The sequence below is a fragment of the Oncorhynchus gorbuscha genome, linkage group LG16 (genome assembly GCF_021184085.1).
Source record: "Oncorhynchus gorbuscha isolate QuinsamMale2020 ecotype Even-year linkage group LG16, OgorEven_v1.0, whole genome shotgun sequence".
NCBI classification, from domain to species: Eukaryota; Metazoa; Chordata; class Actinopteri; order Salmoniformes; family Salmonidae; genus Oncorhynchus; species Oncorhynchus gorbuscha.
In genome coordinates, this window is record NC_060188.1 from 66,133,343 (window position 1) to 66,205,431 (window position 72,089).

General features: G+C 43.0%; 1 protein-coding gene and 1 pseudogene across 2 annotated transcripts; one reads left to right on the plus strand and one right to left on the minus strand.

The window, feature by feature from the left end:
* Positions 1 to 12,485, plus strand: part of LOC123999788 — a 112,418-nt pseudogene extending 99,933 nt beyond the window's left edge.
* A 9,309-nt stretch (positions 12,486 to 21,794) lies between these two features.
* Positions 21,795 to 50,923, minus strand: LOC123999980 (calmodulin regulator protein PCP4-like). 2 transcript variants are annotated; one of them, XM_046306042.1, is made up of 4 exons: positions 50,800 to 50,923; positions 26,401 to 26,449; positions 24,123 to 24,161; positions 21,795 to 22,943 (listed from the first exon to the last, which is right to left on the minus strand). In XM_046306042.1, the coding sequence occupies exons 1-4, from the start codon at positions 50,806 to 50,808 to the stop codon at positions 22,807 to 22,809; spliced, it is 234 nt and encodes a 77-aa protein (XP_046161998.1). In that variant the 5' UTR covers positions 50,809 to 50,923; the 3' UTR covers positions 21,795 to 22,806. The 2 variants fall into 2 exon arrangements, with proteins under 2 accessions (XP_046161998.1, XP_046161999.1); XM_046306043.1 differs by lacking the exon at positions 24,123 to 24,161.
* Between the last annotated feature and the right edge of the window lie 21,166 nt (positions 50,924 to 72,089).

Genomic DNA, 72,089 nt, shown 5'->3' on the forward strand with positions numbered 1-72,089 from the left:
GTCTGACTCCTCTCTCCTCTCTGCCCAACAGAACCCCAGTACTCTAAAGAACAGGAGCTCTTCACCAGTATCAATGCCACGCGTGTCAAGCTCAACCTGATTGGCTGGAACAACGGCGGCTGTCCAATCACATCCTTCACGTTGGAGTACCGTTCGGTGGTGTCTCCCACATGGACCACCGCCCAGCGCACCTCTCTGATCAAGAGCTACATCCTGTATGACCTGGCCGAGGCCACCTGGTACGAACTTCAGATGAAGGTGTTCAACAGCGCCGGCTCAGCAGAGAAGAGGGTCAAGTTCGCCACACTCAGCTACGACGGCAGTGAGTGTACTTGTCTCTTCACTGATGCTATACATAATGCAGCAAGTTATAAGTTGAAAGATATACACGCTTAGATTGACTTATTCAGGATAACTGAATGAAAATTGAAGAACTGTATTTTAAAAGGCATTTACCTTCCCATCCCTTGAAAATTGTCACAACTGATCGAGTCTCCATCCAAGATGTTAATTTACGGCGTAGGTACTATACCTGCCTTAGAGCAGAAGTAAATGAATTCATATTTTGCTATTTACCGGTGCTGCCATTAAAGAAGCTGTCTCATGCAAGTCTCATGCAACTGATGAATGGGGCAGTAAAGTACCTCCAATAGATTTTCTGCTGACTCCAGTGGCCGTGGTGGTTGTTGTGTCTGCTGCTGCTGTTTATGACACCTCCATCACTGCCCTATCGAGCGCTCTGCGCTGCATGAATTAAATAATTATGTGATCTACCGACTGCAGAGGGGCTAGAGGGGGGCAATAGATGAGCAATCACCTGCCAGTGCCAACACCCCCCAGTCCCATAGCGATTCAATGGCCCTACCCAACCCTAAACCTTACTCTCTCTCTCTCACTCACTCACTCACTCACTCACACACACACACACACACACACACACACACACACACACACACACACACACACACACACACACACACACACACACACACACACACACACACACACACACACACACACACACACACACACACACACAGCCCCCATCCATCCCCCAGCCATCCACGAAGGGAAAAAAAGCTGACTATTCAGCGAATAAGGAAGAGTTCACCTCTTTTAAGTAGTGCTTCAGTTAACTGGGCATTATTGGAAATTCGGCAGAAGGTCAGGTGCTGATTGCAGGCAACACAGTGCTACAACAGCTTGTTGGAGCAGATTGAGTGGGATTGCTGGGAAAGACATTTCGTTTGGGATGTAAGCCGCAGACGCACTGTTACCTTTTGCCAGGCGCTTGCTGCATGTTTTAAACATTAACACAAAGGTCATTTAGTATTCATCGACAGACCTTGTATAGACGTTAATTGACAGTGAGTGTACGAAATGATAGGAACACCTTCCTAATATTGAGTTGTCGTGCGGTAGCAGAGAGAACAGTTTATGACTTGGCTGACTGGAGTCTTTGACTACCAGTCAATCTATGTCATGGAAATGTTTTCTTCACTGTGTGTATATTTATATTTGGCTGGTGTTTTGCAGTCATTGTCTTCTCTACCAGGTCTGGTTTGCACACTTGACAATCCTGCAGTTAAGTACAAGAAATGTACGTGGTCTTGTCATAACAAATATCACAACAGTTTGTCAGCTAATTACATTTCTATGACCTGTCCCCAGGTACCATCGCTCCCCTGGTGAAGGCCCCGACGGTGAGTGCGGGCAGTACGTCCAGTAACGAGGGTCTGAAAATGGTGACCATCATCTCATGTGTTCTGGTGGGCATCGTGCTGGTCTTCGTCCTGCTACTTGTCCTCAGGAGGCGGAGGCGGGAACAGAGACTGAAGAGGCTTAGAGGTGAGAGGTCACAGCAGCAACATGATTGGTTAGATTTCAGTAAAAGATTTCTGTAACAATTGTCAAACTTTTTTCAAGTATACTAAGAGAATCATCTGTATGTAATGTGATTTTTGTTCTTGTTTGCTCTGTAGATGCTAAAAGTTTAGCCGAGATGCTGATGAGGTAAGCAACAGCAGTTTGACACATCACTTAATAGATAGTTAATATTGTTTAAAGCATTCTTGGAAGAAGAACACATGAAATACTGTTTCTATGGAATCATATCAGAATCACTATTATATGAATATTTTATGCAGTGTGTAATGAGATCTGCATTGACCTGTGTATGGCTTCCTGTGTTCCCCATGCAGTAAAAACACACGACCAGCAGACACCATCAACAAGCAGCAGCAAACCATGAGAATGCACATCGACATCCCCCGAGCCCAGCTGCTCATAGAGGAGAGAGACACCATGGAGACAGTCGGTGAGTGGACACTGATACATTATGCTGCTTTCATGTGTTCTCTGAATTATCGGCAACTTGTGACTTAAACTTACAGAACGCTCCCAGACACACCATAACTCATAATGAGCTTCCAATTAGGAAATACGAGTGGGATATTTGTGTAACATTGGATAACAATGTGTGAATATTACATATGTGTGGCCTTCTAAGTGTTAATAGTGCCTACTGTGGTCATTGTCATCGTACTGTAGGGACCATGTTTGTGAAAGCTCTCTTTCTCTTTCAGATGACAGGTCCACAGTGCTACTGACTGACAATGACTTTGGGGAGACCCAGAAACAGAAGTCGTCTACGGTTACCCACACTGTCCACTACCAGTCCCTGTCACAGGCCACCGGACCTCTAGTGGATGTATCTGACGCTAGGCCAGGAACCAGTAAGTCCAGTACAAACATCCTCTTTACATTACTGGAGGTAAAACTAGAATGAATAAGTGGTATCAGGATTGCATTCATACGGCTGAAACTGATACAGCTAGAGTGTATTCTAGACAACCAGACTGACTCCAGTCCTCAGTGAGTCATCAGTAGCATTATGATCAGTGTCACTACCATCTCTGATGTTATTCTGATGTTATTCACACAGATTAACAATTTATTTCAGCACAATGTACAGTGCCTTCAGAAAGTATTCATACCCCTTGAATTATTCCATATTTTGTTGTGAATTCAAAATGGATTAAATATATATATTTTACTCACAGTACCTCATAATGACAAAGTTTAAACATGTTTCTAGAAACTGCAGCAAATGTATTGAAAATGAAATACAGAAATATCTAATTTATATAAGCGATTTCAGCTTTGAGTCTTTCTGGGTAAGTCTCTAGGAGCTTTCCACACCTGGATTGTACAACATTTGCCCATTATTCTTTTCAAAATATTCAAAGTATTACGTTTGTTCCTTGTTGCAAACAGGATGCATGTTTTGGAATATTTTTATTCTATACAGGCTTCCTTATTTTCACTCTGTCAATTTGGTTAGTAATTGTGTAGTAACTACAATGTTGTTGATCCATCCTCAGTTTTCTCCTATCACAGCCATTAAACTCTATAACTGTTTTAAAATCACTATTGGCATCATGGTGAAATCCCTGAGTGGTTTCCTTCCTTTTCGGCAACTGAGTTAGGAAGGATGCATGCATCTTTGTAGTGATTTTGTAGTACCCTCCAAGCTCGTCATCAAGCTCGAGACCCTGGGTCTCGACCCCGCCCTGTGCAACTGGGTACTGGACTTCCTGACGGGCCGCCCCCAGGTGGTGAGGGTAGGCAACAACATCTCCTCCCCGCTGATCCTCAACACTGGGGCCCCACAAGGGTGCGTTCTGAGCCCTCTCCTGTACTCCCTGTTCACCCACGACTGCGTGGCCACGCACGCCTCCAACTCAATCATCAAGTTTGTGGACGACACAACAGTGGTAGGCTTGATTACCAACAGCGACGAGACGGCCTACAGGGAGGAGGTGAGGGCCCTCGGAGTGTAGTGTCAGGAAAATAACCTCACACTCAACGTCAACAAAACTAAGGAGATGATTGTGGACTTCAGGAAACACCCCCCTATCCACATCGATGGAACAGTAGTGGAGAGGGTAGCAAGTTTTAAGTTCCTCGGCATAAACATCACAGACAAACTGAATTGGTCCACTCACACAGACAGCATCGTGAAGAAGGCGCAGCAGCGCCTCTTCAACCTCAGGAGGCTGAAGAAATTTGGCTTGTCACCAAAAGCACTCACAAACTTCTACAGATGCACAATCGAGAGCATCCTGGCGGGCTGTATCACCGCCTGGTACGGCAACTGCTCCGCCCTCAACCGTAAGGCTCTCCAGAGGGTAGTGAGTTCTGCACAACGCATCACTGGGGGCAAACTACCTGCCCTCCAGGACACCTACACCACCCGATGTTACAGGAAGGCCATAAAGATCATCAAGGACATCAACCACCCGAGCCACTGTCTGTTCACCCCGCTATCATCCAGAAGGCGAGGTCAGTACAGGTGCATCAAAGCTGGGACCGAGAGACTGAAAAACAGCTTCTATCTCAAGGCCATCAGACGGTTAAACAGCCACCACTAACATTGAGTGGCTGCTGCCAACACACTGACACTGACATTGACTCAACTCCAGCCACTTTAATAATGGGAATTGTTGGGAAATTATGTAAATATATCACTATAGCCACTTTAAACAATGCTACCTTATATAAGGTTACTTACCCTACATTATTAATCTCATATGCATACGTATATACTGTACTCTATATCATCGACTGCATCCTTATGTAATACATGTATCACTAGCCACTTTAACTATGCCACCTTGTTTACATACTCATCTCATATGTATATACTGTACTCGATACAATCTACTGTATCTTGCCTATGCTGCTCTGTACCATCACTCATTCATGTATCCTTATGTACATATTCTTTATCCCCTTACACTGTGTAAGACAGTAGTTTTGGAATTGTTAGTTAGATTACTTGTTGGTTATTACTGCATTGTCGGAACTAGAAGCACAAGCATTTCGCTACACTCGCATTAACATCTGCTAACCATGTGTATGTGACAAATACAATTTGATTTGATTTGACTGGGTTTATTGATACACCATCCAAAGTGTAATTAATAACTTCACCATGCTCAATGGGATATATATTTTTTTACACATCTACCAATAGGTGCCCTTCTTTGCCAAGCGTTGGAAAACCTCTGTGGTCTTTGTGGTTGAATCTGTGTTTGGAATTCACTGCTCGACTGAGGGACCTTACAGATAATTGTATGTGTGGGGTACAGAGATGAGGTTGTAATTAAAAAATCATGTTAAACGCTATTATTGCAAACAAGAGTGAGTCAGTGCAACTTATTATTATAATATTTTTTGTTATTTAACCTTTATTTGACTAGGCAAGTCAGTTAAGAACAAATTCTTATATTCAATGATGGCCTACCCCAGCCTAACCCAGACGAACCTGGGCCAATTTTGCACCGCCCTATGGGACTCTCAATCACAGCCAGATGTGATACATCCTGGATTTGAACCAGGGACTCTAGTGACCCCTCTTGCACTGAGATGCAGTGCCTTAGTCCGCTGCTCCACTCGGGAGAAAATTATGTGACTTGTTAAGCACATTTTTACTCCTGAACTTATTTAGGCTTGTCATAACATAGGGGTTGAATACTTATTGACTCAAGACTTTCAGCTTTTCATTTTTTAACCAATTTGTAAACATTTCTAAAAACATAATTCCACTTTGACATTATGGGGTATTGTGTGTGGCCCAGTGACAAAAAACATCTCATTTGAATCCATTTTGAATTCAGGCTGTAACACAACAAAAGGAGGAAAAAGTTGAGGTGTGTGAATACTTTCTGAAGGAACTGTATGTGTATGGTATCCAACCAAAAAATGAGCCTATTTGCAAAGGACTGCAGTCAACCCAATCAAACATTCTCTTTGACCATGATGGTTTTCTCACTGCTATTGTAAGCTCTATGTATTTTTGTGAAAACAAGAAGTCCCGAGATGAACTCCATGTGCAGAGATATTGTGATGGTGGGTGTTTTCTCTTTGTTGGTTTATGACAGGATAGAGTGTCCAGCCTCATTGCTATAGCCAGCTACAAACTTTAAAACTCCTTTAAAAACAGAGCATTGCGTTACTCGAGATGAGCCCTTGCTAAGTGACATAACACCCTGGTGTGTGACTGTGATGTAACATCCTGTGTCCTTCCTCCTCAGACCCCACAGCCCGCCGCACAGCCAAAGCAGGCCCTGCCGCACGCAACCGCTACGCTAGCCAGTGGACCCTGAACCGACCACACCCGCCAGTCTCGGCCCACACCTTGAGCACTGACTGGAGGCTGCCCACGCCACGGGTGGCCGGATCTGTGGATAAGGAGAGTGACAGCTACAGTGTCAGCCCATCTCAGGACACAGGTAACAACGCACCTGAAGATGAGACAAGCCTGTAACAACAGCTGTAACAGTCCCCATATAAGAATGTCTGCAACATAACCCTTAACCATGTCTATAACAAACCTTTCACCTCTGTATTAACAACAGATAGGCCTACTATACAACTTGTAACAATGCCAACACTTATTAACACAATGCTTGCATTAGCCCCTAACTGCTTTACTAGCACGACCTCTAACCCTAACCCCTGGTGTAGACCGAGCGCGGAGCAGCATGGTGTCCACAGAGAGCGCGTCATCCACCTATGAGGAGCTGGCGCGGGCCTACGAGCACGCCAAAATGGAGGAGCAGCTGCGCCACGCCAAGTTCACCATCACAGAATGCTTCATCTCGGACACGTCTTCGGAGCAGATGACGGCAGGCACCAATGACTACACAGACAGCCTGACCTCCAGCACGCCCTCCGAGTCAGGCATCTGCAGGTTCACCGCCTCCCCGCCCAAGCCTCAGGACGTCAGCCGAGTCATGAACATGGCCGTGCCCAAGGCTCACAGACCGGGTGAGGCCGCGTAGACACATAGCTAGCTCTGCTCTAGCACTTGAGTCCTGAGCTCTGTTGCTAACCTGTTGCTAACCTTCGCTAACCTTCATCAGGCCTGTAATGCTATGGGTTTGTAAATATTTACTGCTGATGTATTCACTCAACTGTTGAATATGCTGAAGATAATGATGTAGTAATGCCACTTGATGATGTAGTAATGCCACTACTAGATGCAACAAATGTGGAGTTTTGCAGACAGTTCTTTGCATAAATTACAGGCACATGTATTAATGAATTAAGCTTATTCTATTGACGATAGTGCAACAACATTACATTGCAGGAAGACCAATCTTTAACATTGAACCACTTAAGGATGTGATCTGCTATGAGGTCACTTTATCTTATAAATTCAGTCTATTTTTTTATTAAAGTCATCATCTCTATTCATTTTATTTTTGGATCATTGTAGAGTATATTTTATTAAACTCAGACTTTGTAGACTTTACTCAGATAACTAATAAACTGCACTAGTGTCTTAAATCTATAACATTACTTATTTAGGTTATAGAAAAGCCACAGTCTCCTTCATCCATTACCCCAATGTGTATAATGAGATATGGGGGGGGGGCTTTAAACCACATTGTAAATGTTGTCATTCATTTAATGTTGATCAAGGCCATGAGGACAGATTGCAGCATGGCGGTATGAGAATAATTCATCACTGAAGTATTCTTTGGCATATAACCTCAATAACCAGGCAAAGTTTGTATACATAAATCTTCTTAAGGCTAGGTGTCCCGCTAGACAACTTCCGGTGAAACTGGAGGGCGCGCAATTCAAATAAATAATCATAAACTTTATGGATATTAAACATATTAAACATTGATGTACATACAGGTGTACATTATATTATATCAGTTAAATGCTTACATTCTTGTTAATCTAACTGCACTGTCTGATTTACAGTAAAATTTACAGCGAAAGCATGCCATGCAATTGTTTGAGGACGGCGCCCCACATCAAAATATTTTTCCACCGGCACAGGTTTTATAAATTCACAAATCGCGATTAAATATTCACTTACTTTTGAAAATCTTCCAATGATTTGTCATCCAAAGGGTCCCAGCTACAACATGTAGTGTCATTTTGTTAGATAAAATCCTTCTTTATATCCCAAAAAGTCTGTTTAGTTGGCTCCATCGATTTGAGTAATCCACTCATTCAACATGCAGAGAAAGGAATCCAAAGAGCTACGTCTAAACTTTGTTAAAACAAGTTAAAATACATTTCTATTTCATCCCCAGATTAAAATGTAAAATGTAATTAAACTATAATATTTAATACGGAAAGAAGTATGTTCAATAGGAAAACAGTATTAGCAGGTGCGTGTCCTCTTCGTCGCGCGCACATACACAAATTTTCAAGTCTGTGTCCGTGTACTAAAACTCATTATTCTTCCTCATTTTTGAAGACACAAGCCTGAAACCTTGAACAAAGACTACTGACACCCAGTGGAAGCCATAGGAATTGCATACTGGGAGCTAGATTTAATTATTTACCTTATTTTCCATTGGAAGAGCATTGGATTTTCTCCTACCATATCTATTGTGTTATAGTCTTTTACATTATTTTAACATTTCTACAAACTTCAGAGTGTTTTTTTTCCAATGGTACCAATTATATGCATATCCTGGCTTCAGGGCCTGAGCAACAAGCAGTTTATTTTTGGCACGTCAGTCAGGCGGAAATGGAGAAAAGTAGACCCTAGCCTGAAGAAGATTTATGTAAATTACTTTCACATACTGTATAAGCTAGTTTTGTTGGTTGGAGTGGCAGATGTGATGAGCTTGTATCTGAGGGGGTAAAGAAATTTCTATTTCCACCCAACCCTTCCCCCCAGGGGCAGTAATTTCTCTAATGAAGTATTTTGAACTGAGATTTTTCCATAGTTTGGCCATGTTATGTTTAATTCAATGGTGTTGTTTTCCAAAAGCTAACTCCAATCTCTCTCTCTACTTTGTCCTGTAGGGGGCGAGCTTGTGCACCTGCCTCCTTACCTGCGCATGGACTTCCTGCTGAACCGGGGCATGTCGTGCACGGGTACTGGAGGGAGGGGTGGTGTCGGGGGGGAGGGGGCCATGGGTCAGGCCTGTCTGGAACCCCAGAAGAGTCGCTCCCTGAAGCGGCCGTCGCGTATGGCGCCCCCTACACCCACAGAGGCCCCCCCAGGCCACCAGCAGGGCCAGCAGCAGGGACCCAGTGCCCCAATGGCAGCCCGGCTCAGCCGCCACCCTGCCCCACAGAGAGGGCTCAGAGCTGGCCCAGGCCGCCAAGCTCAGCACCTCCCAGGAGTCCCTGCTGGACTCACGAGGACACCTCAAACAGACCAACAACCCCTACGCAAAGTCCTATACGCTAGTATAACACCAGAGGCATGGGGCTGGACTAAAACTCACACTAACACTGGACTTATTACACTTACAAGTGCAGTAAACTGACTCTCACCACACAGTCCTGTATATAACGTCCCCTTTCTTCTTAAACGAGGGATAACTTTTACTAATCTCCTTTTATTTATTTTGGAGCTTTCTTTGTTTTTTAAACTTGTGAGAAATTTCACTCATCTGAAATGACACGCAGAGCTTGACAAAATATTTACGTTATGCGGGAACATCATTTATTATTGATTATTATTTTTAATCAATAATTATTAATCATGGATTATTTGTTGTTAGTTGTCAACGTTTAATGATTATTAATTATTGATTACAAATGATCAACTATTACCATCACTACACTGTTTTAATAAGAACCTGGACAACTTTTTTCCGGAGTGTGAGATGATAATTTGGAGCCCATCATTTTTTTTCTATGGAAAATTCCTTTTAAACACTGAATGAAACTTGGGAAAATCTGAAATCTGAGAATGAAAGCAATTGACAGCAGTCCAAACTTGTCAGCTGCTCTCAAATGGTTACTTTTTGAAGAAAAAATAAATCTATTTCCTATGGATGCATGGGGACTGACCAATTAAAGACTATTATAAGGATTATGATCACTACTGGACAGCCCAGTTGAGCATTTTGTCACACTATGAAATGATCCAATGTGAAGATTTATTATTCTTATTACTATAAATATATATATAAAAAGAGATCACTTTTATTTGTGGATATTACAGGGAAGAATTGATTTGGTTAATGAAGTCCTTAGTCATGTTTGCACATATCTCGTTTTGATTAGGAAATGGAGTCACTATTGATATTTCTCTGTATTCCATTCTCTGATGGTGCAATATGAAAAAAGATTATGAAAATTATATGGATACTATTTGCTCTATACTGTACTATAATGAAAATAATGACTATGTTGTGAGTATACTTACAGGGCGGGACAAACTCCAGCTATGTATCAGGTGTAGTTTACCACTGCTAATTTACCAGGGTGGTAGATGAAGTTAGCTAGAACAGGGAGGGTTAGAGATTTAACGGTTTGCACTTCATGACACCCAAAAAGTGTGTCCAGTCAGAGCCCCTATTCTCAGTGCACTAGGTAGAGTCTTCAAGACTCTCACTCTCCTCTTCAGTAGATTTACTGTTGCTGCATTGCAGTGATGCTCCTCTACAGGGAAAAAACAATGAGACAATCCAACAGAATCCCCCTTTCAAACCAAACCTAGTCTATGGGAAATATCTATCTAAAGTGTGGATATAACAAAACTGTCTTGTTGTTGTCTACCCTGGCCCATTTCTTTCTTTCTTTAAGTCCTGGAGGGAGAGTTTGATAAGAATGCTGTGAGGTTATTATTGCCAGTTTTTATTATTAGTTTTAATTCATTGTCTTCATATTCCTTTTAACAAGATGTTGCTTTTTATTTTTAACATGGTGTTCACCATGGTGGCACTGAAATAAAGAGAAATTAACACACCGTTCAAATTTGATTAATAAAAAGGCTGTTCCCAAAATGATCCTGCAAATTTGGACATGAATGACTGGCGATGGGTCTTTTTAGAGGCACTGATAGAGGAGGATGCCTCCGAAGGTTTCCCTGTGTGGGTCACTGGGTGAGTGAGTGAGTGAGTGAGTGAGTGAGTGAGTGAGTGAGTGAGTGAGTGAGTGAGTGAGTGAGTGAGTGAGTGAGTGAGTGAGTGAGTGAGTGAGTGAGTGAGTGAGTGAGTGAGTGAGTGAGTGAGGTGGTAGTGGTGGATTTTTGGATAACTCATCTTAAAGGGCAACTGAACGTAAAAAGCAACTTCTCTGGTTGAAAACAGCCTATGTCAGAAACATTTATTCCAGTGCCAAAATTAACAAAAAAGTTTAAGTAGAATAACTTTGCTTATAAAGTCAGTATATTCCAAAATAGAGTTTTGTGAGATTTGTGTAACTGAGGTCGTCATGACTTACATGAGGGTTGGGTTTGGATTACAATCATGCCCATGAAATGGGATTGTATCGCCAAGGGAGAATTGTTATGCACTGAGAAATTAATGTGGTGATTGCGCTCTATCCAATCATAGCAGCGAACCTCCAGACAGCGAGACAGACCTGCCTATTAAGCAACTCCCCAGACTCTGACTCATTTACATAAAACAACTTGTCGCCAATGTTATGTTGAAAGAACATTTGGCCCCTAAGCCCTTTATGGAGTGAACAACTTGCTAATGTGTTTGATAGTGATCACTCAAGTCTGCCACTGTTTTGGTCAAAATGAGAATTGAGACAACTGCCTCTTGTCAATATTCCAAAATTCCAAACCCTTTCTAGGGTGTCTCGTGTCCCGCTGCAACCTGTTTTGTAAGATGATTTGCTATGAAACGCTGTCAGACAGACACACTCTCTGGTAATAAAGTAGTTTTTCATGCACATGTTATACCTTGAGAAATACTGCACCAAACACCTTAGCTAAATGTCAAATTGTGCGACTAAGACCTCGGCAAAAATGTGAAAATGACAGATTTCTTGATTTATCTCTATGTTGTTGCTATTGTGCCTTAAGAGGGACAAATAACAGTAACTGCCAGGGTACGATAAATCAAACATAACACCCACATCTAACCACACCCCCAATACTCAAATCTCATTTATCTTTTTTTAAATATATAATTATTTTCTTTTTTCTCCACACCCGATACAAACATACACATACAAACAACACATTACAGACGCACACAAACAACGACTATCTCATCTGCCCAGGTCCGCATGCTCACCCCCCCCCCATCCATAGTACCTGCATTATTGTTTGCCACATGCCCTTAAATTGTACCAATTTGTTTTTCTCAGTTACCCATGCTATTTCAATAATTAATCATTAGATTTTTCCATGGTGTTGATGATGGCAGATTAATTGATTTCCAAGTTTTTAAGTATATGTTTTTTAAAGATGAGTGATGGAAGAGAATCATCCAGCCCATTGGGTATCTCTCACTGCACCCCCATATGACACGTCTTGAAATATGCAGACAGATGGATTAAAAGTTAGTTTACATTCTAATACTTCTGACAGCCAACTTTCTTGCTCCGCCCATAACCTTTGGACTTTATAGCGTTCCCAGAAAGCATGAATGATTGAGTCATTGTTCGTTTTACACTTAAGACATGACTCTGCCATTGTGCCGTGGAATTTGTGAATTTTGTCTCTTGTATAATAAATTGTAAACATTAGTTTATACTGGATTAAGCGTACATTTTTGGGTAAGTGTAATTCCATTAGTTATGCTCCAACATTCCCTCCATCTTGTGACAACATCATTTATTTTTAAGTCTTGGTTCCAATAGTTTATCTAATTTATCTTAATGAGCAGCAGAAAAATGCATGCGATTCGGTGAGTTCAGCCACTCTTTAAATGAATGATGATCATCACATTCATTACAGCACTCATGAGTCTCACAATACTAAAATTCTCCAAATGAAAATATTGTTTGTACCAATGACCTTGAATGTTTTTTCAGTGCTAAAGATATTAACCAGCGCTCATTAATAACTTGTGCACAACTCTTTGCCTGCAGGTGGCAGTGTTGCAAAGTTAAGCTGTCTATTTTCATTGAATAACACACTTCATCAATGTATCATCTCTAGGTAGCCTCAAAACATATCAGATAAATTTCACACTTACCGTCTCATATTTCTAGTAAATTTGGTAATGGGTGCCATCCTGCATGCTTCAATATGCAGTGAAGAATGTGAGACGGTATATTCATATTGACTGATCCAATGTGTGGTGTTCTTCAAGACTATTAGGAGAAGGTTTAGTTATGGGGGGAAAATGTGAACTGGCAGGATCAATAGCCAGGATGGATCAAACCAATCAATCCTTATGTTCTTGCTGCAAAGAAGTGTGTGTACAAAAACAGTGAGAATTAGCCTACATTCAACTCTCATGGCACTGCTTCGGATGTGTTCTGTGTATAGACAAACCTAAACAAAAACACACTCAGTTGCTGCTGGAATGCAAAGGCCACATTTCAGGGCCTAAAAATTAAGTCCCTTCAAACACAAACTCTCTAATATGCCACTAGCTAGCACAACTTGGCATTTTAACCCATTAGGTGCTGAAAACAGCTCCATTTCAATCCCCCAGTGAGTGGGTGTGGTGTTAGGCTAGTAGCTGTGACTTTGAGTAAGAGGCGCTTACTAAATTGGTCTATTGATTGGGAGCCTTCCAGACTGTCACTCTGGAGATTCAGCCTGAGCTCCCCAAACGACGCCTCGGCCTGAAAATTGCTTCCACTGTCCTATATCACAGACTGGGGGGCTAATGGGAAGGAGTATTACTCAGCATGACAACTTTATTCGCCATCCTCTTCTGAAGTACACAACAAATTAAATGCAGTGACAGAGATTTACTCAGCCCGCCACACTTGGCCGTTATTAACTGCTGTCATAAATAAAAGGTGCGGGCCGGACTGAATTCCTCTGATATGAAGGAGAAATATGGAGCTGTCTGTCACTGGGCCGGGCTGGTATGTTGATTGCATCTATAGATGGACGTGGAGCGCTGCTTGATTTGCTTTAATTAAGACATGTTAAATGCAATCACATGGTCGGCCAAGGATATATGTTGTGTTTGGAGAGGGGGGGTATGGAGTTGGTGTGGTATCTGGTGTGACATATGGAACATAATGGTTTTTTATGAGATATTGGGATATGGGTACATGATGACAGGGAAGTAGGAAGATTAATCGTTTCACAGTCCTCATTTCAGAAGTTAATTAAAACTACGACCATATGACTCAATGGAGATGATATAAGAATTATTGAACTGGGTGTGTGTTACAGCTCAGTTGCTGTACCGTACATCCTTTTGGGGTTCAAGAATCCATGGCATGGGTGTGATTGCTCAGAGTTTTGGACCTCCAATTTACTCTGAAGTCAGTATATTTATCCAATGTACCACCATCCTACTCAGTATACTGGTCTATCTCAACTCCTACTCCCAACCCTGGTTCGTATGCTGGCTTCCTGCCAGCGTTGACATCAAACAATGCTGCAGCATCTTTCAGGAAGAGAAACCACTTCACATATCTACATAATGTTTCCTTATGCCTCAGTCCAAAGAATACCTCAAATAGCCAGGCAGCACATCCCACTGACACCAACGTCGCAAATATGAAGTTCCATCTGCATGGACTCTGGGGTGCACTAACCCCTTGGCAAATCGCTACTGTAGGTTAAACCACTTAACAGCGGTGTTAGTTAGCTTACCAACAAGGTCATCCCAGTATATTTTCATTAAGTAACTTAAAATGTACAAATGCCCATTGTAAAAACTGCATACAGTACATAACGGCAAGATTTTGAGACAGTGTAAACGCGAAGACAGAGATGGAGTGTCATTGATCTTGGGCAATGTATTGATAGTAGAGCGTTGAGTGTCTGTCACCTCTGACAGAGACCCTCCATTGACCACCAGCACTGAGTCATAAGGCTGGATCTCTTGGTGCCTGAAAACACAACTGCTTCAGCAGCTGTCAGTAGAAAGCATGAATAGGACATTCTTGGGTTAGGGTCAGCCCTAAAAACATTCCAAATAGACTGAAGAGGATGGTATAGTTCCACCATAGTAAACCGTATGGTGTGGCAAATCAATAGTCTATCCATACAACACATGTAGATGTCAAACCCAATACATGTTAATGTCATCGTCACCAATCAACTGCATTACAGTTAAAAATGACTTTGACTTTTACAATACACAAATCATGACGGATTAGACAAATATCCACTGTTAGTTCATATTTGTTAAATGTGCACCAATCCGTCGTCCTTCTTCAGTCCCCCACGGCCTGCGTTCCATTGACCTCTTTACCGCATCTATAGCCAGGTTATAGATTCCTGTATGTAGGATTAGAACAACACTTAAGGCTTGCACAGCCTCAGTGATAGTATTTTTACCGCAAGTTTGTGTCCCGGGATCCCGCTTAATAGCTTAGTGGTTAGCTGCTAGCCGTCAAGCTAATAGAGCAGGCTAGTAGTGTTAGCCACCTGGTGCTTTTATCCATAGCTGGGCACAAATGTGATAGGTGCAAGATGATTTCCACACAAGAGGAGGGAGGGAAAGTGGAATTGATCAATGGACAAGAGTCTGTCTGCCCTACATGCATCACCATCAAGCAGCTTCGGGAAGAGATTGTCCAGTTGCTAGTGCAGATGCAGCAAAAGCAGGACCTGCTTTCCAAGTTAACCGACCTGGCGACAACCCAGGAAAATCCTCAGTCTGGATTGCCTCCTACTGCAACCAAGGTGAGTCGGGCGGTGTCTTTATATTGAATATAAGAATGCAATAAACTGATATACAATGATTTCATTATTTCCAATGACATTTTCATGCTTACTGAAACCTGGCTTAAACCTGAGGATTGTAGGACTCTAAATGACACTACCTCTCCAGCCTTTTCTTATGTAAAGAAATCCAGTCCTTGTGGCTGTGGTGTTGGGGTGGCTGTCATTCACAGAGACAAGTATACAGTGCATTCAGAAAGTACTCAGACCCTTACCCTATTTCCACACTTTGTTACATTACAGCCTTATTCTAAAACTATGTCCACACAATACCCCATAAAGACAAAGCAATATTTTTAGCAAAAAAAGTCAGATCATCTGAAGCAGCATTCCATCACTTTCCTTCTAGGTCAAATAGTCCTTACACAGCCTGGAGTCATTGTTCTGTTGAAAAACAAATGATAGTCCCATTAAGCGCAATGGGATGGTGTATCGTTGCAGAATGCTGTCGTAGCCATGCTGGTTAAGAGTGCCTGACAGTGTCACCAGCAAAGCACCCCCACACCATCACACCTCCTCCTCCACGCTTCACGGTTGGAACCACACATGCGGAGATCATCCATTCACCTACTCTGCGTCTCACAAAGACAAAGTGGTTGGAACCAAAAATCTCAAATTTGGACTCATCAGACTAAAGGACAGATTTCAATTGACTTCAATTGTACGTACTTTAACTTCTTCGAAATAGGGGGCGCTCTTTTAATTTTTGGTTAAAAAACGTTCCCGTTTTAAACAAGATATTTTGTCACGAAAAGATGCTCGACTATGCATGTAATTGACAGCTTTGGAAAGGAAAAACTCTGACGTTTCCAAAACTGCAAAGATATTATCTGTGAGTGCCCCAGAACTAATGCTACAGGCGAAACCAAGATGAAATTTCATACAGGAAATGGTCCAGATTTTGAATGCGCTGTGTTCCAATGTCTCCTTATATGGCTGTGAATGCGCCAGGAATGAGCCTGCAATTTCTGTCGTTTCCCCAAGGTGTCTGCAGCATTGTGACATATTTGTAGGCATGTCATTGGAAGATTGACCATAAGAGACTACATTTACCAGGTGTCCACCCGGTGTCCTCCGTCGAAATTATTGCATAATCTCCAGCTCCATGCGCGTTTCCATTTTCTTCAGAGGAGAAAGTCAACTGCCACGAATGATTTATCATTGATAGATATGTGAAAAACACCTTGAGGATTGATTCTAAACAACGTTTGCCATGTTTTTGTCGATATTATGGAGGTAATTTGGAAAAAAGTTTGCGTTGTAATGACTTGATTTTGGGGGGTTTTTCTTACCCAAACGTGATGAACAAAACGGAGCGATTTGTCCTCCACAAATAATATTTTTGGAAAAACTGAACATTTGCTATCTAACTGAGAGTCTCCTCATTGAAAACATCTGAAGTTCTTCAAAGGTAAATGATTTTATTTGAATGCTTTTCTTGTTTTTGTGAAAATGTTACATGCTGAATGCTAGGCTTACTGCTATGCTAGCTATCAATACTCTTACACAAATGCTTGTTTAGCTATGGTTCAAAAGCATATTTTGAAAATCTGAGATGACAGAGTTGTTAACAAAAGGCTAAGCTTGAGAGCTAATATATTTATTTCATTTCATTTGCGATTTTCATGAATAGTTAACGTTGCGTTATGCTAATGAGCTTGCGGCTATAATTACACTCCTGGATACAGGTTTTTTTCGTAGCCAAACGTGATGAACAAAACGGAGCGATTTCTCCTACACAAATAATATTTTAATGAGCTAATGAGCTTGAGGCTATAAATAGGATCCCGGATACGGGATTGCTCATCGCAACAGGTTAACGTTTAGAAAAGTCAATAATCATCGCTTTCAAATGGTTTTCCGAAAGACGCTGATATTCCCCTTATCTTTCCAACAAGTTCAGTCTCAGTGCAGTTAGACGTTCATCCACGTTCTCCAAAAGTCAAATTTTGAAGTTGCTCATTCTAGGCACTCATTCTGAATGGTTAAGAATGGGGTTAAGGTTTGGGATAGGGTTAATGTAAGAGCTCAAACAAGAATAAAAAACCAATGTCAATAACTGGGATAAAAACAGAACCTTCTGATCCAGAGTCATGAGTTTATGCCCATGACTTCATTTCCTGACTTCCTCAGGACATGGATAGACGTCCAATTTTGAAGTCAATCTTGAAAGACCTGGCTGTATCTTTCATATCAGAGAGAAAGAATCTTTCAAAAAGATACACTTACTGTAGCAGTTTTGTACAGATCAACACCTGTGTCTGCCTCCAGTTGACAAACTTCACTTCCTACTCAGTTACGCTTACACATAGGTGTTTGGAGCATGCTAGATAGCCAATGATGTCTTCCCTTTGTCTTCCGTAAACAAGCACTGCAACATGGAGAAATGGCCGTGTTGCAGTTCTAACCCCATAAATGTGTGTAGTAATTTAACCTTATTTATTTGTTATTATTATTTGTCACTGATATGAAAGATACGTTCCTTATGTTTCCAAAAACTACCGCAAGTGATGCAATATTTGGTTGTGCACGTTTTTGTGAAACTTTTCAATGTTTGTATTTCAATTTTTTGTGTGCCTGAAATGCTCAATTGATGCAGATTTGAAATTAATAACATTGATTTAAAAGAAATCCCGCTATGCCCTCAGACGAACCATCAAACAAGCAAAGCGTCAATACAGGATTAAGATTGGAGGATACAGGATACAGGATTAAATACAGGCTTAAAAACTGGGGAGTCCTACTACACAGGCTCTGACACTCGTCGGATGTGGCAGGGCTTGAAAACTATTATGGACTACAAAGGGAAACCCAGACACGAGCTGCCCAGCGACGCGAGCCTACCAGACGAGCTAAAAGGCTTTTTATGCTCACTTCGAGGCAAATAAAACTGAAGCAAGAGCTGTTCTGGATGATTCGGTGATAACACTCTCGGTAGCCGATGTGAGCAAGATCTTTAAACAGGTCAACATTCACAAAGTCGCGGGGCCAGGTGGATTACCAGGACATGTATTCAAAGCATGCGTGGACCAACCTCAAGTGTCTTCACTGACATTTTCAACCTCTCCCTGACTGAGTCAGTAATACCTACATGTTTCAAGCAAACCACCATAGTCCCTGTGCCCAATGAAGCGAAGGTAACCTGCCTAAATGATTACCACCCATAGCACTCATGTTGGTAGCCATGAAGTGCTTTGAAATGCTGGTCATGGCTCAGACCAACAGCATCATCGCAAATACCCTAGACCCACTCCAATTCGCATATTGCCCCAACAGAGCCACAGAAGACGTCATCTCAATAGCACTCCACCCTGCCCTTTCCCACCTGGACAAAAGGAACATCTATGTGAGAATGCTGTTCATTGACTACAGCTCAGCGTTCAACACCATAGTGTCCACGAAGCTCATCACTAAGCTAAGGACCCTGGAACTAAACACCTCCCTCTGCAACTGGATCCTGGACTTCCTGATGCCCCCCCCCAGGTGGTAAGATTAACATCACATCTGGCACGCTGATCCTCAACACTGGGACCCCTCAGGGGTGTGTACTTAGTCCCCTCCTGTACTCCCTGTTCACTCACGACTGCGTGGCCAAACACAACTCCAACACCATCATTAAGTTTGCTGACGACACAGCAGTGGTAGGCCTGATCACCGACAACAAAGAGACAGCCTATAGGGAGGAGGTCAGAACCCTGGCAGTGTGGTGCCAGGACAACAACCTCTCCCTCAATGTGAGCAAGACAAAGGAGCTGATCGTGGACTACAGGAAAAGGCGGGCCGAACAGGCCCCCAGTAACATAGATAGGCCTGTAGTGGAGCGGGTCAAGTGTTTCAAGTTCCTTGGTGTCCACATCACCAACGAACTATCATGTTGGCTCCCTTGTCAGACTCATGATACTTACATTTAGGTCAGTGCTTGCAAGATCCACTGACCACTGTCCGTAATGGTACAGCATTTGTCTTCAGGATTAGCATCCTGGAAAGACCCATCGAATGTTCTCCCCAGTTGCACGCACACGTGTGACATAATAGTAATTTTCGGTGCAGCCTATCCACCCAAAATGAAAAGCAGCAACCACTGTTGAATGTCTTCATTCTTCTGCAAATAGTGCAAAGTATAATTTATGCTATGGCATCCATTCACAACACAGTGTGTTTTTGTGGGCTTGCTGGTTAGTAGCTTGCTAGCTAACAGTCCCACCACAGATGAAAGGTTACCAGTGTCTTTGGTTGTACGTTCTGCTTGAGCTAGCTAAAGGTTTGTAAATGAAGCCAAAGCAAGGCGTAGGTGAACATGTGATGAGGATTTTAAATGAATTAAAATTATAAGATGCTACTGGGACTGTTGATATTGCAAACACACAACTCAAAGCAATAGGCAAGACATTTACATTTACATTTAAGTCATTTAGCAGACGCTCTTATCCAGAGCGACTTACAAATTGGTGCATTCACCTTATGACATCCAGTGGAACAGTCACTTTACAATAGTGCATCTAAATCTTAAAGGGGGGGGGTGAGAAGGATTACTGCATTTTGAACATGTTTATCTAACCAGCTTATTTAGCTTTTCTGTGTTGCTATCTAATATTAGAGCATGGATAAGCTTTTTAATTTAAAAAAATATCATGCCTGTTTATATTGAAAACCCTATTTGGACGTCCTACAGTTAGAATACAATTCTTCACTTTTCCCTGAATGTTGACACTTATTTCAGGTCTCAATCCAGTTTAGGTAAACTCATGACAAAAAACAAAAGAAAGATATCCAAACAGCCAGCTACAAAGCACAGTGTCCCCACATAGCTTTTCATCAGGTCCCCTGATGATCCAATGATCTCAGGTCATTTGTCCTACTCCTCAATAGGAATGTACTACTACTCATGCATGAACTACAATGTTGCCTTTTATGGTTTATTCATGACATTACTCCTAAGACAATCCATAGTGCTGATTATAATCTTTCAACACCGCATTTTAAAGGATTGCCATCTAAAAAAAGATAACTTCACGGGGTACACGGAAAAACAGTAAAGATAGTTTCAAGTGCTTAAGACACATTCTGGAGTTTATTATATTGTAGCTCCAAGATATCAGCAGTATTAGCTTTCAGAGCCTGTTCAACCTCCCTAGTGATGAAATGGATAAATATGAATTATGACATTTTACAAATAAAATGGATTTAGTATTGTCAAAGTAAGGCCTAGATTCAATCGGATTAAGCGTTAACCAGTGGGTCTGAGTTGGCGGTGTCAGAGGTGTTACTGTGTTGGAGCTTTCAAATCGGTGAACAGCTACTTCTGTGATCGTTGTCATGAAGCCACACCCACCTCACTCACGATAGAATTTCAGAAAGAGAGAGTGTATGCTATATAGAAATAATCAACCTCAAATTGAAAATCATTCAACAAAATAATGATAATTTCTATCAGCCTAACTGAGGTATAGATAACATCTCACATTCAAGTGTTCAAGCTTGTAAACAAGGCCGTAAGGGATTTCTCTTAATGCGTCTCCGTGCAGCCAATGGCAATGTCCGCTTTAGGTAGAATGCCGAGAGCCGCTTGTGGATTTGAGAGCTCTAATGCGGTTGTTGGCTAGAGCAGATCTGACAGAATCTAGCCCTAAGAAAATAATTTTGGGCCCTTGTGTTGATTTGGTGTTTGGTTTGGAGAGGAATAGTTTAATGGGGCTGTGTACAGGGTGGGGGCTGGATTCAATCTGTGTCATGGAACATTGTCTTTGAATTTCAAGCTGTAACGTGGAATTCCCCCGATGCTTCTGCGATACGGATTGAATCCAGCTCCTGGGTGTGTTGTGTGGCAGTAATATTGTGAAGGAATAGTCATGGAGGAAATGTGATTTTTTTCAGGTGGAAGCGGGCAGGGCCATTTGCAGGGCCATTTGCAGGGCAAACACGGACATTGACGGCATGTGCGGCACAATCTGCTCAGACCTGGATGTGTATTGTGTCGGTGGGGATCGCTGCTGCTTCATGACTAGTTTGAATCATGCTGGCATGTTGTTTTCAGGCTTGCCATGTTCGGCACTGGTGTTTGATTTATTGATTTTATGTTCGTCACTGTCAAAATGATTTATTAAATAAATAAGAAAATAGACATTGATGACAGGCACATGGGCTAGTGGGGACCATAAACAAACACAATGTTAACAAAATAACTTCTGACTCAATGTTTACCTCTTGGATATTTATTAAGTATTCTTTGAACGTGTCTCTACTGAAGATTGATGGTATTGTACAGTATATTCCACTCATTTGGGTTTGAACAACAAAAGGAAACAATGGGGATTCAATAGAAACACCCATTAAAAAACAATTAATGTCGAAACAAAGTCATACAAACAAAATAAAAACACTTTCCATTGACGTTGAAGTTGAAGAGAAGGAAGGAAATCCACAACTCTCATGTAAATATCGGAACAAGCCCCAGATTTAGTTGGCAAGTTGAGACACCGGAGACATTGGAAAGCAAATTGTAGCCATTGATTAAATTCTAAATGCATCAGCCACTGGGCGCTGCGATAACTGGGAGGGATCAAACAAGACAAGCTGGAATGTCTGGAAACACTCCCCACAACGAGAGGGAAACACCCTTAATAACAGACATACTAGGGGAAAGAATCTTTAGATTTATGATGCCACAGTTGAAAAGAATGCAGAATCTGACGATCAATCTTCACAATACATTTGGCTACATGTTCCGCCTGAGGGTGATAGAACCCTGGTTCCAGTTTCTTAATTGCTTTACGAGGAAACCTACTTATCAAGCAGCGTTTTATTGTTCAAATGGGTATATTGCAGCGTACACGACATGAGAGACATGAGAGGACTACTAAGGGTTTGGACTGCTACAGCAACTGGAAAATATAGAGCCTAGTAGTATTACAGTATCATTAAAAAACGAAAATAGCAAAATCATAGGAAAGATCAAGATTTATCCAGAACTTAACCATCATTTATGGACACATCAATCAATTAATAAGTTACATATAATCATTTCAAAGAGATCAGTGACCCCTTGATCCTTGAACCCTGACCCCTCCCTCTAGCCTTCCCTCTTCCCCTTAACTCCCCCTCAGTTGAGTCCATAACGGTGTGGTTTGATTGACATGCAAGACCAAACCCCCAACTGGTGCAGTCCCGGCCTATGGGAGACAGAGCTGCCCGGCTCTGTCCTGCCCACTCTAGGACTTTACTTCCTGCTTCTTCTTGCTCTGGAACTTCCGGAACTGTGATTGGATGGCCACAGCAGCCTTCTCCGTCTCCGGAGCCTTCATGTCGATGTCCGCAAAGTCCTCCTCAGGAGCAGCCTTAGAGTCATCTGTAGTGAGGCAATAAAGACAGTGAGAGACTGGTAGAGAGAGTGAGACAGCATAGAAAAACTGGGGAATCTTACTGTATGTGACTCTACCACAGTTGGGGTCACTCTATTTCATCCCTCCATCATGAATGGAAAAGGTCACCTAAAAAATTGACCGTTTTCAATTCATGAATTGACTGAAAAACCTTTGTTAATAGGTATAGAATGTTCCAAAGTTCATAGAAATGTGTTTAATTTGAATTCAATTCAATAGATTATGTTTCAAGAAGCAGCCGTTTTGAGCGTATACAGAGGGTAGGCGGCTTTACAACTTCAAAGACTTTAAATCAGGGGATAAAATGTGAAATATGAAGCAAGGCAAGCCTTTCTAATCTCCCATACATATACATGCTGTCATGTCCTCTCTTCATCCAGGAGGATTTCATTTTCTAACTCCCCTTTCATTACTCATACATTCCCCCCTTTAATCTAGAAGACAAAAGACATGTACATTAATACATCAGAATATATTTATGTTATATTTACTTACAAATGTAAGGTTAAACGTTTCCTAATACATAAATAATCACAGCCAAAATGCCAGCAAAGACTAAATGAGTTCAGATCAGTGCCCATGCTAGATACCAAAGAGGGAACATTCTGTGAATATTAAGCCTTGGTTGATTAAATATGAGGAGTGAACATACAGAATTGGATGCGTGAAGTGACTGTGAATGACCAAAAAAGCAATACTGGGTGCAATTTCTGTGATGCAGGTTCAATTACTAGGTCTCATCCCAACAGCATTGGGATGCGATAGTATACGTCAGTCTCCATCCACATGCATCTAATATGTGGATTGAATACTGAAAGATCCATTCCTTTACAAGATGTCACAAATGCCATATGCATTTTACATTGTACATAGTTGTGAATGCACACTCTTAGAAAGAAAAGGTGCTATCTAGAACCTAAAAGGGTTCTTTGGCTGTCCCCATTGGAGAACCCTTTGAAGTACCATTTTTGGTTCCAGGTAGAACCTTTTGGGGTTCCATGTGGAACCCTTTCCACAGAGGATTTTACCTGGAACCAAAAAGGGTACCCCTATGGGGACAACCGAAGAACCCTTTCGGAACCCTTTCTTCTAAGAGTGTAATAACATATAAAATGTGCACACATACAGCAAAATGAACAACATACGTTTAGGTTTAGATGGATTTTCTTCACGACTGTGGCATCCTTTGAAGACAAAATGTTTTCAATGGAGAGGAATGTACATTTCATGATTGCAGAGCCCATACAATTACTCTCCATGCTATATTTCCTTGTGTAATGGAACAGTGTGGGGACATCCCATTTCCCTGTGGGCCTAACCCATCTAAATTGATTGAAGTCAGTGGCTATTGCCAGTGTGGGTGCGTTGTTTTTTAAATATAGTTTCTGGAGGAAAGGGATGTTTCTCATGTACATATCTTGTGTTCTTCGTTAACAGACTGAGTGCCCCCCCCCCTCCTCTGATACATATTGCACACTTCACAACAAGGTCACAGTCCTCCTAAACCATGAATTGAGACTTGAGGAGGTGCATGTGTGAATATCTAAATTCTCCCAAATTGATGATGTCTTCATTTCTGGGGGAGATGGTAAAAGGTCATGTTGGAGCTGATGTATGCTGCTCAGGGACACTGGGACAATGATTGATGAAGGTATAGTCTCAGAACATCTAGGTGAGAGCACTCAGTAGCATATGGAGGTGTATTACAATAGCTGGAATCCAAACTACATGTAATCCCCACTACCAAGTATATAGTTCACCAAATTTGTCTAGAATAAAACATAGTCAACATAATACTGAATAGAGTCAGTCTTAAAAACTATAGGACTGAATGTGAGATTGTGGTAATAGATCATTCACTCATGTTACTAGAGCAGGCATGGGATGCCATTGTCAGTCTTTACATTATTATAGGTTCCTATGGTACATGTATTCTATCAACTTAAACTTAGGCAATAAAACCAATCAAATTCAATTGACAGGAGTATGGTATTTGTGTGGCTTTTACCTTTGTATTAAACTGTATAACAATGCAACTCATCGTCCAACCAGTTGAGACTAAAATCCATATGAACACCAGGTCTTACTCTTTATACCGTCATCAGTGGCTCCAGAAGGGTGGAGAGGAGGCTCACGGCCACCCTGTTATGTTGAAGGAAGGATCAATTTCATGTGCAGAATGGCCAAATGAACCCTTTTAAAAGTGATTGGCTGTCATTAACCTGCCGGCTTCATTGTGTCTTAGGATGAGATTCCAGGGATGGGGGGAAGGACATAGTATATGTTACATCAGTTGATTATATTGTGTATTGTTTAAAAACTTATTGGCTCAATTATTGGCTCTGTCGAATTATATAGACTACAGGAAGTAGGAGGTTTTACCTTCTAGTGTACAATATGACTATCAAATACCAAAGTCAGGGAATAATCTTGGGGAATAATCAATTATTTGATCAAGAATCTATTTGAAGTAGGACTTTTAATTAAATTTATCCTGTAGTCACATTCACTTTACCTGAATGACTGAATTCTACACTTAATGTTATTCATAGATATCAAAGGATCCTCCAAAGTATTGCAAGCCTAAGTTTGACGTCTCTAACTCTGAGGATTTGAATGTCATTATCATGACAACAATACCATGCCCCAGCTTGGAAAGTAGGTCTTTCTGTGAATTTCAGGCATGAATGTACCCAAGGTAGATTTCCTTTATTTCTATAATGGCATATTTTATTTCATAAAAAAACACAGAGACTGTGGACTCTCACTCAATGTGTTCTATGACTCTCACTCAATGTTTTCTATGACTCTCACTCAATGTGTTCTATGACTCTCACTCAATGTGTTCTATGACTCTCACTCAATGTGTTCTATGACTCTCACTCAATGTGTTCTATGACTCTCACTCAATGTGTTCTTTGACTCTCACTCAATGTGTTCTATGACTCTCACTCAATGTGTTCTATGACTCTCACTCAATGTGTTCTATGACTCTCACTCAATGTGTTCTTTGACTCTCACTCAATGTGTTCTATGACTCTCACTCAATGTGTTCTATGACTCTCACTCAATGTGTTCTTTGACTCTCACTCAATGTGTTCTATGACTCTCACTCAATGTGTTCTTTGACTCTCACTCAATGTGTTCTATGACTCTCACTCAATGTGTTCTATGACTCTCACTCAATGTGTTCTATGACTCTCACTCAATGTGTTCTATGACTCTCACTCAATGTGTTCTATGACTCTCACTCAATGTGTTCTTTGACTCTCAAGCAATGTGGTCACATGAACCAACATGGATGGCGTTTTCGGAATTTGACAAGATGATTTTTAAAAGCAGGATATTAGTTAGTTACAGCAGGCCTATGTGATGCATGTTGTGTATTTTGTCATATTTCTCCTGTATAAATCCTGTACACACCTTGTCCAGCAGGTTTGCTGTTTCCACTCATGGCTCCAGATCCTTGTCTCTGCAAAGGAAGAGATAGCGAGGGATCAATATTCCAATATTCAATACTTTACATATGGGGAATAACTTAGAGGTAATTGTGGGCAATTGTGTACATCCATGCGTACATGTGTGAGCTTCTGCTGAGACTTCTGCTCCGTGGAGGAAGCACACACTCCCCATCCTGCACATCACATCCCTACCTGAGTTATCAATACAGTGCTTTCAATGAATTGAAACACAGCAGATGAGCTTTGATGCCAGGTAGGCGGCTGAGGAGGGAAATCACAACAACAAAAAATGGTAGTGTCCTCAGTATCATCAGTTCTCCTATAGAAGGGGAAGGAAGGGGAACTAATTTCAAAGCTTTGCCATCTGTCTCACTGTTAGTGTGGAAAAACTCCCAAGGATTCACTGAGGTGATGGGATGGCATCCTTGTTAGGTCACATCTGTCTGTGTTATACTCTGTCACATGGGGTGAGGTTGATACTGGGGTTCACCAGAGGTTACTAACACCCTCCCTTACTCTCTCCATCTCATTTTCTCTCCCCCTCACTCCATCTCTACCTTTCTTTTCCTCTCCCCCACCTTCTTCTTCTCTCTTCCTCTCTCCCTGCACCTCTCAACAAACAATGCCTGAGCAGACAGGGGCCATGGCTCCGGACCCAGAGAGAAAGAGAAAGAAAGAGAGAGAGAGAAAGAGAAAGAAAGAAAGAAAGAGAGAGAGAGAGAGAGAGAGAGAGAGAGAGAGAGAGAGAGAGAGAGAGAGAGAGAGAGAGAGAGAGAGAGAGAGAGAGAGGAGGGATGGGAAGCTAATCCAAGTTCAAAGGAATATAACACTCCTCCATATCAGGCCACATTAGAACCATGAAATGAACTTCTACAGCCCAGACCAGCACTCCAGCGCAGTGCCACACAAGACACTACACATGGCAGTCTATCCTCTATGTAGGGAAACACTGTCAAAGAGTACCATAGGCAACACTTGGTAGGAACATAGGGATCCACTGAACAGGTATACAAACAACACAACAGACAAGACATCCTATAGGACAACACCTCCAAAGACTGCCATGCAAGATACTGTAATACAGGCAACTACAGTGAAACAACACACACACACACACACACACACACACACACACACACACACACACACACACACACACACACACACACACACACACACACACACACACACACACACACACACACACACACACACACACACACACACACACACACACACACACACACACACACACAAGCTCAAAAGTTGACATTATGAGTTGGTATTTCCCAACTGGAAAGGAGAGGATACCTTTATTGCTTTTCCACTGGTGCTGCTGTGATACAGTAGAGAAGCTCAGCACATAGAGTGGTTACAGAGGTCAATGAAGAAACAGTAATCGCTATCTAATCTGCTCTAATCTTTGTGTTGTTGATCGTTGTCATTAGGGACCCTGTAATTGTTTAATGTCTGTTTTCTCTTTAATGACACGCAGCAACGGCCAACAGATGTGAAAGGGAACAGCTGTGATGAAAACCATAAACATGAAGGATGGTTTCTCCTAGTCTTCATCAGTTTGAGGAAAATCCCTGATTTAGGGTCGCATCAGCTCTGTGAACGCACCCCCAGTCTCTACACACTCCTCCCTCTCTCACTTCTCTTCCTCCTCCTCCCTCTCCCCCACCCTGTGATCCTCCTCTCTGCCTGGCTATGGTTAGAGCTTACATAACCAGGCTGGTCATAACGTTCAGGAAGATTACTCTGAACACACTGGCACATTTTCCACATTACTCCTCTTTGCTCTTTTTTTCTCTCCAATGAGTCTTTTATCTCGCCCTCTTTGAGCTATATCTTTGTTTTACAGCGCCTAATAAAATGTGCCCCAAAAAAATTATACATTTGCATGAGGCTTTAGAAACCATGAGTGAATTCCAAATGAGACGCTTGTCACGGCTGCCTGATTCTCACGTTCCCTCTCTACTCTCACTTCTGCTTGGCTCCTTGATGCTTATCGTTCCCGCACTCGCTCATGCAAGTTTAGCAGCCATTGCCAAAGTCCTGCCAGCAACATCATCAACAAGCCATTCAAAACATTATGTATTCTATATTATACATAATTATGGGTCACATGCTCAGTGTGGTGTGGCGGCTTTCCACACTGAACATTTCATTAGGCGCAACAAAGTGTGGGCCGTTGTCTGTGCTGAGTGTCAGATGAAGTGATGAAGCTGTAACAGTCTGTTATTTAATAGGGTTACACATGGAGCACAGTCCCTATCTGAGCCACTTTACTAGAATACTGTAGAGGTTTGAGCGGGCACAACAATTAACATCCTCACACGCCCTCTGCCTATCTCTCTCTCTCTCAAGCATGCAGAGGAGTAACATTTGAGGATCTAGATTAGCATGACATACGTGGTCCGTTAGGCTCTTTTGCTGTTGTAACTCTGTGGGTTGGCATCATTAGTCCACCAATAGAGAAGCATGTGGATACAAACTGAACTTGCCGTGGAAGCAGAAAGCATCTTCCATAAAAGAGGAGATAAAGCAGTGGATCATGAATATTTGGTGAATGATGTCGATGCTTCAGGGTTTGGGGAGATGTGAACTGCCTTACTTGTCTTTTTGGGTGAAACTAATGCAAAAAAACATTTTTTGCATTTTATAGCCAAGATTAAAAAAATACCCACAAATACCCATAATTTGTGACTGGCAAGAGTCCCACCACAATACATGGAGACATTGACACGATCTGCACAAACAGAGTTATTAGCATTTTGTCTCATGAAAGAAGGCTTGAATTAATATGTGTCTGAATGAATGAATGAGGACACAATGTGCACTGCCAGTTTGGCATGGAGGAGAGACCAGTAGATTTGTCACGCACCTGCAACCCTGTCTCTGGAAGACCTCAGCATCCACACACACACGCACATACACACTCACACAAATGCTCTCTAACTCTCTTCCACTTCCTGAAAATCCCCATGTTTTTGAAAGAAAAACGTTTTTTTTTGTCTATTAAAATAACATCAAATTGCTCAGAAATAGTGTAATGTTGGAAATTACTTTTGTAGCTGGAAACAGCAGATTTTTTATTGAATATCTACAGTACATAGACGTACAGAGGACAATTATCAGCAACCATCACTCCTGTGTTCCAATGGCACATTGTGTTAGCTAATCCAAGATTATCATTTAAACGGCTAATCGATCATTAGAAAACCCTTTATGCAATTATGTTAGCACAGCTGAAAACTGTTGTATTTCAATTTATGCTCAGCCGTGCCTCGCAAGTGATACACCAACTGATCTATTTTGTTATCAAAGCTCGAATTTTGTAATATAATATGGTCTGAGAAGAACAATATTGGCAGGCCAGGCATGTGCTGTGATAATGTAATAGGCATACTGCACAAACCTCATTCCTACAGAACTGTTTTTATTAGGTTAAAAACATTTAAGCCATGTTTAAAAATAAATCTGAGTGGTAGATGCCGGCTTGCTTTTGACCGCGAAAGTGATCTCGACTCAGAAAAGGTTGGCGACCACTGGTATAGATAAAGGTATGGAGACAGGTTTAAGAAGGATTTTTAAGCCTTGATACAATTGAGAAATGGATTGTGTATGTGTGCCATTCAGAGGGTGAATGGGCAAGACAAAGGCTTTAAGTGCCTTTAGATGGGTTATGGTAGTATGTGCCAGGTGCACTGGTTTGTGTAAAGAACTGCAACACTACTGTGTTTTTCACACTCAAAAGTTTACCGTGTGTATCAAGAACGGCCCACCACCCAAAGGACATCCAGCCATCTTGACACAAAATGTGGGAATCATTGGAGTCAACATGGGCCAGCATCCCTGTGGAACGCTTTCGACACCCTATAGAGTCCATGCCCGGACAAATTGAGGCTGTTTTGAGGGCAAAAAGGGGGGGTGTTCGTAATGTTTGCTATACTCAGTGTAGAACGCAGTGTATGTTACTGATAGGAAAGAGTCTGCATATGAGAGGTAGATTGTAACCACAGATTTAGAGCTAAGTGTGTTTATATGAGTGTACCCTCCACTTCATTTCTGTTTGTGTAACTAATATCACAAACTAGAGATGTGGGTAATGTGTACTGTCTCCTGGCAGGCTTCAGTCCAGGAGGTCTGCACTACAATGTGTCCTGCTTCAGCTCAGCACAGTTCAGCCTGGTTGGGCCCATGGACAGCGCAGCTTACACAGCAGCCATGGAAAACACTACATTAGGTTGGCCACTGAGAGATGCCAAAACAGATGGCTCCCAATGTTGGAATACTTGTTTGGTGTGGCCCGCGAGTGAGAAAGAGTGTGTGTGTGTGTGTGTGTGTGTGTGTGTGTGTGTGTGTGTGTGTGTGTGTGTGTGTGTGTGTGTGTGTGTGTGTGTGTGTGTGTGTGTGTGTGTGTGTGTGTGTGTGTGTGTGTGTGTGTGTGTGTGTGTGTGTGTGTGTGTGTGTGTGTGTGTGTGTGTGTGTGTGTGTGTGTGTGTGTGTGGGTGAGTTTGTGTGTCCAACTCATGCCAGACCTAAATAAAACCTGAAACTCAGATGTGTGAGGGTATGTACAAATCTTTATATTTAGTTGCGTGTGAACGTGTGCGTGGGTATGTGTGTGCGCCAGTGTGTGTCTGTTACACGCTGGCATGCCTCGGTTCCATCACACCTCGTCCCAATACATCTGAGCCTCTACTCCTCTCCTTTCCTCCCCTATCTGCTCTCCTCTCCTCTGCTCTCCTCCTCTCCTCTACTGGGCTTAATTTCATTAACCCACAGTCCTATCATGAAGAATGACCTTGTCTCCACCTCATTTCATCTTTACTGATAGATGTGTTCCTGACACAAGAGAGCCTAGGACACACAAAGAGTAATGACCGGATGATCTTCCATCAGAGTAATGAATGAATGGTGCTGTGGTGAAAAACATAGGAACACAGCAATGAGAGACAGATTAACAAAGCTTTTACACAACCTAACCTTTGCACACTCAAATTTCAGAAATGTTGGTAAATGAGCTTTAATTGTTTAAAGAAATTATGAAAAAGATCGGTGCTTTTTCTAATCATGGCCTGGGGTTGTTCAACGACAGACATGTATTTATTTAAAAACTTGGTTTCATTTCAGAGAGACATTTAATCATGTTTTCTTTGCACACACAGAAAAATGTCACGCCTTGGTCATTGTATTTTGTGTTTTGTTATATGTTTGGGTAGGCCAGGGTGTGACATGGGTTTATATGTTGTTTTTCGTATAGGGGTTTGTAGTATTTGGGATCGCGGCTGATTAGGGGTGTTGTATAGGCTTGGCTGCCTGAGGCGATTCTCAATCAGAGTCAGGTGATCCTCGTTGTCTCTGATTGGGAACCGTATTTAGGGAGCCATAGTTTCGCTTTGTATTTCGTGGGTGATTGTTCCTGTCTCTGTGTTGTGGTCACCAGATAGGCTGTAATTAGTTTCACGTTCCGTACTGTTGTTCTTGTATTTAGTATCAGTCATTTCATGTACCGCGTTTTCTTTCATTAAAGATCATGAGTAACAAACACGCTGCATTTCGGTCCGACTCTCTTCCTTCAACAGACGAACGCCGTTACAAAAAAAAGGTTTTATTGTCACATACACTGGATATTCAGTGAAATATGTTATTTTACAGGGTCTAGTAGTACAGCACCTCTGGATGAAATTAGGGTTAAGTGACTTGCTCAAAAGCACATCAACATATTTTCTTCCACCTTGGGTATTCAAACCAGCAACCTTTTGGTTACTGTACCAACACTCTAACCGTGAGTCTACCTGCCACCCCCTGCTATAGCGCTTAGCAAAAAAGAACACACATTTTCATACACATCTAAAAGCTACGAATTCAAAATATGACAACAGTAATATTTTACACACACACGAAGGAACCCACATTTATTTGAAGAGTTTATTTCCAAAAAGCTATAATCACCAATTTTTCACACACACACTCAAAATGTTCCTTTTTCAGGACACTGTCTTTCAAAGATAACCCAAATAACTTCCCAGATCTTCATTGTAAAGAGTTTAAACACTGTTTCCCATGCTGAACCATAAACAAGTAGTGAACATGCACCTGTGGAACAGTCGTTAAGACACTAACAGCTTACAGACGGTAGGCAATTAAGGTCACAGTTATGAAACCTTAGGACACTAAAGAGGCTTTCTACTGACTCTGAAAAACACCAAAAGAAAGATGCCCAGGTTCCCTGCTCATCTGCGTGAATGTGCCTTAGGCATGCTGCAAGGAGGCATGAGGACTGCAGATGTGGCCAGGGCAATACAGTTCAATGTCCGTACTGTGAGACATCTAAAACAGCGCTACAGGGAGACAGGACGGACAGCTGATCGTCCTGGCAGTGGCAGACCACGTGTAACAACACCTGCACAGGATCGGTACATCCGAACAGTACACCTGAGGGACAGGTACATGATGGCAACAACAGCTGCCCGAGTTACACCAAGAATGCGCAATCCCTCCATCACTGCTCAGACTGTCTGCAACAGGCTGAGAGAGGCTGGACTGAGGGCTTGTAGGCCTGTTGTAAGGCAGGTCTTCACCAGACATCACCGGCAACGATGTCGCCTATGGGCACAAACCCACCGCTGCTGGACCAGACAGGACTGGCAAAAAGTGCCCTTCTCTGACGAGTCGCAGTTTTGTCTCAATAGGGGTGATGGTCGCATTTGATTTATCACCGAAGCCTATACTCTGGAGCGGGATCGATTTGGAGGTGGAGGGTCCGTCATGGTTTGGGGCGGTGTGTCACAGCATCATCGGACTGAGCTTGTTGTCATTGCAGGCAATCTCAACGCTGTGCGTTACAGGGAAGACATCCTCCTCCCTCATGTGGCACCCTTCCTGCAGGCTCATCCTGACTTGACCCTCCAGCATGACAATGCCACCAGCCATACTGCTCGGTCTGTGCGTGATTTCCTGCAGGACAGGAATGTCAGTGTTCTGCCATGGCCAGCGAAGAGCCCGGATCTCAATCCCATTAAGCACATTTGGGACCTTTTGGATCGGACAGTGAAGGCTAGGGCCATTCCCCCCAGAAATGTCCGGGAACTTGCAGGTGCCTTGGTGGAAGAGTGGGGTAACATCTCACAGCAAGAACTGGAAAATCTGCAGCTGGTGGCCACACCAGATACTGACTGTTACTTTTGATTTTGACCACCCTTTGTTTTTGGACACGTTATTCTATTTCTGTAAGTCAAATGTCTGTGGAACTTGTTCAGTTTATGTCTCAGTTGTTGAATCTTGTTATGTTCATACAACTATTTACACATGTTAAGTTTGCTGAAAATAAACACAGTTGACAGTGAGAGGACGTTTCTTTTATATATACACTTTTAGAACCACATATACCAAGCTCATGCTTATGCAACAGGCACCACTTTTTAGAGGCTAAAAGTTCACAAAAACTTCACATGTAGATACAGTAAAACATGTAAAACTGTACCTATTTATCTTTCTTTTAGCATTTATTTTAAGAGCTTATATCCAAAACGCTATATCTACCGATTTATCACACATATATCTGGGTCTGGGTGAGAGATTAAGAGATTGCGTTGGCCCCTGACCTCAGTGGCTGGGTCTGTCTGTGGTGAACGCCAGTGGTTGCTGGTCACTCTCCCCGACCATGTCGTGCCGACAGTCATTCAGGAGCATCATGGTGATACATTGAGACATCTGTCACAACATTATGTCAGACTCTCACTGAACACGCCAACTTGCCGTTCATCATTAAACACTGCACTCAGGCAAAGGCATAAAATACACAAACATTAACACAGGCACAAACTAAAACAGATTCTCATGTTGGTCCACCAAGCAGCACAGCACAGCCATTTCCAGAGATGCCACTGATTAGGAGTAGGATATTGGGGAAAGAGGAACAACAACAGCAGTCATGGTCCACTCAGTCTATTACATAGTGTTTCACTAAGACTCAGGCAGTAATATGTCCAGTTAAACTGTGAGTGGGCACAGTTACTGTAGGAACTGCAAAGATAACTGGATAAGAGCGTCTGCTAAATGACTTAAATGTAAATGTAAATGATAACGATTCCATGGTGTTCATTTAGTTCAGTTCAGTCAGTTCCCGGTTGAGACAGGCATCATGGGCACAGCTTGGACTGAGGCACTGAGGAGCTGCTTGTCACGCAATGCTCCCAGTCCCATATGTCAAAGCCGGAGAGGAAGCTTAACTAATGGGATGAGGGTGATGATGGTGATGATATTGATAATGATGATTATGTTACCAGCACATAAGGCTGGTTTTTCCTAGCATGGTTGGTTTTGTCATAAGTTATAGTGAGCACACAGCTCTGAGCTTAGGGAGGTGTTGGTAGATAACTCAGAGCTGTGATTCCTTCTTACACACACACACACACAAAAGACGTAAGCAAGCATAAGACCCTGCCATCCTCTGTCCCTTCCACAGGAGGTAAATTGCTGACGGGTGAGTCGGTGCATCCCCAGGGCATGCCCAGCCCAACCTGGTCCTATACTCGCATGCAGAGCTTGGCACGCACCACAGCGCAGTGCGTTTAACCAGGTGCCACCCAGAGGTCTGCACTCAGCACTCCACAGCCCTTCAGCTTGACTCTTCAACCTATCTGTCTACCTGGCAAAGCCACCCAAAGTCACGCCAAACTGCTTCCTCTCACTGTACACCTTAACCCCTTACTAGGGGTAGATGGGAGCCGGGTTACTGTATATGAGCCAAACCTCATTGCCTCAAGCTCACATTGATGGTCTGGATATATGGTATAGAGCTCCCTTTATGGCATAGCTAGTACGTAACCTTAACAACGATGTGTTGTTGTGAAGCTAAATATCATCAGTAGGCAGATAGAGACATTCTCTTCCTGCTGTTAGTTAATGTATTCATCTCATCTCTCATGACTAAATGGAGTCAAATTTCTGCTGTAGTTTAAACCTAGATCGGAGCATCACTTCCTGTTTGATGTTAAACATGTATGTTTAACCATTGATATAATTTATTTAATAAAGCACGCCCTCACAATGATGTGATGAAAGGGTGGTGTGGTAGTTTGGGGGTTGAATTAGTCAAATAAATAAATGTCTCCTCGCTGACGTTTCTGGGGCTATTTTGGGTGTTTCTGGCAGCTTGGTCTCTCCAGAGGTTCTCCACACTGCAGTCAGTGTCTATTAACTATTCAACAAGGAGGAGAGGAGACGCTAGGCAAACTAGGACACAGATGACAATGTCGACAACTCAGCCCCAACCAACAGTCCTCAGCAGCACTATCGTTGGTGGGTGTGCAGGGGATGGGACTCGGGAGCCGGAGTGACAGTGTGGAAGACTGGCTACCACGGCTCAGAGGGATAGGAGGGAGGTGGGAGCTGAAGAGAAGCAGGTTTCAGGTAGGATGGAGCCGGCTACTGAGACAGGCTGATTCAGACACTGGACTATGACAGCTATGGTTCATAGCCACCAGAACTGTTACCAAAAATGTGCACTCAAGCTTAGTGGTTTTTCAGCTGCAAAGCACCCATTGTGATTTGGTACCATACATGGACGCTGAAATTGTATCCACCTAAGCATTGGGCGCTCTCCTAAGCTTATCTATGTACAGGCCCTACTGTGATTTGTATTGTTGTCTGGTAAATTAAATGAGCACTGAAATTGGACAAGACAAGCAATAAGCCAGCTGATTGGAGTGAATGTGGACTATTCAAATGAACCATTTTCACCACTGACCAATGGAACCCTCACTGTATTAACCTAAGAATAACCCCTTCTTCACACATTACCAGGTGTCGAAACTCATTAGCATACCGGTACGCCAATGTTCCCTAATCAAAAAGACCTGACACAAGAAGAGTCTCCTTTAAATGAATGCTTTCAAGGCAGAGCTTTAAGCTGAGATGGTCTTTGTCATTATTCCAGGCTCTATGGGAGGAAAGGGATCTCCTCAGCTCAGCTGCCAACACATTAGATAACTCTGGCTTAACCATAATTCTGTTTTGTAGCCCGATATTCAGCTTAAAAGCTCCGGGCTTGGCAACGTTGGATGGAAATGTGAAAAATTCAATGCATGCACATACAGAAATGATTACTTAGCCTAATAATCGCTGGAATCCTGTCAAGTGTCCATCTACCTTGAAGGGTAGTGCTAGAATGCCTACTCGTTAAGCAGACGCACAGAAGCCAAGTTTAGAGGATAGAGGATGTCCATGTTGGAATGGGATGGTATAATGGTAAAGGTCTTCCTCTCATGCGTTAATGCTCTGGTGTTGGAGGGCACAGTTAAGGCGTTCAACTTTATATTTAAGTCATTCAGCACACATTCTTATCTAGAACAACTTAGAGAAGGGAGTGAATACATTTTCACACGGGTCACCCTTGAGAACCGAACTGGCGTTGCAAGTGCCATGCTCTACCAAGTGAGCCGCACAGGCTTGACTCATCCATCTATCCAGAATCTGAAGCTGACATCGTCATTATTAGATACAGACTAGGTCAGCGGTGCCCCTGAGAGAAGGAAAGTTAGGGGACGACCTTGGTGGTAGGAGTGACCGTGGGAGAGACTATTTTGAGATGGCCTCCTCTTCGTGACAGTGTTAAGTGACAGTTGTTGAACTTTAGTTCATTCTCTCCGGCATTTCATTTAGCTGTTTGTTAATATCAGCATAGAGTCAATAGTAGATTCTGCCTCTGCTCTTCACTTTAGACCTGGGAATGTTGCCTATGTTCATTCAGTCTGCACACTGACTGATGTAACAAAGGAGAGTGAAATTTTGCAATGACAATAACAAGGCTTCAGACTTTGGTATGAGCATCATAATTCCAGATACTGTCTGGGTATAATGTAAGTTCTTAATGTTTTTCTTTCCGTCCATACTTTCTGGAAAGTTCAGATTCTGTATTACTGTCTTTGTATAAAAGGTAATTATCATTCCATGTGTTGCCATGGTAAACATTGAAGGATGGAAAATCTTTATGTAGAGACAGACAATCCAGCAAGACATGAATCTCTAATTATAGAAGAAGAGGGACCTAGTGACATGTGAGTGCTGTGCTTCTAGTGGGTCACTCATTCCAAGTCGGGTACTTCCATTGACATCCAATCTGCCCTGGCTGCCAGCCCATGATGTGTTAACAGAACCTTCCTTCCCTCACTGACCTGTATGTGTTGTACGAACTACAGTACTCATTATCAGACAGACAGGAAATAGCAGTTTTTCTCCCTGCTGGGATAACCAGAGCAAAACTAATGATACAACAGCATGGTTTCCCCATAAAACATGAACACGCATTAGACAGACTCCAGGGCCCTCTCTCTCTCTCAGCACACATCCAACAAAGTGCACAACATCTTTCAGCAGCACATCTGTATATACAAGCGTCTCAGAGTAGGAGCGCTGATTTACAGTAGTATCAGTTTTGTCTTTTAGATTCGAATGAATGGACCTGATCCTGGATCAGCACTCCTACTCTGAGATGTTTAATGAATACAGGCCCAGACAACATGACGGCTGTTGACTACACTGTATTTCTATTAGGATGAGTAATCATAATGAGAAGTTGATCCATACAGTCAATCCTGTGCCTCAATCCTAGCTCGAGCACATGGCTATATGTAGCTGGTTATTATACAGTAAGTGTAATCCTTTGGCATCACATGGAATGTGTTACGAAAGCATCATAAAAACAATGGGGGGTATTAGATGTTTAGGCGTTGCTATAAATGCATCGTATTCATGTTACTTTATTGAGATTAATGCTGAATGAGACTAAAACAAATGTCCTGAGACTGACTGTTATGAGAAACTGGAGCTCAGATGCTAACCTCCCTTTATGACTCTCTGAGACATGCAAAACTGGGTTCAAATAGTTTGTTTTCTTTCAATACTTTAGCTGTGCTTGAATGAGTTTGCCAAATATATGGGTCTGGCACAATGGAACAAATGGAATAGTTCCAAAAGTGCATACTTTAGTCCCATCTGGCATACCTGGCAGGCTAAGTCTAACAATCAAAGTATTTGAAAGATCTTAAATACAATTTGAACCCAGGACTGCTTCCATGCTTAAATGTGTCTGCAGTGTAAAGCTTACTACAAGCTCTACGCAGATGCAAGATTCGGAGTGTTGCAATGTCATTTTTAATACCAAAAGGAGCATCTTCTTGTAAATGCTCCAGCATTCAAAACACATTTTTACTACCTGAAAATTGAGACATGCTGTATCATTCCTTCTGCAGCTGTGGGGGCAATGTTGTCGCTTGATTGATATAGCTGATCTAAAAACTATAAAGGCTATTCATCAAAGTAGAGTATTTTGCATTGATAACCAAATATAATCTCAGTGACTGTTCAAACTGTAAACCAAAACATCAAGAATCCACCCAAAAAGGTATTTTGTTTACTACAGGCTATTGTGAAATGGTAAAACCTGCTGTAGCCAGCTTGTTAGCCATGTGCTTTTTCTCCAGGATCAAAACATGATAATGTTCTATTTTTTATCTGATATGGGTCTGCTGCCTCAGTTTGTATGATGGCAATTTGCATATACTCCTGAATGTTATGAATAGTTATCAGATGAAATGCAATCAATTGCAAAGTCCCTCTTTGCCATTCAAACGAACTGAATCCCCCAAAAAACATTTCCACTGCATTTCAGCCCTGCCACAAAAGGACCAGCTGACATCATGTCAGTGATTCTCTCGTTAACACAGGCTGGAGATCACTCTGTCATGCTTACTGAGTTTGAATAACCGTCTGGAAGCTTTAAAAGGAGGGTAGTGCTTGGAATCATTGTTATTCCTCTGTCACCCATGGTTACCTGCAAGGAAACACGTGCCATCATCATTGCTTTGCACAAAAAGGGCTTCACAGGCAAGGATATTGCTGTCAGTAAGATTGCACCTAAATCAACCATTTATCAGATCATCAAGAACTTCAAGGAGAGCGGTTCAATTGTTGTGAAGAAGGCTTCGGGGCACCCAGGAAAGTCCAGCAAGCGCTAGGAAACTCCTAAAGTTGACTCAGATGCAGGATTGGGGCACCACCAGTACAGAGCTTGCTCAGGAATGGCAGCAGGCATGTGTGAGTGCATCTGCACGCACAGTGAGGTAAAGACTTTTGTCAAGAAGGGCAGCCACTTCTCTCCAGGAAAAACATCAGGGACAGACTGATATTCTGCAAAAGGTACAGGGATTGGACTGCTGAGTACTGGAGTAAAGTCATTTTCTCTCTCCTTTCCGATTGTTTGGGGCATCCGGAAAAAAGCCTGTCCGGAGAAGAGAAGTTGAGCGCTACCATCAGTCCTGTGTCATGCCAACAGTAAAGCATCCTGAGACCATTCATGTGTGGGGTTGGTTCTCAGCCAAGGGAGTGGGCTCGCTCACAATTTTACCTCAGCCATGAATAAAGAATGGTACCAAACATCCTCCGAGAGCAACTTCTCCCAACCATCCAGGAACAGTTTGGTGACAAACAATGCCTTTTCCAGCATGATGGAGCACCTTGCCATAAGAGAAAAGTGATAACTAAGTGGCTCGGGGAACAAAACATTGATATTTTGGGTCCATGGCCAGGAAACTCCCCAGACCTTAATCCTCAAGAGGCGGTTGGAGGCGGTTGGACAAACAAAAGCCCACAAATTCTGACAAACTCCAAGCATTGATTGTGCAAGAATGGGCTGCCATCAGTCAGGATGGTCTTGTAAAAGAAGGGTCAACATTGCAAATATTGACTCTTTGCATCAACTTCATGTAATTGTCAATAAAAGCTTTTGACACTTATGAAATGCTTGTAATTATACATCAGTATTCCATAGTAACATCTGACAAAAATATCTAAAGACACTGAAGCAGCAAACTTTGTGAAAATTAATATTTGTGTCATTCTCAAAACTTTTGGCCATGACTGTACACAAGCAGCATATCAAACTGGGATAATATTTTAAGTTACACTAGCAAGATTAAGTATATTTACCAGGGCATACACTAAATTACTAAAAGTATGTGGACACCTGCTTGGCAAACATCTCAATCCAAAATCACGGGCATTAATATGGAGTTGGTCCCCCCTTTCCTGCTATAAAAGCCTCAACTCTTCTGGGAAGGCATTCCACTAGATGCTGGAACATTGCTACTTCCATTGAGACACAAGAACATTAGTGAGGTCGGGCACTGATTTTGGGCAATAAGGCCTGGCTCGCAGTCGGTGTTCCAATTCATCGCAAAGTTGTTCAATGGGGTTGAGGTCAGGGCTCTGTGCAGGCCAGTCAAATTCTTCCACACCGATCTCGACAAACCATTTCTGTATGGACCTAGTTTTATGCACGGGGGCATTGTCATGCTTAAACAGGAAAGGGCATTCCCCAAACTGTTGCCATAAAGTTGGAAGCACATAATTGTCTAGAAAGTTATTGTATGTTGTAGCCTTAAGATTTCCCTTCACTGGAAGTAAGGAGCCATGAAAAACAGCCCCAGACCATAATTCCTCCTCCACCAGACTTTACAGTTGGCACTATGTATTCAGGCAGGTAGCATTCTCCTGACATCCGCCAAACTCATTTCGTCTGTCGTTTCCACTGCTCCAGAGTCCAATGGTGGTGAGTTTTACACAACTCCAGTCAACGCTTGGAATTGCGTGTGGTGATTTTAGGCTTGTGTGCAGCTGCTCGGCCATGGAAACCTATTTCATGAAGCTCCCGACGAACAGTTCTTGTGCTGGCGTTGCTTCCAGAGGCAATTTGGAACTCGGTAGCCACTTGTTGCTCCTAGACGTTTCCACTTCACAATAACAGCACTTGCAGGTGACCTGGGCAGCTCTAGCAGGGCAGACATTTGACAAACTGACTTGTTGGAAAGGTGGCACCCTATGACGGTGCCATGTTGAAAGTCACTGAACTCTTCAGTGAGGCCATTCTACTGCCAATGTTTGTCGATGGAGATTGAATGGCTGTGTGCTATTGCCACCTTGACAATGGGTGTTGGATCAGCGACGATATAATGTTACCAAAAGGTGTCCTCTACTCCAAAAATCCCACTCCACCCACCTGCGTGCATGCACATAGATCAACGAAGTGAAACTTGAAGTAACCTTTAATAATTGCTAGCAATTAAATCTGCCTCCTCTCCTTCTCCTGGTGTCTGTCCCCATCCCACACCTCTGATGTTAGCCCTATGTTGTGGACCAGGTTATGGGGAGTGCACAGCAGACAGGGATCAGACAATTTAGCTGGATTACAGATCATTTTAGCATAATCTCTGCTCATTGTGAGGAGCGATTAGGGTCAGAGTGTGGCATCGTGATTCACAATGAGCACTGAATAATTCTGAACCAGGACCATGTCTCACCAGCGTAATGTTGCATGTTTCGTACACCGTGGAGTATTACATAATGGACTGATCTGAGGACTGTGACCAATTTCAATTTCAGAGAAACATATGATTTTAAAAAATTATACCTATGCACTCTGTCAGATGCCAGTTAGTCATTCAAAAGAGATTATATCAATTAATATGACATTTCCACTAACAGATTAACTCAAAAATATTGTTCAGGTCAAAAACAACAAAAACTTACTTTGGCTAATTTCTTCCATTGACTGAATTGGTGCCTAAATCTGTCAAACAGGCACTTCTGAGCTGAATTTAATTCCCTCTTTCTGACTTTCATCAGTAGAAACAAGGGTAAAAAGGACACAAAGAGACACTACTCTTCCCTACCTCCCTCGCCTCTGCTACACCGACCTTTTTACACTAATTGGTAGCAACCTTCTCTCATTCTCCTTTTCCATTGATGTAGAAAAGGCTAGAGTGAAGAGGGGGCCTGGTGGTCCACTTCTGATGATGAAACAGAGGGCTTTGCTAAGTAGGCACCAAGGCCACCATGCATCCAAATTGTTGGATGCAGTTCCATATTGGACTCTTTGTCTGATGCATTGCCATTACTTAGACAGAGCATCAGTAGGTTAATATTTAAATAATACTATTTTCAAATAGAGGATGTTATGAAACTGTTTAAGTTTCTATATCATAGAAATGTAATAAAATATGTCAAAATGAAGTTATATACCACTGTTAGTTGATCATAGCATGCATGATTGACGGTTTTTGAATCAACAAACCATTTCCTTATTATTCTGCATCTACTGTACACACATCCATATGAATGGCATACTTCAGTACTTGCCATCTTAACCTACACTGACAACTCACATGGAAAACACCAAACCACTGGACCATGCTCTCAAAGCTAATCAAACAAGGCTGACTGCACCCTGTTTTTAAGCCTGGAGGCGACACTGGCTGTGCTGCTCTTTCTGTCTATATATCTACCAATCTATCTCTCTTCATCTACTTTATCCATCTGCCTGCACGATCACAATCGACAACTAACTCAGAGACATTGGTATTATTTACAGCACGTTAAGCATCTGTTGGTTGGGTCCCCCAAGTCTCTACAGGGATAGAACATTCTGGATCATCTACCCATCTTCTTAACCACACTGCACCTTCACTGTGGAGGCAGTGTTTTATCACATCGTGTTTCATAATTTCATAATGACATCACGCTCAACGGACTAAAATGCTTATTTTTACCCCAAAATAAATTTGAAGGCAATAGAACAAACAGTGTTGTGATTTGTTGTCATTGTGAAGAGGCTGTGAAATTAAACAAGTGAGTGTCTCATCAACACAAAAGATATCATGGCTGTTGAATGAGCCTGACTGTCTAAATCTGAATGTTTTTTTGATTTAACCAGGTAGGCTAGTTGAGAACAAGTTCTCATTTGCAACTGCGACCTGGACAAGATAAAGCAAAGCAGTGTGACACAGACAACAACACAGAGTTAAAACAGGAGTAAACAATAAACAAGCCAATAACACAAACAAGTCAATGACACAGCAGAGAAAAGAAAGTCTATATACAGTGTGTGCAAAAGGCATGAGGAGGTAGGCAATAAATAGGCCATAGGAGAGAATAATTAAAATTCAGCAGATTAACACTGGAGTGATAAATGAGCAGATGATGTGCAAGTAGAGATACTGGTGTGCAAAAGAGCAGAAAAGTAAATAAAATAAAAAGTATGGGAATGAGGTAGGTAGACTGGGTGGGCTATTTACAGATGGGACTATGTACAGCTGCAGTGATCGGTTAACTGCTCAGATAGTTGATGTTTAAAGTTGGTGAGGGAAATAAAAAGTCTCCACCTTCAGTGATTTTTGCAATTCGTTCCAGTCACTGGCAGCAGAGAACTGGAAGGAAAGGCGGCCAAATGGTGTTGGCTTTGGGGATGACCAGTGAGTTATACCTGCTGGAACATGTGCTATGGGTGGGTGTTGTTATCGTGACCAGTGAACTGAGATAAGGTGGAGCTTTACCTAGCATAGACTTATAGATGACCTGGAGCCAGTGGGTCTGGCGATGAATATGTAGCGAGGGCCAGCCGACTAGAGCATACAGGTCGCAGTGGTGGGTGGTATAAGGTGATTTGGTAACAAAACGGATGGTACTGTGATAGACTGCATCCAGTTTGCTGAGTAGAGTGTTGGAAGCTATTTTGTAGATGACATCGCCGAAGTCGAGGATCGGTAGGATAGTCAGTTTTACTAGGGTAAGTTTAGCGGTGTGAGTGAAGGAGGCTTTGTTGCGAAATAGAAAGCCGATTCTATATTTGATTTTGGATTGGAGATGTGACAGGACGGGATAGATACACCGCACCACAGACAGAACCAAATCTCCACCCGAGCGGATTTACATAATCCTGCATGCAACAAAAAAATATTGAACAAATCTGCTTAATATCTGAGTATTTGTGGAGAGCATTCCAATCTAGCCTGTTGACAGAGGGACGGTCACTTGTCTCTAAATGTGGAGATAATGTGGATTTAGGGACCGGGTTATAATGCTATCGCCAGAGGCCTGACACAAGAACTTAATGCATGTACAGATGCAGTTACAAATAATACACGAGTATACTTAAGAAATGACCCAGCTGCTTTTCAAGACCACAGATGGCTCCTAAAGCCCCCAGCCAGGAGGCTGCAGCGTGGACGGTTGCGATGTGTTTAAAAGACACTGAGACCAAGCAATTCTTCAGGCTCTGGCTGAGACTGGGACCAGGGTGTGTGACTGGTTTATGATTGCATGTGATTCTTTCTCTGATTATCTCCCAACCTCCCCCATACACCGTGCGCACCACCTCTTTTCTACTCCACACATGCATAGTCTGATTATATAACCCAGTAGTAACCCAATACTGGGCCCCATCTTGACTGGTTACCTGCACATTGTTTGGAACACATTGTCATTTCATACCAGTGTCTTCATACTGGGCACAAACTGGTGAGATTATTTAGGCTTATTTATAGGTTGAAACTTTGTGTGAAAGGAAATGGGTGGTGAGGTGGGAGGTGAGCTAGTGGGGACTATTGGCATTGATTTCCATTTAATTATTTATTCACAGAGCCCCTCTAAAGCCTTGGCTTGATTCTTTATGGGCATATAAATCCATCATGGAGATGGGAAGCTAGTGAATGTCTTGTGTGCTGCAAGATCCCACTTTGTAATGTCTTATTAAATCACATTTTATTTGTCACTTGCTTCGTAAACAACAGGTTTAGACTAACATTGAAATGCTTACTTACAGGCACTTCACAACAATGTATAGATATATTTTTTCAATAATAACACACGGAACAAATACACAATGAGTAACAATAACTTGGCTATATACACGGCGTACCAGTATTGAGTCGATGTGCAGTGGTACAAGATAATTGAGGCAGATATGTACATATAGGTAGGGGTAGAGTGATCTCATTTATAAAATCCTGTGTTCATGCAGTACCATAGAAACCTATATAAACATGAGCAGGGAGAATCATTGTCAGATAGGTGCTCTGCGACGGTCACACCCTGACCTTAGAGAGCCTGTTTATTTCTCTATTTGGTTAGGTCAGGGTGTGATTTGGGTGGGCATTCTAGTTTTCTATTTCTTTGTTGGCCGGGTATGGTTCCCAATCAGAGGCAGCTGTCTATCATTGTCTCTGATTGGGAATCATACTTAGGCAGCCTGTTTTCCACCTGAGTTTGTGGGATCTTGTTTTTGCACAGTAGCTGTATAGCCCTGCAGAACTTTACGTTAGTTTATCTTTTGTTGTTTTTTTGTTGTTTATTTTAAATAAAGAAGATGTACACTTTCCACGCTGCGCTTTGGTCTCATTCCCGACGATGGCCGTAACAGCGACGTACAGTATGATCTCATACCTCAGTGTATTTTGTATTTGTACTTATTATGGATCCCCATTAGCTACTCGTCCAGGGGTCCAACAAAATTAAGGCAGTTTATAATTTTTTTTAAACATTCACAGATTTCACAACATACTGTGTGCCCTATGTATGTATAGTGCATATGTTATTGTGTGTGTGTGTGTGTGTGTGTGTGTGTGTGTGTGTGTGTGTGTGTGTGTGTGTGTGTGTGTGTGTGTGTGTGTGTGTGTGTGTGTGTGTGTGTGTGTGTGTGTGTGTGTGTGTGTGTGTGTGTGTGTGTGTGTGTGTGTGTGTGTGTGTGTGTGTGTGCCAATATTTGTGTTGCTTCACAGTCCTCGCTGTTGCATAAAGCAATTTTTTTAATCTGTTTTACAAATCTAGTTTTACTTCTTGCGTCAGTTACTTGATGTGGAATAGAGTTCCATGTAGTCGTGGCTCTATGTAGTACTGTGTGCCTCCCATAGTCTGTTCTGGACTTGGGGACTGTGAAGAGAACTATTGTGGCATGTCTTGTGGGGTATGCGTAGGTGTCTGAGCTATGTGCCAGTAGTTTAGACAGCTCGGTGCATTCAACTTGCCAATACCTCAATACATCAATACCTGATGAAGTCAATTTATCCTCCACTTTCAGTCAGGAGAGATTGACATCCGTATTATTAATATTAGTTCTTTGTGTACATCCAAGGGCCAGCCGTGCTGCCCTGTTCTGAGCCAATTGCAATTTTCCTAGGTCCTTTTTTGTAACACCTGACTACACGACTGAACAGTAGTCAAAGTGCTACAAATCTAGGGCCTGTATGTAGGACCTGTCTTGTTGATAGTGTTGTTAATAAAGTGATGCTCTGCCTTCTTATAGACAGACTTCTCCCCATCTTAGCTACTACTGCATCAATATGTTTTGACCATGACACTTTACAATCTAGGGTTACTTCAAGCAGTTTAGTCATCTCAACCTGCTCAATTTCCACATTATTTTTTACAAGATTTAGTTGAGGTTTAGGGTTTAGTGAGTGTTTTGTTCCAAATACAATGCTTTTAGTTTTAGAAATATTTAGGGCTAACTTATTCCTTGCTACCCACTCTGAAACTAACTGCAGCTCTTTGTTGAGTGTTGCAGTCATTTCAGTCGCTGTAGTAGCTGACGTGTATAGTGTTGAGTCATCCGTATACATAGACACTCTGGCTTTACTCAAAGACGTTAGTAAAACTGAAAAAAAGCAAGGGGCCTAAACAGCTACCCTGGGGAATTCCTGATTCAAACTGGATTATATTTGAGAGGCTTCCATTAAAGAACACCCTCTGTGTTCTGTTAGACAAGTAACTCTTTATTCACATTATAGCAGGGTGTGTAAGCCATAACACATACGTTTTTCCAGCAGCAGACTATGATCGATAATGTCAAAAGCCGCACTGAAGTCTAACAAGACAGTCCCCACAATCCCTTTATCATCAATTTCTCTCGGCCAATCATCAGTAATTTGTGTAAGTGCTGTGCTTGTTGAGTGTCCTTCCCTATAAGCACACTGAAATTCTGTTGTCAATTGGTTTACTGTGAAATAGCATTGTATCTGGTCAAACACCATTCTTTCCAGAGGTTTACTAAGGGTTGGTAACAGGCTGATATTGGTTGGCTATTTGAGCCAGTAAATGGGGCTTTACTATTCTTGGGTAGCGGAATGACTTTAGCTTCCATGCAGGCCTGAGAGCACACGCTCTCTAGTAAGCTTAAAATGAAGATGTGGCAAAAAGGAGTGGTAATATCATCTGCTATTATCCTCAGTAATTTTCCATCCAGATTGTCAGACCCCAGTGGCTTGTCATTGTTGATAGACAACAATAACTTTTCATGTCTTTCATAATTGTCATCACAAGTAGATTTTGGTTGATGTCGACTTAATGTTGCACTAAAGACCGGTAGCTAACACACCTAGAAAGCCAATCCAAAACCCAGGTGTGTTGTGTTTTCTACTCAATGTTTTAATGTGTATTTTTTTTATTTAACTAGGCAAGTCAGTTAAGAACTAATTATTATTTTACAATGACGGCCCACCCCGGCCAAACCCTCTCCTAACCCGGAAGACGCTGAGCCAACTGTGCACTGTCCTATGGGACATCGAATCAAGGCTGGTTGTGATACAGCCTGGGATGGAACCAAGGTAGTGTAGTGATGCCTGGAGCACTGAGATGCAGTGTCTTAGACCGCTGCTCCACTCGGGATCCCACTGGGTAGGGTTGCCTGGGAATGCTTCCCTCACACACACACACTGAGGCAGCCACTGACCGAGCCTCTCCATTGGGCCACCTATCCAGGCAGAATGTGTACCAGGATAGAGAGGGGGCAGCTGTAGAGAGAGGAGGGGGCAGCTGTTGAGAGGGGAGGGGGGGCTGCAGTAGAGCTAAGAAGACTAGCCTCATCTGCCACTACCACGGCCAGCCAGTCTGTCTGTCTGTCTGTCTGTCTCTTTCCTGTCTGTCTGTCTGTCTCTCTCTCCTGTCTGTCTGTCTCTCTCTCTGTCTGGCTCTCTTTCCCTGTCTGTCTCTTCTTCTCTGTCTCTCTCAGCCAACTGCTGCTGGATTCCATTGACAGAAAGCAATTGTGTTGCACGAGGCCAACTGTACTAGCCTATACACCGGGAAAGTGACCAAAGAAAATGCAGCTCAATTGTTTCTAGGATTGGCCCATTGTTCTGAGGGAATGAGACAGTGATAAGGTCCAAGATTGGGGGCCTCACTTATTTCCATTTCCCCCTGCTCTGCGCATGCAGTGACAGAACAGAATGTGTTATTGCAATGGGTCAGCGGTATACCTTGAATTATTCAGTGACTGTAGGGTGTACTCTTTTCAGGCGCTCAGTGCAGTGTTTGCATATACTGGATTCTGGGATGGCTTGTTCTGTTTTTCTCTAGCAGTGTAATAAACACAGAGACCAATTGCCTTCATCTGAGACATGATTGTTATAGACATGGTTTTATGGCTTAACTGAACTGACTGATGCAGTCGGTTGATTGGCAGACTTTGTGTCTAGGTCAATATCACTCCCGCTTCAACTAACACATTTACTATTCATGCTGGATTAAGCATTCATTTACATGTCATAGCTCAACAATCTTGTTTATCAAATGATTCTCACACAGTTAGAATATTCCCTTATGTAGGCCTCTCTAAGTAGTTCTGCCTACTTCAAATGCAAAATATTAAATGAGAAGACTACATGATTGAGCAGGCCTTTACATTATGACAACAACCATTAAATAAAGACTGCATAAAACATTTTGACTATGTATGGCTCTTACAGCAACCGCGGCCATTAGACAATCTGCTTTCAATTTCCCGGAATATGTGTATTTTGCGCGCGGAACACCTGGAGCGGAATGCTGGTTTGTTCTTCGGTGATTTCTGCCAGATTAGAGGCCATATGAAACTGTATCCATTCAACAAAAGTCTTCAGTTATTATGTAACCACGTAAATTCATGTTTCCTCTTTTCATTAGGCTAATTGACAGTTTATAATCCTAGTATGTCCTCGCTTTTAAGTATAGAGTTAGTCAGATGATGTATGGTTCTCTTCTAACAATACATTAAAATCATAATGCACCAGAAAACAAATGTGGAGCTGCTGCTGGGCTGCAACCTGGATTCAAGGGTAGACGTAAGATAGTAAAAGTAAATCCCTCCATTTTATTATGCTATGTTAGGTTTTGTATGGTATGTATTCATTTGTGGATGTCTTTCATCCATTTCGTATTATTTGTTACGAATTACAATTTGTATGATATCCCAATGGGCTCAGATGTCAGTTCAATGTATAATTTGATTTACATTTGGTTGAGTTGTCAACTAATGTGATTCCAACATTATATTTAAAAAAGTTTGTGTTATATTGCCTACCTGTCCGCCTTGACCAACCACACTCCTTTCATTTTGCCTTAAAGATTTCTTCAGTATCGGTGTCCCTTCCACAGGATGATTGAGCTAATGTAGGCTAATGCGATTAACATGAGGTTGTAAGCAACAACAACATTTCCCAGGACATAGACATATATGATATGGGCAGAAAGCTTAAATTATTGCTAATCTAACTGCACTATCCAATTTACAGTAGCTATTACAGTGAAAGAATACCATGACATTGTTTCAGGAGAGTGCACAAATTTGAAAATGAAAAGTTATTAATAAAACAAATTAGGCACATTTGGGCAGTCTTGACACCACATTTTGAACAGAAATGCAATGATTAATTGGATCAGTCAAAACGTTTGCACATGCACTGCAAAATCAAAATTGCACCTGGTCTGAAAATAATACATTGTGGCCTTTCTCTTGCATTTCAAAGATGGTACATAGAAATACAAAAGAACAGTTGTTTTTTTTGTTTGTATTATCTTTTACCAGATCCATTGTGTTATATTCTCCTACATTCCTTTCACATTTCCACAAACTTGCTCAGGTCATGAGCTACAGGCAGTTAGATTTGGATATGTCCTTTGAGGCAAACATTTGGGGAAAAAGGGGCAGATCCTTAAGAGGTAAAAGTAACCTTCTGTCTTAGGTAACCATAACAAGTGTGATATACTGTATTATACTATTTTGAGCATCCTGGATTTACGTTTCCTATGTTACGTCTAGTCTATGAGACCAGGCCTGGAATTGTGTTTACTTTAAGGTGTCTACCCTACAAAGATAAGCACGCAGGCTATATTTCCAAAGCATGCATTATTGTATTTACAAACTAAACAATAAATTCCACATAAGGACAAAAATTACCAGTGGTGGTTAAGAGAGGACCGTTTTGGGTTGGTTTACCGGGAGTTGGATAATAAATCATTTTAGATCGGCTGGACTTCACTGACACTTGCTTATATTCTAGCGAAACGTTTACTATCGTTGCCATAGCAGAAACTGCAAATAATTAATTTTTATTTCAGGCTGTATCCTAATTGGCTACTTTGACACGATTTGTTTGCGCTCCGTTTGAATACTGAAATTAGCAGCAACAGACTGTCCCACAGATTCGTTTATTAGCCTACGCTATTATAATAGCGATAATTGAAATAAAGCAGGTACACCTACCTCACTCATGATTCCCAAGTGTTGTAGTGTGGCAGCTAGGATGATTTCAGTATTTGATATACAGTTGATGTACAGTTGTCACTGGTAAGAAGTCCTGTCCACGATGCCTTGGATTCGTTATAGAGGGGAGGTTTTATACTACGTGAGTAAATCTTACATGTCATCACGTTTCCATTAAACCAATAGGAATGTCGTCGGCACTATCTCAAATCACCACTCAGAGCTAAAACATGCATTATAGTCGTACGTAAAGGCAGCATTATCAAGTTATTGTCACCTCAGCTGATTATTAGATAAAACAAACCAATACCACTTCTGTTGCCACAGCACAGTGTAGACGACACATCAAAGCTACCCAGATGTTTTCATGAAATGCAAAACAGCTAATGTCATCCAATGTTAATGGCACTGCAAGTTGTATAGGAAATGTGTTATAGCAACACATTTAGCCTTATTATGTGGGAAGACAGCTTTGCCCTGACCAACATAGCTGCAGGAAGTAGGGGTTCTGAGAGTGCTGCAGTTCAGTTGAAAAATCACAATTAAAAGGGTATTAATACCAGTCAAGTTTTTTAAAACTATTTTCTACATTGCAGAATAGTAGTGAAGACATCAAAACTATGAAATAACACATATGGAATCATTTAGTAACCAAAAAAGTGTTAAATCAAAATATATTTTTGATTAGAGATTCTTCAAATAGCCACCCTTTGCCTTGATGACACCTTTACACTCTCTTGGCATTCTCTCAACCAGCTTCATGAGGCAGTCACCTGGAATGCATTTCAATTAACAGATGTGTCTTCTTAAAAGTTCATTTGTGTAATTTCTTTCCTTCTTAATGCGTTTTAGCCAATCAGTTGTGTTGTGACAAGGTACGGGGTTATACAGAAGATAGCCCTATTTGGTAAAAGACCAAGTCCATATTATGGCAAGAAAAGCTCAAATAAGCAAAGAGAAACGACAGTCCATCATTACTTTAAGACATGAAGGTCAGTCAATATGGAAAATGTCAAGAACATTGAAAGTTTCTTCAAGTGCAGTCGCAAAAACCATCAAGCGCAATGATGAAACTGACTTCCATGAGGACCGCCACAGGAATGGAAGACCCAGAGTTACCTTTGCTGCAGAGGATAAGTTTATTAGAATTACCAACCTCAGAAATTGCAGCCCAAATAAATGCATCACAGAGTTCAAGTAACAGGCACATCTCAACATCAACTGTTCAGAGGAGACTGTGTGAATCAGGCCTTCATGGTCAAATTTATGCAAAGAAACCACTAGTAAAGGACACCAATAACAAGAAGAGACTTGTATGGGCCAAGAAACATGAGCAATGGACATTAGACCATTGGAAATCTGTCCTTTTGGTCTGATGAGTTCAAATTTTAGATTTTTGGATCCAACCGCGTGTCTTTGTGAGACGGCGGGTAGGTAAACGGATTATCTCTGCATGTGTGGTTCCCACCATGAAGCATGGAGGAGGAGCTGTGAGTGTGCTTTGCTCGTGACACTGTCTGTGATTTAGTTAGTTTCAAGGCACACTTAACCAGCATGACTGGCACAGCATACTGCAGATAAGCCATCCCATCAGGTTTGCGCTTAGTGGGACTATAATTTGTTTTCAACAGGACAATGACCCAACACACCTCCAGGCTGTGTAAGAGCTATTTTACCAAGGAGGAGAGGGATGGAGTGCTGCGTCAGATGACCTGGCCTCCACAATCCCCCGACCTCAACCAAATTGAGATGGTTTGGGATGAGTCAGACTTCAGAGTGAAAGAAAAGCAGCCAACAAGTGCTCTGCATATGTGGGAACTCTTTCAAGACTATTGGAAAAGCATTCCAGGTGAAGCTGGTTGAGAGAATGCCAAGACTGTGCAAAGCTGTCGTTAAGGCAAAGGGTGGCTATTTGAAGAATCTCAAATATAAAATATATTTTGATATATTTAACACTTCTTTGGTTACTACATGATTCCATATGTGATATTTCATAGTTTTGATGTCTTCACTATTATTCTACAATGTAGAAAATAGTACAAATAAAGAAAAACCCTTGAATTAACAGATGTGTCCAAACTTTTGACTGGTACTATATTCAACAAACTTCTGGCTGTCTTTTTGAGTGGGTGAATGAAGATTGATCAAAGTCTCATTCATTATAATTTCTACACATTAAAAAAATGTTTTATCTGTTTTTACACTTTCAAGTTATGGATTCATGATGTGTAAATTATGGGCCAATACCTACATCTAATATTTTATTTGCAACATCGACCAATACCGATATATACAGTGCATTCGAAAAGTATTCAGACCCCTTCACTTTTTCCACATTTTGTTACATTGCAGCCTTATTCTAAAATGGATTAAATTGTTTTTTCCCCTTCATCAATCTACATGCAATACCCTTTAATAACAAAGCAAAAACAGGGTTTTAGACATTTTTGCAAATGTATAAGAAAACAGAAATATTTCATTTAAATAAGTATTCGTACCATTTACTCATTACTTTCTTGAAGCATCATTGTCAGCGATTACAGCCTTGAGTCTTCTTGGGTATGATGCCACAAGCTTGGCACACCTGTATTTGGGGAGTTTCTCCCATTGCCTCGAAGCCACTCCTGCACTGTATTGGCTGTGTCCTTAGAGTCGTTGTCCTGTTGGAAGGTGAATCTTCACCCCCAGTCTGAGGTCCTGAGCTTTCTGGAGCAGGTTTTCCTCAAGGATCTCTCTGTACTTTGTTCTATTAATCTTTCCCTCGATCCTGACTAATATCCCAGTCCCTGCCACTGAAAAACATTCCCACAGCATGATACTGCCACCACCATGCTTCACCATAGGGATGGTATTGGCCTTGTGATAAGTGGTTCCTGGTTTCCTGCAGACGTGATGCTTAGCATTCAGGCCAAAGAGTTCAATCTTGGTTTCATCAGACCAGATAATATTGTTTCTCATGGTCAGAGAGCCCTTTAGAGACCTTCAATGCTGAAGAAATGTTTTGGTACCCTTCGCCAAATCTGTGCCTCTACACAATGCCTCTTTCGGGGCGGCAGGTAGCCTAGTGATTAGAACGTTGGACCGGTAACCGAAAGGTTGCTGGATCGAATCCCCGAACTGACAAGGTAAAAATCTGTAGTTCTGCCCCTGAACAAGGTAGGCTGTCATTGTAAATAAGAATTATTTCTTAACTGACTTGCCTTGTATTTTTTATTTTTTTAAAGACACTTTTACTCTGACGTACTGTCAACTGGGGATCTTACATAGACAGGTGTGTGCCTTTCCAAATCATGTCCAATCAATTGAGTCCACAGGTGGACTCCAATCAAGTTGTTGAAACATCTCAAGAATGGTCAGTGGAAAAAAGATGCACCTGAGCTCAATTTCGAGTCTCATAGCAAAGGTTCAGAATACTTATGTAAATAAGGTATTTTTGTTTGACATCTTTTTGCAAAAATGTCTACAACCTGTTTTCGCTTTTTAGAATGAGAATAAGGCTGTAACATAACACAATGTGGAAAAGCAAGTTTCTATGTTCATAAGTGTCACAACTTCCGCCGAAGTCGGTCCCTCTCCTTATTCGGGTGGCGTTTGGTAGATGACGTCACCGGTCTTCTAGCCATCGCCGCACCAACTTTCATTTTAATTTTGTTTTGTCTTGTTTTCCCACACACCTGGTTCACATTCCCTCATTAGACTAGATGTATATTACCCTCTGTTTCCCCCATGTCTGAGTGTGGAATTGTTCTTTGTGTAGGGTGTTACGCTACAGGCTGGCTTGCGCTAGGTTTGTTTCAAACCTAGGTTTGTTTGAGTGAAATGCATCAGAAAGGTATTGGAAAGTTCCGGAAAACCAAATCTAAAGTTAAAATTGCGTGTAGAAAAAAAGGATCTGCATTGTTTTTATTTGAGATTTTGTCACAGCCCCTTCTAACGTGTCCTGCACTGCCTGGGAGCATCGTAGAGAGGCACGCACGTGTTCCTGAGAGTCATAGCTTTTAGACATGGGTCGTAATAGCTAATAGCCCCAACTGCTCAAATGCTTCAGACAAATCCGGAGGAAGAAAACAGAAACCAGTAAGTTTGTTATAATAGCGCACATCAGAGATTACTCACAATTGGAGGAGGGTCTCAAGCGGAGGAGGAAGGAAAAATAACAGAAATAATATATTATTACGGGATATTATGCCAAGTTTCAAGAGGCCCTCTGAGGCCCCAGGCAATGTTATTTATAATAAGGGTCATGTGGAGAAAATTGGAACTCTGAAATGAAAATGTATGGCCCTCCCTTCAGCAAAATATGTTTTATCTAAACCCTCCCTGAATGCATGAAAAAGTGACCCTCCCCGATACCCATAACAGTATTTAAAACCTAAAGTGGATAGCAGACAACATGCCTAACATTTATCCTCACTTCTTGGACAGACCAGAGCCTTAGTTATGCAGTTTTAGAAACTGTCATGCAGGTGAAAGAGGACCCAAAAGCGACTTGGCGAAAACAGAGTCTTTAATCCAGTAAAGTAAATACAATCAAAAAAACACAACTTTCACTCGAAATGACGAGGACAAACTGGAGACTCGATCTTGAACAGCAGGTGAACAGCAGGTTGCCTCGGGAAGGCACTAGAACCAGACAGACTCAGACACCTGCTCACCACGCAGCATCTGAGGAAAACACGACACGACAGGGCGATACACAAACACAGCACGGTGAATTCTAGACAAGGAACCGACAGGGCAGAAACGAATAACAAGGAGAGAAATAGGGACTCTAATCAGGGAAAAGGATCGGGAACAGGTGTGGGAAGACTAAATGATGATTAGGGGAATAGGAACAGCTGGGAGCAGGAACGGAACGATAGAGAGAAGAGAGAGCGAGAGAGTGAGAGAGGGAGGGGGAGAGAGAGGGATAGAAAGAGGGAAAGAACCTAATAAGACCAGCAGAGGGAAACGAATAGAATGGGAAGCACAGGGACAAGACAAGATAATAAATGACAAAACATGACAGTACCCCCCACTCACCGGCGCCTCCTGGCGCACTCGAGAGGAATCCTGGCGGCAACGGAGGAAATCATCAATGAGTGAACGGTCCAGCACGTCCCGAGACGGAACCCAACTCCTCTCCTCAGGACCGTAACCCTCCCAATCCACTAAGTATTGGTGACCCCGTCCCCGAGAACGCATGTCCATGATCTTATGTACCTTGTAAATAGGTGCGCTCTCGACAAGGACGGGAGGGGGGAGGGAAGACGAACGGGGTGCGAAGAAAGGGCTTGACACAGGAGACATGGAAGACAGGATGGACGCGACGAAGATGTCGCGGAAGAAGCAGTCGCACAGCGACAGGATTGACGACCTGGGAGACACGGAACGGACCAATGAACCGCGGAGTCAACTTACGAGAAGCTGTCGTAAGAGGAAGGTTGCGAGTGGAAAGCCACACTCTCTGGCCGCAACAATACCTTGGACTCTTAATCCTGCGTTTATTGGCGGCTCTCACAGTCTGTGCCCTGTAACGGCAAAGTGCAGACCTCACCCTCCTCCAGGTGCGCTCACAACGTTGGACAAACGCTTGAGCGGAGGGAACGCTGGACTCGGCAAGCTGGGATGAGAACAGAGGAGGCTGGTAACCCAGACTACTCTGAAACGGAGATAACCCGGTAGCAGACGAAGGAAGCGAATTGTGAGCGTATTCTGCCCAGGGGAGCTGTTCTGCCCAAGACGCAGGGTTTCTGAAAGAAAGGCTGCGTAGTATGCGACCAATCGTCTGATTGGCCCTCTCTGCTTGACCGTTAGACTGGGGATGAAACCCGGAAGAGAGACTGACGGACGCACCAATCAAACGACAGAACTCCCTCCAAAACTGTGACGTGAATTGCGGGCCTCTGTCTGAAACGGCGTCTAACGGGAGGCCATGAATTCTGAATACATTCTCGATAATGATTTGTGCCGTCTCCTTAGCGGAAGGAAGTTTAGCGAGGGAATGAAATGTGCCGCCTTAGAGAACCTATCGACAACCGTAAGAATCACAGTCTTCCCCGCAGACAAAGGCAGACCGGTAATGAAGTCTAGGGCGATGTGAGACCATGGTCGAGAAGGAATGGGGAGTGGTCTGAGACGACCGGCAGGAGGAGAGTTACCCGACTTAGTCTGCGCGCAGTCCGAACAAGCAGCCACGAAACGGCGCGTGTCACGCTCCTGAGTCGGCCACCAAAAGCGCTGGCGAATAGACGCAAGAGTGCCTCGAACACCGGGATGACCAGCTAACTTGGCAGAGTGAGCCCACTGAAGAACAGCCAGACGAGTGGAAACAGGAACGAAAAGGAGGTTACTAGGGCAAGCGCGCGGCGACGCAGTGTGCGTGAGTGCTTGCTTAACCTGTCTTTCAATTCCCCAGACTGTTAACCCGACAACACGCCCATAAGGAAGAATACCCTCGGGATCAGTAGAAGCCACAGAAGAACTAAACAGACGGGATAAGGCATCAGGCTTGGTGTTCTTGCTACCCGGACGGTAAGAAATCACAAACTCGAAACGAGCGAAAAACAACGCCCAACGAGCTTGACGGGCATTAAGTCGTTTGGCAGAACGGATGTACTCAAGGTTCTTATGGTCTGTCCAAACGACAAAAGGAACGGTCGCCCTCCAACCACTGTCGCCATTCGCCTAGGGCTAAGCGGATGGCGAGCAGTTCACGGTTACCCACATCATAGTTGCGCTCAGATGGCGACAGGCGATGAGAAAAATAAGCGCAAGGATGAACCTTATCGTCAGACTGGAAGCGCTGGGATAGAATGGCTCCCACGCCTACCTCTGAAGCGTCAACCTCGACAATGAATTGTCTAGTGACGTCAGGAGTAACGAGGATAGGAGCGGACGTAAAACGTTCTTTTAGAAGATCAAAAGCTCCCTGGGCGGAACCGGACCACTTAAAACACGTCTTGACAGAAGTAAGAGCTGTGAGAGGGGCAGCAACTTGACCGAAATTACGAATGAAACGCCGATAGAAATTAGCGAAACCTAAAAGCGCTGCAACTCGACACGTGACCTTGGAACGGGCCAATCACTGACAGCTTGGACCTTAGCGGAATCCATCTGAATGCCTTCAGCGGAAATAACGGAACCGAGAAAAGTAACGGAGGAGACATGAAAAGAGCACTTCTCAGCCTTTACGTAGAGACAATTCTCTAAAAGGCGCTGTAGAACACGTCGAACGTGCTGAACATGAATCTCGAGTGACGGAGAAAAAATCAGGATATCGTCAAGATAGACAAAAACAAAGATGTTCAGCATGTCTCTCAGAACATCATTAACTAATGCCTGAAAAACAGCTGGCGCATTGGCGAGACCGAACGGCAGAACCCGGTACTCAAAATGCCCTAACGGAGTGTTAAACGCCGTTTTCCACTCGTCCCCCTCTCTGATGCGCACGAGATGGTAAGCGTTACGAAGGTCCAACTTAGTAAAGCACCTGGCTCCCTGCAGAATCTCGAAGGCTGATGACATAAGGGGAAGCGGATAACGATTCTTAACCGTTATGTCATTCAGCCCTCGATAATCCACGCAGGGGCGCAGAGTACCGTCCTTCTTCTTAACAAAAAGAACCCCGCCCCGGCCGGAGAGGAAGAAGGCACTATGGTACCGGCGTCAAGAGACACAGACAAATAATCCTCGAGAGCCTTACGTTCGGGAGCCGACAGAGAGTATAGTCTACCCCGAGGAGGAGTGGTCCCCGGAAGGAGATCAATACTACAATCATACGACCGGTGAGGAGGAAGGGAGTTGGCTCGGGACCGACTGAAGACCGTGCGCAGATCATGATATTCCTCCGGCACTCCTGTCAAATCGCCAGGTTCCTCCTGAGAAGTAGGGACAGAAGAAACGGGAGGGATGGCAGACATTAAACACTTCACATGACAAGAAACGTTCCAGGATAGGATAGAATTACTAGACCAATTAATAGAAGGATTATGACATACTAGCCAGGGATGACCCAAAACAACAGGTGTAAACGGTGAACGGAAAATCAAAAAAGAAATAGTCTCACTGTGGTTACCAGATACTGTGAGGGTTAAAGGTAGTGTCTCAAATCTGATACTGGGAAGATGACTACCATCTAAGGCGAACATGGGCGTAGGCTTCTCTAACTCTCTGAAAGGAATGTCATGTTTCCGAACCCATGCTTCGTCCATGAAACAACCCTCAGCCCCAGAGTCTATCAAGGCACTACATGTAGCACCCGAACCGGTCCAGCGTAGATGGACCGACAAAGTAGTACAGGATTTTGATGGAGAGACTTGAGTAGTTGCGCTCACCTGTAGCCCTCCGCTTACAGATGAGCTCTGGCTTTTACTGGACATGAATTAACAAAATGTCCAGCAACTCCGCAATAGAGGCACAGGCGGTTGGTGATCCTCCGTTCCCTCTCCTTAGTCGAGATGCGAATCCCTCCCAGCTGCATGGGCTCAGTCTCTGAGCCAGAGGAGGGAGATGGTTGCGATGCGGAGCAGGGAAACACCGTTGATGCGAGCTCTCTTCCACGAGCCCGGTGACGAAGATCTACCCGTCGTTCTATGCGGATGGCGAGAGCAATCAAAGAGTCCACATCTGGAGGAACCTCCCGGAAGAGAATCTCATCCTTAACCACTGCGTGGAGTCCCTCCAGAAAACGAGCGAGCAGCGCCGGCTCGTTCCACTCACTAGAGGCAGCAAGAGTGCGAAACTCAATAGAATAATCCATTATGGACCGTTCACCTTGGCATAAGGAAGCCAGGGCCCTAGAAGCCTCCCTACCAAAAACTGAACGGTCAAAAACCCGAATCATCTCCTCTTTAAAGTTCTGGAACTTGTTAGAGCAATCAGCCCTTGCCTCCCAGATAGCTGTGCCCCATTCTCGAGCCCGGCCAGTAAGGAGTGAAATGACGTAAGCAACCCGAGCTCTCTCTCTAGAGTATGTGTTGGGTTGGAGAGAGAACACAATCTCACACTGCGTGAGAAAGGAGCGGCACTCAGTGGGCTGCCCGGAGTAGCAAGGTGGGTTATTAACCCTAGGTTCTGGAGGCTCGGCAGGCCAGGAAGTAACAGGTGGCACGAGACGAAGACTCTGGAACTGTCCAGAGAGGTCGGAAACCTGAGCGGCCAGGTTCTCCACGGCATGGCGAGCAGCAGACAATTCCTGCTCGTGTCTGCCGAGCATGGCTCCTTGGATCTCGACGGCAGTGTAACGAGCGTCTGAAGTCGCTGCGTCCATTCCTTGGTCGGTTCCTTCTGTCATGCAGGTGAAAGAGGACCCAAAAGCGACTTTGCGAAAACAGAGTCTTTAATCCAGTAAAGTAAATACAATCAAAAAACACAACTTTCACTCAAAATGACGAGGACAAACTGGAGACTCGATCTTGAACAGCAGGTGAACAGCAGGTTGCCTCGGGAAGGCACTAGAACCAGACAGACTCAGACACCTGCTCACCACGCAGCATCTGAGGAAAACACGACACGACAGGGCGATACACAAACACAGCACGGTGAATTCTAGACAAGGAACCGACAGGGCAGAAACGAATAACAAGGAGAGAAATAGGGACTCTAATCAGGGAAAAGGATCGGGAACAGGTGTGGGAAGACTAAATGATGATTAGGGGAATAGGAACAGCTGGGAGCAGGAACGGAACGATAGAGAGAAGAGAGAGCGAGAGAGTGAGAGAGGGAGGGGGAGAGAGAGGGATAGAAAGAGGGAAAGAACCTAATAAGACCAGCAGAGGGAAACGAATAGAATGGGAAGCACAGGGACAAGACAAGATAATAAATGACAAAACATGACAGAAACTGTTCTTCATCCTGTAAACATTACATGGCAACGCAGGAATGGCGCACAGGGCTGCAGGCCAGATGGTTGTTGGTTTGCAGACCACCATGGAGAAGAGTAGGGGTGGAAAGATGTCCTTTATAGTAAAATCATTGCATGAATCTATCATTGTATTTGCAGGTCTGAGAAAAAAAAATCCTTTTATAAAGATTTCATGCATTTCTACATAATTTGACAAAACATTTTAATACCACACATATTACAGAAATTATGGTTTAAGAATGGACAGAGAGTTCATGTGTTCATTTGATCATATTTCTCCAATGCCAAAATAGTTTGTCTTGTTCGCAAAGAAACTGTCCCTGCTTGCAAATAATAAAGAAATCTGAGCATGGTACTTTCAAAAGTTAGGCCTACCTTTCCACTCCAGACAGAGTAGGCCTACCGACGCAGAAACTTTTAAGCTTTAACTGCTGACTACTCTTCTTTCATAGCTTAACACAATGGCAGAAAGTCACAAGTGTTTACCTAAAAGCTGCCTATAGCCTAATGTCATCTGTCAAACAGGTAGGCCTACCTCTTATTTCTTAAATAGGAAGAAATAGGCTCCAACACAAAGCTTTCTTGTTGTTAGTAAAATCTCATTAAAATGAAGACGGTTAAAATGAATTGTGCCTTTTTCGAATTTGCCTACTTTCAGCACCATGAGCTGTCCATTTCAGATTGATTGCTCTGCAGCTGCTGCTTCAAGTTTCAGCACCACAATGTAAGTTACTCGAATCTGGCTTATTGTGAGGTCAATAACGCTGATAAATACATCACGGGCAAGAAACATATTGTTTTTCATCAAATCAATTATAGTAGTAGCAAGCAATCAAAGTTGACCTCCAGTCCTTCTCATCTTTGCGTTTTTCCTACAGGTAAAACGCAAAGATGTATTTATGTAAATTTCGATCCATCCCTTAGTTCCCTAATGGTAAGTCCGCCACTGACTGCCTCACTGTAGTAGCAGATCACCCACCAACAGAAATGAGTGGGTCCTGTCTGTACAGCATGGAGTGGTATGGTTTATGATTCCTGTCTCGGAGGGGTTTACAATTAGTCTCCTATTGTCCAGTAACAATGTTTTGGCTTTATGGTTTTGCTTTAAGCAAGGGAGGCATCGATTCTATTCATTGGCTGGGTTGAACAAGTGTAACAGTATTGCTTCCTCTCCTTACACAAACCTGGGCTCGAACCAGGGACCCTCTGAACACATCAACAACTGCCTCCCATGAAGCATCATTACCTATTGCTCCACAAAAACCACAGCCCTTGCAGAGCAAGGGAAACAACTACTTAAAGCTCTCAGAGCGAGTGATGTCACCAATTCACACCGGTTACACTCACCCCCTTTGACCTCCTCCTTCTACGCAGCAACCCCAGCAGAGCCCAACTGAGTGATCTGGGTCAATAGCATCAATGTAACAGTGTTGCTTCTGTCCCTCTCCTCACACCAACCTAGGTTCGACCAGGGACCCTCTGAACAAATCAACAACTGCCTCCCATTTAGCACCATTACCTATTGCTCCGCAAAAGCCTCAGCCCTTGCAGAGCAAGGAAAACAACTACTTAAATGTCTCAGAGTGAGTGACATCACTGATTCAACCACTATTAGCACTCGTTGCTAACTAGCTAGCCATTTCACACCATTTACACAAGTCCACTGGCCCGCTCTGTTGTTTGATAAGGTCTAGAGGTTTATAACTTTCATAGTGCAGCCATTTTGCTGACTTTGGTTGTCCTTATCTGTCAACTGGCATAGGGAAAGTGTTTTTCAGGTCTCCACACTTTATCCTTGTTACCTCGATTCATGTTTTTCTTTGCAGCTTCGTCCAATATTGATTCACCTGAGTAGTTATTTGGATTCAAAGCCGCTCACTTTTGTTTAGGTATGTGTTCCATAAATTAATCAATTTACGACTAGCTAACTCTCAATCAGCCATTGTTCCACATCACAACCAGTTGGAGCACCCAGCTGCATCCGAACCAGCAGACCCACCTGTCTTCCTCTGGGCCAGGCAGGGGGATTGGGGAATAGTGCTCTATGTTTTACCTCCATTGATCATCAGTCATTCTGTGCATGGATTTACCTGGATCCAGGAATGAAATGTTTAAGCCCTACTACACACAAACATGCACACACACACACACACACACACACACACACACACACACACACACACACACACACACACACACACACACACACACACACACACACACACACACACACACACACACACACACACACACACACACACACAGAGAGAGAGAGAGAGAAAGACAATCCCCAGGGGAGACACAGAGTTTGTTGTTACACATGGTTCAGTAAAAAAAGGAGTCTCTTCAGTTTGTTATGTTCGTTATGTTAAAATACAATTCTATGGTTATGGGTCTAATTGGTATTCTGTGAGAACATTTAGCTGTATTTGCATAAACAGTTCCCAGTAATTCATTTGGCAGTTAAAACTTGGAGATCCAGATGACGAGCAATCGATGTGAGATGAATTTTTGTTACAGTTTACGATGTGAGTTCCTGGTGATTAAGTAGCTCCAGTGGTATTTGGTGGGAAGAAGCGGTGCAGGCCTGCATTCTAAGCACACACCCAGTTCCCACAGCAAGATACAGCACTATATTTCCACAGAACCAGCTCTGAGATGAGCAATGCATGAGTCCTAATAACCAGCTTGCATTGACATTTAACCTCCATTTGATATCATAACATACAGGAAGTTTACTTTGAACTGTTTGTAATATTATTCCAGATCATTGGCAAGCTGCTCACTCCAGTCGCGTGGATGTATCTCTAGGAGGTCTATATGGCAGATGCTTGAAATAAAGATCATGACATGAAGCAACAAGATCATTCACTTTAGTTTTCAAGCACTTGTACTGGAATTCATTCAGGAACAACATCTACCCACTCTGCAAAACATCTACATGGAAAACTGATTTGAAAAAAGTAATCAAAATAAGGGAATTTTGTCTTTTTTCACCCAACTTTTAACCTAAATCCAATGACATGGTGACACATTTTGTTGATTTCACGTTGAATTCACTTTAGTTGACAACTCAACCAAATGTAAATCAAAACTAAACGTTGAGCTGACGCCTGTGCCCAGTGGGTACTCTGCAAAACTACTTATGCAAGCAGGATATCATCATTGCGCTCTTGAACACAGCCCTAATCGAATAACTCTGAATATCTTGGTGTGAGGTTAGAGGAGCCTTGTCATTGAGTCACATTCACTCTCTGACCGAAAGACAATGCAAAAATACTGTCAGGGTGGCTGCGGAATAAACTTCTGATGTGGGGAATATTTGAGTAGACTCTGATGAAACCTAAAAACGGTTGTGAAAACACAGAGAGGATTTCAGCTTGATTGGCTGTTTCACCATCCTGTCTGTCTGTCTGTCACACTGGCTCTGGCCTTGGCACAGACAGCTAAAGTCAGCTGTGAGTCACCACTCTGCTCTCCTTTTTCAGGTCACATTATTGCTTTTAATAGAGGTGTCTTAATTGTAGAGGGCAATTAAATAGCACTCTGTGACACCCCCTACTCCCACGCAGCTTACTTGGCCTTCCATTCAGCTCCAGGGAATCTCTCTCTCTCTCTCTCTCTACCTATAACACAAACCCCTCTTCCTGTCTCTCCCACTGTCTCATTCTCTACATATCAGATTCATAATATCTATCTACTCTCTCGCCCTCCCCCTCTGCAATGCATTCTGTAAACAGCAGTGAGGGTAAGGGGTCTGTAAGAGCCTCTGTGTGTTTTATGTGTCAGGCTGGCGACTTGCATCTAATCCCAGTAGTCTCGCCTCTGCCTGTGGCCAGTGTGAAGAGACAGAGACAGCTGCCTGTTGACAGCCTGCCTGCACGGCTGCCTGCCTATACTGGGAAAGTCCTCCAGCCAGCCCTACACTGTGCTTTACTGAGGGTTAGGCTTGGCATGGTAAGGCAGTGGTTCTACTCTTTGCAATAAATACACTTTTTTTTATTTAATTCCATTTGTCCATTTAATTCCAATGGTAAGGCATTGGTTCCAAACTCCAGTCGTCGAGTACCCCCAACAGTTCACATTTATATTATAGCCCCGGACAAGCACACCTGATTTAACTAGTCAACTAATCACCAGTCCCTCCAATGAGTTGAATCAGGTGTTTTTTTGTCCAGGGCTACAACAAAAATGTGTGCTGTTGGGGGTACATGAGGACTGGAGTTGGGAACCACTCTGGTAAGGCACAGAATGTAAGGGATTCCTATTACAGGCACTGCTGATTGGTTGATTCAGCAGCCTGTTTAAGTGGCCTTTATCCACAGGTTAAATTATTCTCCATAGGTTCATTTTTGTAGTGAGTCATTCTTACAAATACATTTTTGTTATACTATCTACATTATTTATTATTTAATCATTCATCCAACATGCTTTAATGACTTCAGTAACTTTTCAATGGTAGGGGATTGTTTGTTTTTTAATAGTTACTAATGGTATTTACACACACATACAGGCTGACCAGAAGTCTAATAGCCTACTGAACAAGAGACTGTGACAGCACACTGTGACAGTTGTTCTCATATTGCTAAGGTCAGGTTCATATAGGCAAGAACCATCTACTGGTGAGCATTTGTAAAGACAATGTCTCAGTGGTAGTCTCAGTGGTAGTCTGTATTAGGACATACAGGACTGACTGATAAAGTGGTATATTCCACTGTCAATACAACATTCACAAACAAAATGGCCTCTCATGTAAAGCATTTTCACACTGAAGATTACAACTAACATGGGTTATATTATCTGTGCCTGCACAAGGCAGTCTTGACTCCCGCCTCAAAGCAGCCAACATCCAATGGGTTAAAAAAAATATTTCACCTTTATTTAACCAGGTAAGCTAGTTGAGAACAAGTTCTCATTTACAACTGCGACCTGGCCAAGATAAAGAAAAGCAGTGCGACAGAAACAAAAACACAGAGTTACACATGGAATAAACAAGCGTACAGTCAATAACACAATAGAAAAGAACGTCTATATACAGTGTGTGCAAAGGGCATGAGGAGGTATGGCAATAAATAGGCTATGGTAGCAAAGTAATTACAATTTAGCAGAATAACACTGGAGTGATTGATGAGCAGATGATGATGATGTGTAAGTAGTGATACTGTTGTGCAAAAGAGCAGAAAAGTAAATAAAAACAATATGGTGATGAGGTAGGTAGATTGGGTGGGCTATTTACAGATGGACTATGTACAGCTGCAGCGATCGGTTAGCTGCTCACATAGCTGATTTTTAAAGTTAGTGAGGGAAATGTAAGTCTCCAGCTCCAGCGATTTTTGCGATTTGTTCCAGTCACTGGCAGCAGAGAACTGGAAGGAAATGAGGCCAAAGGAGGTGATGGCTTTGGGGATGACCAGTGAGATATACCTGCTGGAACGTGTGCTACGGGTGGGTGTTGTTATCGTGACCAGTGAGCTGAGATAAGGTGGAGCTTTACCTAGCATAGACTTATAGATGACTTGGAGCCAGTGGGTCTGGCGCTGAATATCTAGCGAGTGCCAGCCAAGTAGAGCATACAGGTTGCAGTGGTGGGTGTCATAAGGCGCTTTGGTAACAAAACGGATGGCACTGTGATAGACTGCATCCAATTTGCTGAGTAGAGTATTGGAAGCTATTTTGTAGATGACATCGCCGAAGTTGAGGATTGGTAGGATAGTCAGTTTTACTAGGGTAAGTTTGGCGGCGTGAGTGAAGGAGGCTTTGTTGCGAAAGAGAAAGCCGATTCTAGATTTGATTTTGGATTGGAGATGTTTGATATGAGCCTGGAAGGAGAGTTTACAGAGTCTGGGAGGAGAGTCTGCAAAGTAGTTGGTGAACCAGGTGAGGCAGTCATTTGAGAAACCAAGGCTATTGAGTCTGCTGATAAGAATACGGTGATTGACAGAGTCGAAAGCCTTAGCCAGGTCGATGAAGACGGCTGCACAGTACTGTCTTTTATCGATGGCGGTTATGATATCGTTTAGTACCTTGAGCGTGGCTGAGGTGCACCCGTGACCAGCTCGGAAACCAGATTGCACAGCGGAGAAGGTACGGTGGGATTCTAAATGGTCAGTGATCTGTTTACTTGGCTTTCAAAGACTTTAGAAAGGCAGGGCAGGATGGATATAGGTCTGTAACAGTTTGGGTCTAGAATGTCACCCCCATTGAAGAGGGGGATGATCGCGGCAGCTTTCCAATCTTTAGGGATCTCGGACGAAACGAAAGAGAGTTTGAACAGACTGGTAATACGGGTTGCAACAATGGCGGCGGATCATTTTTAGAAAGAGAGGGTCCAGATTGTCTAGCCCAGCTGATTTGAACAGGTCCAGGTTTTGCAGCTCTTTCAGAACATCTGGTGAAGGAGAAGCTGGGGAGGCTCGGGCAAGTAGCTGCGAGGGGTGCAGAGTTGTTGACCGGGGTTGTGGTAGCCAGGGGGAAAGCATGGCCAGCCGTAGAGAAATGCTTATTGAAATTTTAGATTATCATGGATTTATCGGTGGTGACTGTTGCAGTCTGTTTTTGTGCTGGTCAAGGGCAGTCAGGTCTGGAGTGAACCAAGGCCTATATCTGTTCTTAGTTCTACTTTTTTTGAAAGGGGCATGCTTATTTAAGATGGTGAGGATATTACTTTTAATTAATTGACGACCAGGCATCCTCGACTGATGGGATGAGGTCAATATCCTTCCAGGATACCTGGGCCAGGTTGATTAGAAAAGCCTGCTCGCAGAAGTGTTTTAGGGAGCGTTTGACAGTGATGACGGGTGGTTGTTTGACTGTGGACCCATAGCGGATGCAGGCAATAAGGCAGTGATCGGTGAGATCCTGATTGAACACAGCAGAGGTCTATTTGGAGGGCAAGATGGTCAGGATAATATCTACGAGGGTGCCCATATTTACGGATTTAGGGTTGTACCTGGTGGTTTCCTTTATCATTTGTGTGAGATTAAAGGCATCTATCTTAGATTGTAGAACTGCTGGGGTGTTAAGCATATCCCAGTTTAGGTCACCTAACAGAACAAACTCTGAAGATAGATGGGGGGGGGCAATCAATTCACATATGGTGTCCAGGGCACAGCTGGGAGCTGAAGGGGTCTATAACAGGCAGCAACAGTGAGAGACTTATTTCTGGAGAGATTCATTTTTTAAATTAGTTTGGGCATAGACCTGGAAAGTATGACAGAACTGCAAGCTATCTCTGCAGTAGATTGCAACTCCCCCCCTTTGGCAGTTCTATCTTGACAGAAAATGTTGTAGTTGGGTATGGAAATCTCAGAATTTTTCGTTGCCTTCCTAAGCCAGGATTCAGACACGGCAAGGACATCAGGGTTGGCGGAGTGTGCTAAAGCAGTGAGTAAAACAAACTTAGGGGGGGAGGCTTCTGATGTTAACATGCATGAAACCAAGGCTTTTTCGATTACAGAAGTCAACAAATGAGAGTGTCTGGGGACACGCAGGGCCTAGGTTAGCCTCCACATCACCCGAGCAACAGAGGAGGAGTAGGGTGAGGGTACAGCTAAAAGCTAGCAAAATTTGTCGTCTAGTGCGTTGGGGACAGAGAATAAAAGGAGCAGATTTCTGGGCGTGGTAGAGTAGATTCAGGGCATAATGTGCAGACAGGGGTATGGTGGGGTGCGGGTACAGTGGAGTTAAGCCCAGGCACTGAGTGATGATAAGAGAGGTTGCATCTCTGGACATCCTGGTTATACTGGGTGAGGTCACTGCATGTGTGGGAGGTGGGACAAAGGAGGTATCTAAAGCATGTACAGTGGGACTAGGTGCTCCGCAGTAAACTAAAACAATGATAATTATCCTAAACAACAGTATACAAGGCATATTGACCTTTGAGAGAGACATAAAGCGAGACATTAAGCAATCACAGGTGTTGACTGGGAGAGCTAGCTAAGTCAACAACGGGTAAAACAACAACAGCTAATCAGCTAAGTCAACAACAACAGGTAAAATGGTGATGAATGGGCAGAGAGGATATATATGCCATTTAGCAGACGCTTTTATCCAAAGCGACTTACAGTCATGTGTGCATACATTCTACGTATGGGTGGTCCCTGGAATCGAACCCACTACCCTGGCGTTACAAGCGCCATGCTCTACCAACTGAGCTACAGAAGGACTCGGTTAACTACACACAGGGCCTGAGTTCGGGCTAGGGCTGACAGATAAACAAAGGTAAACAAAGTGGAGCACCGTGATAAATGAACAGTCCAGCAGGCATCAGCTATGTAGCTAAGTGATCATAGGGTCCAGTGTACAGCAACAGATGAAACAGGGAAGCCGCTAGGTAGTCGTTACTACGCTAGCACGCAGGAGACACGGCTTTTAAAGTTAGCACTCCGGGGTAAGGAGAAGCGTCTGCTCCGTCGTCCGGCAAACGTCTGAGGACCAGTTGTGGTGGTACGGAGGGGCTCTGTGTGGACAAAGGGACCGGGCCAAATGGCGAAAGAGGTATTGTAGTTGTGGTAATTTCATTTGCTAGCTGGGAGATGCGCCTGACTCAGGGCTAGCTTCGTGGCTGGGTCACTCAGTGGCAGCTAGCTAGCTGTAATGATCAATGGTCCAGGGTTTACAGCAGAAATCTGGCGTCGTAGTGGAGAAAAACAGTCCAAGGCTGGCAGGTATTATCCAGGCTAAAAAAAACGGCTAGTGCCTGAGCAGAGGGTAAAGTCCACTAACAGTGGCGAGCAATGACTAAATAGCAAGTAACTTAGCTAATTAGCTGGCTACCTTCTGATGAAAGTTTTGGCTATAGGGTCTAACAAAATAGCGGATCCATGTCACATTGAGTGAGGCGGGTTACCGGAAGGTATATTTAATTTTTTTAATGAAAAAAGAGATTGAAAAATATATTGGAATATATACACAAAAAAAAACGAAAAATACAAAAAGTAAACGAGAGGACAACAAACCACGTCTTCACTGCTACGCCATCTTGGATTTGTTCGTCCCATCGCTTCAACTCCCCTACGGACTTGGGAGAGCCAAATGTCGAGAGCCATGCATCCTCTGAACACGACCCTGCCAAGCCGCACTGCTTCTTGACACACTGCTCACTTAACCCGAAAGCCAGCTGCACCAATGTGTCAGAGGAAACACTGTACAGCTGGCAACCAAAGTCAGTTTGCAGGCACCCAACCCGTCCCAAGGAGTTGCTTGAGTTCAATGGCACAAGGAAATCCCAGCCGGCCAAACCCTGCCCTAACCCGGACAACACTGGGCCAATTGTGCGCCGCCTAATGGGTCTCCCGGTCACGGCCGGCTGTGACACAGCCTGGAATCGAACCTGGGTCTGTGGTGACCGCTGCGCCACTCAGGAGGCCCCCATTATCTCATTGTTATGGATGTATCCAAAGAAATGTCACTAGAAAACAGCTTAATAATGCCATCGAAGCCAGTGTTTGGGGGATATATTGGCATGGTTTGCCGGCCCTGGACTTCATCTTGAGCCTAACAACACCCGTGCCAAAATATCCTCCAAACACAAGCTTCTCGGGCATTATCACTTAAGTAAAACATGAAGACCTACTCTTCCTGGCTGTGACCGATGGTGGGATGTGTTATCTATTCAGATGTTTTGTTAGATGTTCCTTGTGTGTCAATCAGTGGTGGCTGGTGGCACTTTAAATGGGGAGGACAGGCTCATGGTAGTGGCTGAAACGGAATAAATGGGATGTATCAAACACCTGGTTTTCCATGAGTTTGATACCATTCAATTCACTCCATTGCCAGCCATTATTATGAGCCATCCTCCCCTCACCAGCCTCCTCTGATGTCAAGCCGAGATTGCTCCAAAGTAGGCTGCAGTCCATCACACTTTTGATACTGAGGCAGCCTCTCAGAGTAATCACAGAGTGACCAATCGAGATGCTGAACTGTAGATTTATTTCACTTTTTATTTCACCTTTATTTAACCAGGTAGGCAAGTTGAGAACAAGTTCTCATTTACAATTGCGACCTGGCCCAGATAAAGCAAAGCGGTTTGACAGATACAACGACACAGAGTTACACATGGAGTAAAACAAACATACAGTCAATAATACAGTATAAACAAGTCTATATACAATGTGAGCAAATGAGGTGAGAAGGGAGGTAAAGGCAAAAAAGGCCATGGTGGCAAAGAAAATACAATATAGCAAGTAAAACACTGGAATGGTAGTTTTGCAATGGAAGAATGTGCAAAGTTGAAATAAAAATAATGGGGTGCAAAGGAGCAAAATAAATAAATTAATTAAATATAGTTGGGAAAGAGGTAGTTGTTTGGGCTAAATAATAGGTGGGCTATGTACAGGTGCAGTAATCTGTGAGCTGCTCTGACAGTTGGTGCTTAAAGCTAGTGAGGGAGATAAGTGTCTCCAGTTTCAGAGATTTTTGTAGTTCGTTCCAGTCATTGGTAGCAGAGAACTGGAAGGAGAGGCGGCCAAAGAAAGAATTGGTTTCGGGGGTGACTAGAGAGATATACCTGCTGGAGCGTGTGCTACAGGTGGGAGATGCTATGGTGACCAGCGAGCTGAGATAAGGGGGGACTTTACCTAGCAGGGTCTTGTAGATGACATGGAGCCAGTGGGTTTGGCGACGAGTATGAAGCGAGGGCCAGCCAACGAGAGCGTACAGGTCGCAATGGTGGGTAGTATATGGGGCTTTGGTGACAAAACGGATTGCACTGTGATAGACTGCATCCAATTTGTTGAGTAGGGTATTGGAGGCTATTTTGTAAATGACATCGCCAAAGTCGAGGATTGGTAGGATGGTCAGTTTTACAAGGGTATGTTTGGCAGCATGAGTGAAGGATGCTTTGTTGCGAAATAGGAAGCCAATTCTAGATTTAACTTTGGATTGTGTTTGATATGGGTCTGGAAGGAGAGTTTACAGTCTAACCAGATACCTAAGTATTTGTAGTTGTCCACGTATTCTAAGTCAGAGCCGTCCAGAGTAGTGATGTTGGACAGGCGGGTAGGTGCATGTAGCGATCGGTTGAACAGCATGCATTTAGTTTTACTTGTATTTAAGAGCAATTGGAGGCCACGGAAGGAGAGTTGTATGGCATTGAAGCTTGCCTGGAGGGTTGTTAACACAGTGTCCAAAGAAGGGCCAGAAGTATACAGAATGGTGTCGTCTGCGTAGAGGTGGATCAGAGACTCACCAGCAGCAAGAGCGACCTCATTGATGTATACAGAGAAGAGAGTCGGTCCAAGAATTGAACCTTGTGGCACCCCCATAGAGACTGCCAGAGGTCCGGACAGCAGACTCTCCGATTTGACACACTGAACTCTATCAGAGAAGTAGTTGGTGAACCAGGCGAGGCAATCATTTGAGAAACCAAGGCTGTCGAGTCTGCCGATGAGGATGTGGTGATTGACAGAGTCGAAAGCCTTGGCCAGATCAATGAATACGGCTGCAC

Excerpts from the sequence above, each read along its gene's own strand:
- LOC123999980 (XM_046306042.1), bottom strand. Across the intron at positions 24,162-26,400 it reads CAGCAAACCTGCTGGACAAG|GATGCCACAGTCGTGAAGAA; the intron begins GTGTGTACAGGA and ends TTGTCTTCAAAG. Across the intron at positions 22,944-24,122 it reads AAATCCATCTAAACCTAAAC|ATGACTCTAAGGCTGCTCCT; the intron begins GTATGTTGTTCA and ends GCCTCACTACAG.